Source organism: Gossypium hirsutum, chromosome D04 (genome assembly GCF_007990345.1).
Source record: "Gossypium hirsutum isolate 1008001.06 chromosome D04, Gossypium_hirsutum_v2.1, whole genome shotgun sequence".
In the NCBI taxonomy this organism is placed as follows: domain Eukaryota; kingdom Viridiplantae; phylum Streptophyta; class Magnoliopsida; order Malvales; family Malvaceae; genus Gossypium; species Gossypium hirsutum.
The window spans coordinates 35,620,992-35,693,080 of record NC_053440.1 but is presented as its reverse complement, the minus strand read 5'-3'; the positions used below and the strand labels follow the sequence as shown (position 1 = coordinate 35,693,080).

Genomic DNA, 72,089 nt, shown 5'->3' with positions numbered 1-72,089 from the left:
AATTTAAAGGGTAAAGTTGTAATTTGTTAAATAAAACTTAAGTAAAAATAAAATAAAAATGCTATCATCTTCCTAAAGGAAGAACCACCGAAAAGTAGGGTGTTAAAACACCATTTTTATCAAGCTTGAAATTCGGCTATGTTCCTTTCTTGCATGTAAGTAATTTCCAACCCGTTTCTTGTGATTTTTATGTTTTTGAGATCATTGTAACTAGGTCCAGCTAGCCGATACCTTTATTTTTAATTTGTTAAAATTTTAGAGGTTCCCATTTATGAATCTTGAATGTTTTTATGATAACTATGTGTTTGAAACTTTGATTGTGGTATTTGGTTATTTTGTGAAGTGATTTTTGTTAGATTTTGATTTAAGAACTGAATTGTTAAAATGTCAAAATTTCAAGATTTGATAGTGAATTTGATGTATAATAAGAACTATTTAAGGGCCTAGAATATTCGACTATAATTTAGTTTATAGAAAATGGTCAATTTCATGATTTTCGGGTTAGAGGACTAAATTGTGAAAGTTGTAAAAGTTTAGGTATAATGTGTAATTAATGAAAATTTAAGGGTCATATGCGTTGAATAGAATGTGAAATGTGTATGAGATTAATATATTGTATTTAATTATTATATAGATCAAAACTTGGATAAAAAAGACAATAATCGAGAAAAAGGAGAAATAGAGAATTAGTCCCTGCGTGTTGATCGGTATTAACCAGTAGGCAAGTCCATAGTATTTCAATACGTAAATAAAATTTTAATTGTAATCTTATATTATTATTCTTTAATTAATATGTTTATAGATAATTATTGTCTAAATTCACATACGTGCCCCTGTTTGTACTTTAGTACCCTTGAATGCACATACGTGCCCCTATTTATACTTTGGTAACCCTGAATCAAATAGTATGTGAACTGTGTCTAATTGTATTTAGATGAAATGTTATACTATGTCGTTACTAAGTTATGTAAGCTTACCGGTTCTTTTGGATTGTTTTGTAGATAATCGTTGTTGACATTTCTTGGAATTGTAGTGAGGGAAAGTAGTAGTTTATGCTTCTCGATAGTTAAAGCCGCATGAAAGAAGTTATCCTACTCACGATCTTGACCTGGCCACGGTTGTCTTCGCTTTGAAGATATGGAGGCATTATTTATACGGTGAGAAATATCATGTGTATACAAATCACAAAAGCTTAAAATATTTAATGACCCAGAAGGAGCTGAATTTGAGACAACGAGTTGGTTAGAGCTACTGAAATATTATGATTTGGTTATTGATTATCATCCAAGAAAGGCTAATGGGTTGCTGATGCTCTCAGCCGAAAGTCATCATTGTTTGCAGTTCGAGCGTCGAACGCTCATTTGGCTCTAAATGCTGATGGTTCTGTATTGGCGAAATCAAGAACTAAACCCTTGTTTCTACAATGAATTATGAAGTTACAAAATGACGATCCGAAGTTGATACTAAAACGAAATTTGTTTTAGGATAATTTGACTACTGAATACAGTATTGGTGATGATGGTACATTGCATTACCGTGATAGAATATGTGTTCTGAATAATTTAAATTTGAAACGTGATATTTTATCAGACGCTCACAGTAGTACATATTCCATTCATCCGGGTAGCACGAAGATGTATTGTGATTTGAAACAAATGTTCTGGTGGTCGGGTATTAAACCTGAGATTTATGAGTTCGTAGCTAAATGTTTGATTTGTCATTAGGTAAAAATAGAGCATCAGGTGCCGTCAGGATTATTACAGGCTGTTATGATTCTAGAGTGAAGTGGAAGCGAGTCACGATGGATTTTGTATCTGGTTTTCCTGTAACTCCGAAAAAGAAAGATTCGATATGGGTGATTGTTGACAGATTGAATAAATTGGTCCACTTTATTCCAGTGTGAACAAATTACTCAGTTGTGAGGCTAGCGAAATTATATGTGTTACAGATTGTGAGATTACGTGGAGTTTTGACATCTATTATTTTTTATCGTGATTCGAGATTTACATCAAGATTTTGGAGTAAACTTCATGAGACTTTGGGCATTAAACTCAATTTCAGTACAGCATTTCATCCTCAGACGGACGGGCAATTAGAACAAGTAATACAGATTCTGGAAGACATGCTACGATATTGTATACTCGAGTTTGAAGGTAGCTGAGAATAATATCTGCCATTAGCTGAGTTCGCTTGTAATAACAATTATCAATCCAGTATTAAACTGGCACCGTTTGAGACTTTGGGCATTAAACTCAATTTCAGTACAGCATTTCATCCTCAGACGGACGGGCAATCAGAACAAGTAATACAGATTCTGGAAGACATGCTACGATGTTGTATACTCGAGTTTGAAGGTAGCTGAGAATAATATCTGCCATTAGCTGAGTTCACTTGTAATAACAATTATCAATCCAGTATTAAACTGGCACCGTTTGAAGCTTATACGGAAGAAAATCTAAAACGTCATTGTATTGGTTCGAAAAACTGAAGACAAGGTTCGAATTATTCGAGATTGTTTGAAAGTTGCATTTGATCGTCAGAAATCATACACGGATTTAAAAAGAAAAGATATAGAATTTGCTGTGGGTGGTTGAGTATTTTTAAAAGTTTCTCCATGGAAGAAAGTGTTATGATTCGGAAAGAAAGGAAAGTTGAGTCCAAGATTTATCGGGTTGTACGAGATTACTGAAAGAATCGGTCTTGTAGCTTATAGATTAGCTTTACCCCCTAAACTTAAGAAATTCATAACATGTTCCATGTTTCAGTGCTGAGATGGTACAAATATGATCCTTCACACGTGATTCTTCATAGTGAAATTGAATTACAGCCAAATTTGATGTATCTTGAAGAACCTATGAAAATTTTGGCTCGGGAAGTCAAAGAACTTCGAAATAAACGAGTACCATTGGTAAAATTCTTGTGGCATCGGCATGGTACTGAGGAAGCTACCTGGGGAACTGAGGAATCAATGAAATTAAAATATCTAAAATTTATTCTCAAGTAACAATTTTGTGGACAAAATTTCCTAATGGGGGAAAGTTGTAACAACCCGTTTTTTAGTGGTGTCAAATAGTGGTTTTGGGACCACAAATTTCCATCATGTAAGCTTGTAAATACTATTTATAGAATATTTACAGAGCTATAAGTGTCGTATTAAATTTTGGTTAAGAAATTTTAACGTTTAGATAACTAGTTAAGGAAAAAGGACTAAGTTGTAAAAGGTGTAAAACTTGTTAATTATAGCATTAAGGTGATCAAATAGTTTAATTATTAAATGAAGGAGGACTCATATGGTAATTCGAAAATAGTTAAAGTAGATGAATGGCTTTGGATTTGAATTCATTAAAATGCATGATAATTTAAAGGATAAAGTTGTAATTTGTTAAATAATACTTAAGTAAAAATAAAATAAAAATGCTATCATCTTCCTAAAGGAAGAACCATAAAAAAAATTAGGGTGTTAAAACACCATTTTTATCAAGCTTGAAGTTCGACTATATTCCTTGCGTGCATGTAAGTAATTTCCAACCTATTTTTTTGTGGTTTTTATGTTTTTGAGATCATTACAACTAGGTCCAGCTAGCCCGTACTTTCGTTTTTGAATCTGTTAAAAATATTAGAAGTTTCCATTGATGAATCTTGAATGTTTGTGATGATAACTATGTGTTTGAAGCTTTGATTGTTGTATTTTGTTGTTTTGTGAAGTGATTTTTGTTAGCTTTTGATTTAAGGATTGAATTGTTAAACTGTCAAAATTTCAAGGTTTGATAGTAAATTTGATGTATAATAGGGACTATTAAAAGGCCTATAATATTTGGCTGTAATTTGGTTCCTAGAAAATGGTCAATTTGATATTTTCGGGTTAGAGGACTAAATTGCAAAAGCTGTAAAAGTTTAGGGATAATTTTTAATTAATGAAAAATTAAGGGTCATATGAATTGAATGGAATTTGAAATGTGTATGAGATTAGTCCCTGCGTGTTGGTCAATATTAAATAGTAAGTAAGTCCATAGTATTTCAATACGTAAATGAAATTCTACTTGTAATATTATATTATTGTTCTTTAATTAATATGTTTATAGATAATTATTGTCTGAATGCACATACGTGCCCCTATTTGTACTTTGGTATCCCTGAATACACATATGTGGCCTTGTATTTACTTCGGTACCCCTGAATGCACATACGTGCCCCTGTATGTACTTCGGTACCCCTGAATGTACATATGTGCCCCTGTTTGTACTTCGGTACACCTGAATGCACATACATGCCCATGTTTATACTTTGGTAACCTTGAATCAAATAGTATGTAAACTGTGTCTAATTGTATTTAGATTAAATGTTATACTATGTCCTTACTAAGTTATGTAAGCTTATCGGTTCTTGTGGATTGTTTTGTAGATAATCGTTGCTGGCATTTTTCGGAAGAATCAATCAACCGGCTCACACTATCCATCTAAGTTGGTAGTTTTTGTATCTTCTACAGTAGTGGCATGTATATATAGATAAATATGTGATTTGAAATGTTGATAGGTGTAGTTTAAGAATGGGATGTGTGTTTTGTGTAAAGTATATTTTGAATGGATAAAACAAGTATGCTTATATTTCATAGATAAACACTTTGATGGTTAGTTTGTTGAATGAAGTGGATTTAATCATCGTGCAATGCTTATTTGCTTAATGTTTTATAAAGGAGGCCTTTTAAGCATTTTTGTGATTAATTTTTTAGTATATAAATGTGATGCCTTTGAATGACATATTGGTTGGATGATATAGATTAATTGATTTGGTATATTTAGGTATGTTGTAGTAGTGCCTAGGTTTATTGAATGTGTGCATATTTGCAGTGGTGGAATAGGTGTGGTTTGGTCTTAAAAAGGGCATGATTTTGGGTCAAATTTGGTGTACATGGCTTGGGACACGGGCTGTCACACGACCGTGTGACACACATGGCTTGGCGACATGGCCATGTCTCATTTGAGAGGTTCTTAGTCTTTCAAGTCAGTGAGTTACACGGCCTAGCACAGGGCTTGACACACCGGCGTGTGTGGCAACTTAGAGAGTTACACGGCCTAGCACATAGGCATGTGGGGCAGCTCAGTGAGTTCACGAGTAGGGACATGGGCTGGGATACGGCCGTGTGTCCCTAGTTCGAATGTTACACGGCCTAGGGTGTTTTCACACTGCCGTGTGACCCATGTTTTCTAATTTTTACAACATTTTGTTAAAACTTCTATTTTTTTTCAAATTAGTCTCGATTTTCCATAAAGCTATTTTTAGGGCCTCAAAGGCTCAAATTAGGGACGAAATGATTATGATTGATATGTTTTGAATGTCATTTTTTTATTTAATGTTATATTGATAAATGTTTCTCGATTGTATGGTAACGTTTCGTAACCCTAATTCGACGATGGAGATTGGTTAGGGGTGTTATAGTCCCGACGTCAAGTGGTCCAATGTCTTGAGGTGACATACTATTTGTCGATGTCACAAAGTGGAGAGAGTCTCATCACGACGACGACCCTGTAATCTTCAAAATGTTGCAATTTGGTCATATTTCATGCTCGGGTCAATAAAAGAGCTATCATAAGCTTGATTAAGACTCAAATTTAATTGTATATTATAATATCTGAGTGTTTATGACATGATTGATTATTTCAAGGATTTATTTATGATATGCTTGATTTGAAATTTTAAAAATGTTACAAATTAGTCCCTATTCAAGTCTGGTTGATTCTAGAGCATACACAAGCTCTTATAAGGCCCGAGAAAGGTCGTATTTGGTGATTATGAATTGAATTGACTATGATTGTATGATTTATGTTTCATTTAAAAGTTAATTGTATGTATTTGCTCCAGAAATGACTATAGCATCCTGTAACTAGGACCCAACAACCGGGACGGGTGAAGAGTATTACACTATTTTTGTACACAAATACAACAAGTAAATCACACTCTATCACTCCAAAAGTATGGAGCTCTCGCCCTTGTATTTAAATCCTAGAACACTCACCTCCAAATCCTCCTCCTAAAAACCTAGACAGTAAACACACAACAATGTTTACAATAAAAGTGTGCACTCTTTCACAAAACATTTCCTCAAAGAATAGATTATAATGCACTCAATAAGTTCTCATGAAAACCTCGACAGGCTTAGAGCATATGTCAATTTTGGCTTGCTAACATAGAATCTAAGTGAATACAAAGTAACTCTTTGTAAATATTTACTGCAGTTGCAACATTCAAAGCACAATTAATCGAAGATGTACTCTCCATATTCAACAATGCAATCTCAATCAAGTCTCCACATTCCAAGTGTTAAATTGATTCACTCGTATCCAATCCAATTTCCAAAACTCAAGGATTGGTTTTCATAGATGGTACAAAGTATCTTCAAAAATACAAAACATTAACAAGTGTAAATATTTTCTTCATTAAATTGTCAAACCAAATGAGTCAAGTATTTTCACCCTCTCAATGGAAGTCTACAGTTGGCACTATCGAGTGCCACTTAGCATTAGTCAACTCATCTTGCCTAAAAAATTTTAATTAAAAACTTTGTTGTTTTAAAAACCCCCAACATCCAAGTAGAATTTCAATAGTCCTAGTGTCACGGACTTAGAGTTTTCCCACGCGATCCGTGCGGCCTTAGGCAGTTTCTCTGCTCAAAACGCCTAAGTCAGCCTAACTTGTAACAAAAAAAGATTCAGCAGCAAAAACTCCCAAGTCAACTTCACTCGCAACAATAAAGGATTCAATAGAATTCCCTTAAGATTTTCACGAAGAACAACAGAAGAACGAAGTAAGAACGAGACTTGAAAGATGAACAAAAGCAAGAACACTTGAGAGAAAAGTTTGAGTGAATACTCTCAAAATTCTTATTAATAACTCAATGAATATACAATGAGCAAAGAGGTCTCTATTTATAGTTGAGCCTCACAGTATATCAATAGCTATAATTAAAAGCTGAATACAATTATACTCTAAGCTTACATAACCAGCTATATACAAATAGAACTCTAAGATTCCATAATTATATCTTCTAGAACACTTCCCATTTCTATCAGGCTCTTGAGATGGGCTTTTAATCTCTCCAATCACCGGGCCAGTTTGGTTGGGCCAGTTTGGTTGGGCTAAATGACCTCCCTCGAACACGATGGATCGCACCAGTTTGTCATGGTTGCGAGCACCGACGCGCAACCCATGACATTCTCCCCCACTTGTTCTAGCGACGCCCTCGTCGCATCCTCCTTATGGAACTGGTCAATCTTCCCTTGGAACTGCCACAATGCCTTCGCAGGTTCCCAACTTGCTTCGCTATCAGGAAGTCCCTTCCGTCGAACTAAGTACTCATGCTGTGGTCGGTGGTACTTTCGTCTAATTACCCGATCTGCCTCAATGTTTTCTACTTCACGATCATACGAGACTTTTACCCCCATCGGTGCTCGTTCGGACTTGCCTCGATTTGGATCTTCTTGATCCTCATGAAACGGCTTAAGCATGCTTACATGGAAGACTGGGTGTACTTTAAGTTTTGGTGGCAACTCCAGCTTGTAGGCCACCTTGCCCACTCTCTTCACAACTTTAAACGGCCCTTCACACCTTCGCACAAGACCCTTGTGCAAACCAGTATATCGTAAAATCAAGTGTAGTTTAGCAAGGACTGAGTCACCCACTTGAAATTGTACATCCCTTCGGTTCTGATCGGCCCACTTCTTGCTACGCTAACTTGCCTTGTGTAAACAAGCTCTAGCCAAGTCATTCTTCTCTTGCCAATCTTTTGCGAATCTATAGGCTGCCGGATTTGGTCCTGTGTAATGGGTCACAACAGCGTTGGGTGTGAGTGGCTGTTGACCCGTCACTATTTCAAATGGACTTTGATTCGTGGTCCCACTTTGCTACAAGTTATATGAAAATTGGGCCACATCCAGCAACTTTGGCCAATCCCTTTGTGTGGCACTCACATAGTGCCGAAGATACGTCTCCAACAGTGCATTTACTCGTTCAGTTTGCCCATCGGTTTGTGGATGCATGCTCGTGGAGAAGTTCAAATCTGAGCCCATTGACTTGAACAACTCCGTCCAGAACCGACCAGTAAATCGACCATCTCGATCGCTGATAATAGATAGTGGCACTCCCCAATATTTCACCACGTGTCTAAGGAATAACCGAGCTGCTTCCTCAGCAGGGCACTCTTTGGTCGCAGGAATAAAAGTCGCATACTTTGAAAACCTGTCCACCACAACAAGAATACTAGCAAACCCGTCAGACTTAGGCAAACCAATAATAAAATCCATGGATAAACTCTCCCATGGCCTTTCTGGGACTGGCAGGGGTTGAAGCAAGCCGGCTGGAGTCTTTAACTCAACCTTGTCTTATTGGCACACTAGACAAGTTTTCACATAGGTTTCCACATCAGCACCCATGTGAGGCCAATAATAGCGATCCTCCAAAAGGGCCAAAGTGCGATGCATCCCTGGATGGCCTGCCCATTTCGAGTCATGACATTCCTTCATGACTTCCTTACGGAGTTTCCCATAATGGGGCACATAGAGGCGGTGTTCATGAGTGTATACTAGCTCCCCATCAAGCCAAAATCTTCTTGTTTTCCCTCCTTGGCAAGCTCAATCAAATTTTTGGTCGTAGGATCATGGGACAATCCCTCTCGAATGCGTTCCAACAAAGAGCCATCAGGTTGACTGATTGCTGTGAATTCCATCTTTCGACTAAGTGCATCAGCAACATTGTTGGCACTTCCTGGTTTATATTCCATTGTGAAATCAAACTCTGCTAGTAAAACCTGCCAACGAGCCTGCTTGGGAGACAACTTTTTCTGGGTTAGAAAGTAACTATTGGCAACATTGTCGGTAAGGACCACGAACCTAGAACCCAATAAATAATGTCTCCATGTGCGCAAGCAGTGTACTACCACAGTCATCTCTTTCTCTTGGACCGTATATCTACGTTCCGTCTCGTTAAGCTTTCGACTCTCGAAAGCAATTGGGTGTCCATCTTGCATCAGTACTCCCCCAATAGCATAATTTGATGCATCTGTACGTACCTCGTAAGGCTTCGTAAAATCCGGCAAGACAAGTACGGGCTCCCTCGTCATTTCTTGCTTCAATTGGTTGAAGGCCTTCTCATATTCTGGATTCCAATCCCATACCTTCCCCTTCTTCAACATGTCCGTCAAGGGAGTGGTAATTTTGGAGTAGCCTTCGACAAAGCGGCGATAGTAATTTGCCAATCCAAGGAAAGATCTCAACTCTGTTACCTTGGTTGGAGGCTCCCACTCTGAAATGGCTCGAATCTTATTTTTATCCATTCGGATCTTACCGCCTCCCACAATGTGGCCTAAGAATGACACCTCTTGTTGGGCAAATGAGCATTTCTCCTCCTTGACGAACAGCTCATTTTCCCTCAAAGTCTGGAACACCTCCCTCAAGTGTCTTACGTGCTCTTCAAGCGACTTGCTATAGACCACAATATCGTCAAGGTAAACAACCACAAAATGATCAAGAAAGGGTTGAAGTACCTTATTCATTAGGGTGCAGAATGTAGCTGGGGCATTCGTGAGTCCGAAAGGCATCACAAGGAACTCATACGAACCGTACCGTGTCACACAAGCTGTCTTTGGTTCGTCCCCCTCGACTATCCGAACTTGATGATACCCCGATCTCAAATCTAACTTGGTAAACCATCTTGCACTACCAAGCTGGTCGAACAAATCTACGATAAGAGGAATAGGATACCTATTCTTCACGGTGATCTTGTTTAGAGCTCGATAATCGATGCACATTCTTAAGGACCCATCGTGCTTCTTTTGGAACAACACTGGCGCACCATATGGGGATTTAGATGGTCTAATGAATCCCGCATCCAAAAGTTCCTTCAATTGTTTCCGCAACTCTTCTAATTCTGGCGGAGACATACGATAGGGGGCCCTTGCTGGCGGCACCACATTGGATACTAACTCGATTTTGTGGTCCACCTCCCTCTTGGGTGGCAAACTTTTTGGCAACTGAGCAGGCATTACATCTCGAAATGATTGTAGCAATTGTCCCACTTCTTTCGGGGTCTCACTAACAGACTCAGCGGTCTCTTCGATCTTCAAGGTGGCTAAATATGAGACTTCATTTCTCCGTACACCTTTATCAAACTGAATTGCTGATAGTGTTTTTCCCTCAAAGCTTCTCTTCCTTGTCACTTTCACCATGCATTGATGTTTCGCATCTGAAATCACCATGTAATTGCTCGAAGGGGCAATAAGAGCTTTAACCTGATCAAGGAAGCTTAGTCCCACCACAAAATCATAGTCATCAAGTGGTATTACCTTAATGGATACCTTCCCTGACCAATTGCCGAGCTGAAGATCCACTCCCTTTGCAACCCCCTTGATTGGAATACTTTCCGAGTTCACTGTTTTGATCTGACCCCTTCATTATCTATCTTGAGGCCTAGTTTACAAGCAGCCTCCTCAGACATGAATAAATCAGAAGCGCCTGTGTCGACGAGCGCATTCAATTTTTTGCCGGCCACAATGATGTCTACAAACATCAAACCATGGCTCATTCTATCTTCGACACCCCCTAGTATCGATCCAAGGTTGTTATCCTCCACATCGGACTCCCCCTTTGCTTCCATAGCCTTGAGAGCGGCCTTCTTTGGTCAGTCCTTGATCATATGTGGACCCTCACAGTGGAAGCACCTTATAGGCCCACTCTTTCTCTTGTCCCAAGGTTTCTTACCATCGCCGTTCCTACTGGGCCTTTCTTTATCTCCCCCACTATTACCCTTTAATCTGGGTTTAGAAGAATTGGAATTGTCTTTCCTCCCACCAAATTCAGCAAGTGATTCTGCTATTGACATAGCCTTGGTGAGCTCTTGAACTCCTCGGCGCTGCAACTCTTGCTTCGCCCACGGTTTTAATCCGTCCATAAAGGAAAAGAATGCATCTTTCTACCCCATATCTGAGATTTGGAGCATAAGCTCGCTAAACTCCTGTACATACTCCCTCACAGTGCCTTGTTGCGCAAGCCGAGCAACCTTGCCCGAGCCTCATCCTCGGCATACTCTGGGTAAAACTGTGCTTTGAACTCACATCAAAACTCCTCTCATGTTCCGATTTCAGACCCACCACGTCTCACATCAGTGGACCTACGACGCCACCACAACAAAGCAACGTCAGATAGATACATCGCAGCAGTAGTTACCTTAGTGACATCCTCCGTGATGCCTTTGGCACCGAAGTATTGCTCGATTCCCCACAAAAAGTTGTCCACATCTCTTGCGGACCTTATTCCCTTAAACTCTTTGGGCTTGGGAACATCAATATTGGGCTTGGGTGCGGCAGCCGCTAACCCACCATTGCCCAAGGCAACCTTGTAGATTATGAGTTCACCCTTGAGCTCCGCAATCTCTCCCTTCAAGGCCACCACCATAGCCTCAATGGCATCATCTCTACCAGTCAACTGTTTCATATTATCCGTCACATACTCTTTAAGCTGCTCCTGCATGGACTGCAGCCCATCATGGAGCCTGTCATCAACATCTTCAACCCTCTCCTTGATATCCCCCATTGAACTCTTGAGAGTGACGACGCGATCCTCTAAAGCTGACAATATGTCCCTTGAGCGACTGGCTTTCCTAGCCCTCCCACGGGTCTCCACTCCCTCAACTTCTTTTGACATCTTTCAACGGTGGCTTCGAACCTTAGCTCGGATACCAACTGTCACGGACTTAGAGTTTTCCCACGCGATCCGTGCGGCCTTAGGCAGTTTCTCTGCTCAAAACGCCTAAGTCAGCCTAACTTGTAACAAAAAAAGATTCAGCAGCAAAAACGCCCAAGTCAACTTCACTCGCAACAATAAAGGATTCAATAGAATTCCCTTAAGATTTTCACGAAGAACAACAGAAGAACGAAGTAAGAACGAGCCTTGAAAGATGAACAAAAGCAAGAACACTTGAGAGAAAAGTTTGAGTGAATACTCTCAAAATTCTTATTAATAACTCAATGAATATACAATGAGCAAAGAGGTCTCTATTTATAGTTGAGCCTCACAGTATATCAATAGCTATAATTAAAAGCTGAATACAATTAGAACTCTAAGCTTACATAACCAGCTATATACAAATAGAACTCTAAGATTCCATAATTATATCTTCTAGAACACTTCCCATTTCTATCAGGCTCTTGAGATGGGCTTTTAATCTCTCCAATCACCGGGCCAGTTTGGTTGGGCCAGTTTGGTTGGGCTAAATGACCTCCCTCGAACACGATGGATCGCACCAGTTTGTCATGGTTGCGAGCACCGACGCGCAACCCATGACACTAGAGACTTCTTGGCTCTCGACTTTAAAACAATAATGCAATAGGAAGAATAGTTATAACATATTATTCAATTGCAATTATGATCTATATTAATAATAAATCCTTGAAAACAGAATTAATGAATATTAAAGATAACAGAATTAATGAATATTCAAGATCCAAAATTTCAATATAAATCTCAAAATTTCAACATATATTAATTGAAATAGAAAATCATAATACTGGATCTATGAAATTTTGTATTCCCAATTATTCAACATGACAAGGCTTGGATGTCACTTGATAGAACCGTAAAGGTCCTATATAAAACTTTGAAATTTAAATTAGGATATTTCATATTAGATTATCAAGAACAAAACTAGATGTGGAAGCGTATATGAATTCAATGATATCATAAGATCTTAAAATCTTGTGATTTTAATCTTCCAAATTAACACCCAAGTATTTTAGAGAATGTGGCTCTCTCTTTTAGACGTGGAATACATCATGAATCCGGTCTAATTCTGGAGGTAACTGAAGTTGATAGGCGATCGATCCCACACGCTTCAGTATACGGTTAGGCCCAATGAACCTAGGGTTAGCTTACCCTTCTGGCCAAACCTCAGTGTCTTTTTCCAAGGGGAGACCTTAAGAAAAACATAGTCCCCCACAAAATACTCAATCTCTCGGCGTTTAAGATCCGCGTAATAATTCTGCCTATTAGGTGCTTCCTTCAATCAGTCTCGAATCAATTTTACCTTCTCCTCAGTATCAGAAACTAACTCTGGCCCCAGAACTCGCCGCTCGCCCAACTCAGTCCAACAGGTAGGAGTACAACACCTACAACCATATAATGCTTCGTACGATGCCATTTGAATACTGGAGTGGTAGCTATTATTATACGTAAACTCTGCTAGCGGCAAATAATCTTCCCAGTTGCCACGGAAATCCATTACACAACACCTTAACATATCCTCCAATATTTGAATCACCCTCTCTGACTGATCATCTGTCTAGGGATGAAACGCAGTAATAAAGTCCAGTCTAAAACCCAAAACCTCGTGTAATTTCTTCCAAAATCGAGATGTAAAGCAAGGATCCCTGTCTGATATAATAGAAACCAGTACCCCATGTAGTCTTACAATCTCACCAACATACAGTTTAGCCAACTTCTGCAAAGGGTAATCAGTACGAACTAGTATGAAAGGAGCAGATTTAGTCAAACGATCTATAATAACCCATACCGAATCCTTCTTGGTAGGCGTTAAGGGCAGCCCACTCACAAAATCCATGGTTACTCTCTCCCATTTCCAAAGTGGAACCCTAACTGGCTGTAGTAACCCTGAAGGTAACTGATGTTCAACCTTCACTTGCTGGCAAGTTAAACACTTACCCACAAAATCAGTTATTTCATGTTTCAATCCTGGCCACCAGTACAACTCACAAAGATCTCGGTCCATTTTATTCCCGCTAGGGTGCATAGCAAAAGGACTACTATGCGCCTCTCATAGAATAGACTGCCTGAAATCATTATCCCTCGGTACATAGACTCTCCTGCGGAAACACAATACTCCTTCACTATTTAACCTAAAATCCGAAGTTTCCCCATTCTCAACCTGACGGAAACAAGGAACCAGTGAATCATCCAACAACTATTTACCCTTAATCTGTTCAGTCCACGTCGGTCTAATTTGCAACTCAGCCAACAAACTACCATCATCAAACAGGCTGAGACGAGCAAACATAGTTCTCAAATCAGATATAGCCTTACGGCTCAGCGTGTCTGCTACTACGTTAGCCTTCCTAGGATGGTATTCAATTGAGCAATCATAATCCTTAAGTATCTCTATCCATCTTTGCTACCTAAGATTCAACTCCTTCTGAGTGAGGAAATACTTAAGACTCTTGTGATCTGTGTAGATAGTACACTTCTCACCGTAGAGATAATGCCTCCAAATTTTTAGTGCAAATACCACCGCAACTAACTCCAAATCATGAGTAGGGTAATTTGCCTCGTGAGGCTTAAACTGATGAGACGCATAAGCAACCAGCTTACCCTCCTGCATCAGCACACACCCCAAACCAACGTGTGATGCATCACTGTAGATAGTGAATTCCTTCCCAGACTCTGGCTATATTAAGACAGGGGCCTCAATCAGAGCTTTCTTGAATTTCTCAAAAAATTCTTCCTGCTTATCAGTCTAGTTAAACGGTACCCTTTTACGCAACAACTTAGTCAAAGGTGCAGCAATTAAGGAAAACCCCTCAACAAAACGTCTGTAATACCCTGCCAGAACCAAAAAGCTTCGAATCTCAGATACGGTCTTAGGTGGTTTCCAATCCAGTACAGCTTTAATTTTTCAAGGATCCACCCTAATCCCCTCGGCAGATACCACGTGATCTAGAAATGTCACTTCTCGCAGCCAAAACTCACACTTGCTAAACTTAGCATACAATTGTTTCTCCTTTAAAATCTGTAGAACAATTCAGAGATGTGCATCATGCTCATCCTCGGTTCTTGAATACACCAACATATAGTCTATGAATACCACCACGAACCGATCCAAGTAGGGCTGAAATACTCGGTTCATTAGGTCCATGAAGGCAGTTGGTGCATTTGTCAGTCCAAACGACATTACTAGGAACTCGTAATAACCATAACGAGTCCTAAATACAGTCTTATACACATCAGCCTCCTTAACTCTCAACTGATGGTACCCAGAACGAATATCTATTTTGGAGAAAACCGAAGCTCCTTGCAACTGATCAAATAAATCATTTATCCTCGGCAAAGGATACTTATTCTTGATAGTCTGTTTATTCAACTACCAATAGTCGATACACATGTGAATGGTCCCATCCTTTTTCTTCACGAACAACACTAGTGCTCCCCACGGAGACACACTAGGTCGAATGAATCCTCGATCCAACAGTTCTTGGATTTGAGCTTTTAATTCCACCAGCTCCTTCGATGCCATCCTATAAGGGGCGATAGACACTGAAGCTGTTCCTCACAAAAGCTCAATTCCAAATTCAACTTCGCGGCTTGGAGGCAACCCAGGGAGTTCATCAAGAAAACATCGAAAAAATCCTTAACAGTTCTGATATCTCCAACAGAAGGACCCTCAGAATTAGATACAGCAACATTGGCTGAAAACACCTTACAACCCTTGCGAACCAGTTTTTCGACCTTTAATGCAGAGATCACATTAGATAGAAAGTCCCTTCGCTCCCCAATCACACCCACCTCCTCATCCTCAATAGTCCTTAACATCATACGCTTAGCAGCACAATCCAAACTTGCACGGTGTTTAACCAACCAATCCATCCCCAAGATTAGGTTAAATTTACCAAACGGTAGCTCCATTAAATCTACTGGAAATATAACTCCTTGAACCTCTAGGGGTACATCTCTGAACAACATGTCTACCATTACTGATTGTCCCAGTGGACTTATCACAGTCATCTTATTAGCTGTACTCTCTCACATGATACCCAAGGTGCCAGACATAGTGCATGCAATTATGAATATGTAGACCCTAAATCAATTAAAGCAGTCAAAGGTACATTATGAATTAGGAACGTACCAGTTATAACATCTGGAGCGTCACCATCCTCCCAGCGACGAGCAACATAGACTAGTGTTGGCTGTCTTGCATCAGTATTACCAACACCTTTGGAAAATGTTCCATGACCTCGTCCCACACCATTACCATCTCTAACCTGCCCACAGCCTTTCGATGGCTGCTGACCACCTCTTCTGGCTGAACAAAACCCTGACCTGCAACTTGCATCTAAGTAGGCCTCTGAGAAAAATTCTTAACTTAATGCTCCTTACACCCACATCTGAAACATGCCCCAATCTTCTTCCAACACTCACCCAGATGATGTCTTACACAATTAGCATAAGGCTGAGGTCTTGCAACAGAAACCCCAGCTCAGATTGGCCGGTCAAACCTGACCTTCTTTTTAGGCCTTCTAGAAGAACTTGAGGGCTTTGAATCCCTCTTAAACCTGTCCCTACCTTTATCACGGTTCTGGCGCTCAGAGCGCTTCACCTCCTCGGTGGTTTTTGCCTTTTCAACTAGCGCAGCAAAATCTCGCTCCCTCTGTGGAGCTATCGAGACTCGTAACTCGTCCCGGAGGCCGTCCTTAAATTACACACAGCGTTCGTATTCAATCGCCACTATCCTACGAGCATAGCGACTCAGTTGCAGGAACTCTGCCTCATTTTTAGCCACAGTTTTATTCCTCTGAACCAAACCCAAAATTCTTTTCTTCGGGCGTCCGCATAACTTGGGCTCACATACTTTCCTTGAAATGCCAACTTAAAGAAATTCCAGGTTAACCGGTCGGCCTGAGTACCTTCTCTCACAGTAAGCCGCCATTAATAGGATTCATCTCGCAGTAAAGACGCTACACCTTTTAGCTTTTGCTTAGAAGTGCAGTCGAGGTTATCCATTATTCTCGTCGTGGCTTCCAACCAGTATTCAGCCACATTAGGGGCCACTCCAGAAACACTCCTAAAAATTTCTATTCCATTTGACCATAGTCGTTCTGACATTGACCCATGGTCCATAGCACCTGTACTGGTCCTTGCGACCCTTTCCAGAATATAGAGCATAACTTGAGATAGTGCATCATCCCCAGCTGCTTGATCGAATAATCCTGTCTCAGTCATCGGTGAAGCTGGTGCTTCCCTAGCCCCAACATTAGGCATGTTGCCTGATGCCAAGGACCCAACCCTAGCACCTCCTCGGCCTCTACCGCGGCCTCGTGAACCCCTTCCGCGACTACCTCTAGCGCTCATATCGTATAACGTATTATCTGTTTACGAATTTTTATGCATTAATTAGTAATTCCAGTAATTATTAATAGATGTCTTATGAGAAGCAGTAATCAGAGTTTGTTTTTGTAATTCAAGAGTCTCCCTACAGTTTCCAGTTTTCCTATAGTCTCAGTTTTCTCTAATTTAGGAGTTTCAGTATAGTCCTACTATCTATAGTAATCTCTCAATATATTTCAGTTCAAGCAGTCTACAGTATAAAGAAAACTTACAGATTCGGTGCTAGAGACTCGATATGCCACACTTGTAACCTTCAGAAATAATTCAAAATAGTTTTCTAAAAGTTCCACATATTTTGACAACCCACTCCACAGCCGAGTTTTGCAACCTGGCTCTGATACCACTAAATGTAACACCCCAAACCCGGCTTAGACGTTATGGTCGTATCTGGTGTGTCACATTGAAGTCTCTCTCAAGATTTAGACTTGTTGATAAAACTTGTTTCTTAAGTTTGGAAACCTCTTTAGTAATGTTTAACGGAACATTTAACCAAATGTTTGCCTTATTAACTGCTATTATTATATATATTTGATATAAAACGAGGAAGCATTTGAAAACTCTAACGTTTAAAACTCGTTTCTCTGAAAATGGTAATTATTTTAAAATTTGTCATCTCTTAATCTAGCAGTTTAAAATATTCAAGGAAAAACCCAATTAAAAATTTAAACCAACTTAAAGGCCTTATTACAAAAACAAAACCCAATATATAAAGTAAGTTAAAATAAAAGTAAATGTAACAGCAACAGTAGTGTGGCCACCTCCAAGTCCCTCACAGCACCGAATCGTCTATGGTTGAGGTTTACCTACACAGTTAAAAGGAGAGGGTGAGTTTACGAAAACTTAGTACGGAATCCTCTACCAAACAGTTAGCATACAATATGCAATAACAGTCTGGGCCTGAGCCCTATTCAGTAGCAGTACAGTGTAGGCCTTAGCCCATTACAGTAATAGTGTGAGGGCCTTAGCCAAATACAGTAACAGTATGAGCCTTAGCCCAATACACTAATAGTACAATGCAGTAATGTAACCCATCCTAATCTCACCAACACACCACTCCGTACCACCAACATACCATGTGGGGATAAAATCGACCCACCCAACCAACACACCAATATCGCAGCAAAGCTGCCAGTAACAGTAACGCAACAAAGCTGCCAGTAACAGTAACGCAACAAAGCTGCCAGTAACAATATATGTGGCAAAGCCACCAATACAATATACTTCCCTTATATTAGAAACTCAACCCCGTATAGTATGTCATGTCATAAATCATACGTGTATGCAATATGTCATACTCAGTAACAGTCATATATATATCATAGAGAAAATCGGTCTTACAAATATTTCAACTCTTAGGGGTATAACAGTCATTTTACCCTTCGGGGATATTTCAGTCATTTTACCCATCGAGGGTATTTCGGTTATTTTACCCTTCAGGGGTATTTCGATCATTTTATCCTTCAAAGGTATTTCAATCATTTTACCCTTCAAGGGTATTTCGTTCATTTTACCCTTCGAGGGTATTTTCGTCATTTTACCATTCGAGGTATTTCAGTCATTTTACCCTTTGTCGGTAGTCCGGTCATTTTACCCTTCGAGGGTATTTCGATCATTTTAGGCCCATTACGGCCTAAGCCCATGAAAACACTCATGGAGGCCTCTACAATCTAACAACATGTTTCGTGGGCTCGATTTACCACACGAGCATTTGCACACCTATATGGTCTCAACGCCGTGTTTTTCAGCGTTTTAGCTTTTGCCAATTTGCATTGAGAGAGGGTGTGATTACACACTTGTTTGTGAAAACGCACTTGTTTGTGATTACACACCTAGTCCTTTAATCACTATGGAAAAACACCCTCTTGTCGACACTTAAACAAAACACCATCCTTACCTGGCTTGAAAGAGGACGACTTACTCCTCCAAGTCTGCCAACCAAAAGTGGTCACTCACTTATTCAATATATGCACCATAAACAGTGATCTCAAAAACTAATTTAGGTCATATAAGTGGCCAAAAGGGTATTCGATTTTAATGAAAAAGAAAGGAAAAGAATCGGTTTTAAACAAAAAGTGAAGAGTATTCATACTTTACCGATAACCAGAAATACTTACAACACTAAGACAGTAAAAATAGAAGGAGAAGATCGGCACAGAGAAATAGAACAGAAGGGTGATAATCGGCTGAACCACACTCAAAATAAATAGAGAGATCGCTCTCAGTCATAAAGAAAATAATGGGAGATAGAAATCCCAAGCCGTAAGAGAAAAATATTTGATCAATGAAGAAGAGGAGAAGAGAGAGGAGGTTCGACTAGCAAAGAAGAGAAGAGGAGAAAGGAAAGGGAAATTCGACCACAATAGGAGAGGGAAGAAAAGAGTGTGTTCGACAAGGGGAAACCGCAACTATTCAGCCAACACACAGTAGGAAAGGAGATGAGCAGAAAAAATACTCAACACACTCAAGAGGTACACCAAGCCTTAGCAAAAATCGGCACAAAAAAATCAAAAGAGAAGAAAGAAAAACTGACCAAACTGAAGCAGACAGAGTTAAAAGAAAACCCCAAACTGATTACCTACTGTCTAAAGAACAAATTTGGCAGAGCACAACCCCTTCTCAAATTCTTTGATTTTCTCCTAAAAACTCTCCCCTTATCCTTTCCTTCCTTGATTTTCTCCACCCAATCACAATCCCACTAATCCCTTCATGATTCACTCCTCCGTTCAAATTCTACAGCATTTCAGTCAAACTCTACCACCTCACTACACAGGTGATAAAAATAAACACTCCACAGTGCAACTCAAGACTTGAACCTCAGACCTTAAGAGTATTGCACATGCCACTTACCACTGGACCATTAGGCTTTTTTTGTCATAAAATAATCACAAATATTAATAAGGCCTATATAACAGCGTCTAGGTTCATTGAAGGGAAAAACTAAAAATTTTGCCAAGGCCAAGACTTGAGCCCAGGCTCCTCAAACATTCCCAAACACACCCAAATTACTTAACTACTGAAGCAAACAAACAATTTGTGACAAAACATACAAAAATTAAAGACTTGAATTTTAGGGCATTATATTGATTATTGTATGGTATGTTGTTAGATCTGATTGAATTCTAAAAAGATTAAATAAATTGGATTATTATTGGTTGATACAAGCGAGTATTTGAAAGAATATTCGCAACACTCTAAATGTAGAAGTTGAAAACTGTACAGTGAAAAGAAGAACAATTTGGATATCATTCTTGAGTTCTATAGACATACAAAAACTCAGAATGATAACTTAAAGTCTGGCTCTCAAAAGAAGCAAACTGTAGTAGTGAATCCCTGAGCAGTAGAATAGTCAAGACTTTTCCATGACATTATTAGGATATAGAAATAAAACCTGAGTAATTACAACCTTTATCATTCAACAGTACAAATCCTCCCTACTTATTCTTTCAGAATTGCCATAGCATTTCAATTGCGCTAGTATTTTTTTCATTCATAATTGATTTTACTAATCCATTCATTAATTCTCTTCATCAATTTGTCATATGTTTCTTTTGCACAGTTTAATTAGTCAATTTCATAGTAATAGCATAATAATTTTTAATCAATTCTAATCCCTATGGAGATGATACTCACTCATCACTTTATTACTTGATTCAACTTGTATACTTGCACATTCGCATTATGCATTCACACGCAACAAAGGGGTAACAAAATAAAACTTTAGATACCTACTTTGACCAGAAAAAAACTTTAAGTACCTAAATAGGAAATATTGTATAGCTTAGATACCGTTATTTGATGATCTATTATTGAATAATATGTTATTATATAAATATTTGATATGAAATATGATAAGTAAGTGTGATAGCATTAAATGAGCATGATCTAAATTTCTATTACTTTATATGCATATCTGATATCTGTTAAATCTACATCTGCATTGGAGTAGGATTGTGAAAAGGTGGAAGTGTGGGCAGTTTAATAATCTGTTTAATTTGGTGGCCAAACCACAACCATATATCTGACCCTGGCGATTTATCGCATTTTGATCTTGCAACTAGGCTGCAATTATTTTGAAACGTGACACGCAGTCACTATACGGTGTGTAGGGATGGATGAGTAGTTGATACCCTATATGGTATGTAGGGATGGACGGAGATGGTATGTAGTGGTTGGGGGGTAGGAATCTACATATGAATCTAAAATGTTCTGCAACTGCATTTGATATACTCTATTTTTGTTTTTGCATTTGATTCCAAGAATTGACTAATTAATGAAAAACCGAAACCACATCTATTATATTATTGAATAATTGGAAATGTGAGTTGAACACTGAGTTGTAAACTCACTTAGTTTGCTTGTTGGTTTACACGTAACCTACAGACTTAGGCGGGTCGGCATGGCAGGAGTTCGGTCATCTCTCTTCTAGTTATCTGCTATTTTATCTAAACTTATACTATTAGAGGTGGCTCGGCCTGATGGCCTGCCCAAAAAATAGAAGGGTTCAGGTAAAAATATAGGCCCAAAATATGGGTTTAGACAAAAAAATGAGGCCCGTTTAAAAAACGGGCTGGGCCTCGGGCAAAAAATTTGGCCCAGACCCAGCCCGGCCCGGCTCGAATATATATTAAATATATATTTTTTAGTTTTTAAAATATACTACTTTTAAGTTAAAATTTGCAACTTCTGTTTCACTTCCACCAGTCTTCCAAAATCCCTAAGCCTTATCATGCCCTTCTTCCTGTTTTTCTCAATTCCAAACTCAAGCTTCACCTCCACCTATCCACCTTCGGTCCTCCACCTAATTCTAGAATCAAGCACCAAAGAATAGTGTTAAAATCAGAGGTTAGAGTGGTTGTATTTAAGGTAAATGGAGCTCTATTTTGAGAATAATTTTCTCAAAATAAACCATTCACAATTGTTGTATTTTGCTTAATTTTTGTGTCTGAATCTTTTAAGAAATCATTAACAATGGATCCCTTGATTCCTTTCCATTTTCTTTTAAGAAATCTGTCAGAAAGCTCTAGAGAGCTACCGAAAGATGTTTCATATGATTTCGGTGACGAGCAGGTTGGACAGCATTAGAAAATGGCTTTCTCATTAAGTTGGTTCTTTGTCCCCCCTTCCCCTCCCCTTTTGGTTTTATGCAACTGTTAAGTGTTAATATAATTTTTCTGTCAAATGCTAATCTTTTGGTTTTGTTTCAACATCTGTAGGAGGATGGTGATTTTACCCTTACTGGAGAAGAGACGGTACATCATATGGTATAGTACTTGTTTTCTTTTTCCTGGTTATGGATTTTTTTCATGTTCTGATATGAAGCAGTTTTTGAATGCCTACATGAGAATGCATATGAGAATAGATTATCAATAGCCTCTTTCATGCTAACCTTGTACTTAAATGGTTCATTTGGTTTAAAAAGAAACTACGATCTTGCTAGAGTGACCCTGAAAAGAAAGAGATTTTCACTTTCAAGTATGCATTCTAATTGTAGTTTCCTTCCTTCATGTTTTATGAAGCTTTCTTTTGCTTTTGCAATGATATGTTATTGTCTTTATTCCATTGGTTGAACATATACTGCTTTTAGAAATGAATAACTTTCATTCAAGATATCCTTAGGCAGGTTTGGTCGGAAGCAGAGAAAAAGATACATTTATTTTTAACAAATGAGTGCTTTAACTATTTTAATGGTACCCATGGGTCTCTTTTATTTGTTTTAAGATTGCTATGCATTTATTCTAGGTAAGTCTGTTAAATATTGGCAATATCCCACATTAGGAAAAGATAGAAAGGGAGGGGGTTTTGGTTTGTTATATATAGAACCGTTCCCCCTTAGGTTTTATCATCCCAAAAATCCAAGTAGCTAATTGTAACTTGGTGTTGATCTTCTCTATTGTAATATTTCTAGAGGAAATATTAATTTGGTAGTGTCCGAGGACGTAAGCTAAATTGGCCGAACCTCGTTAAATTTTGGTGTTTTATTTCTTATTTGTTTGCTTATATTTAATAGCTTTATGTTGGTTATATTTATTTAGTTATTATTGCTATAAATATCTAAGTGAGTTCTGTCTAGTTGTTGGGTTTTAAGCGGGACCATTTGTGACCCCTCCAATTTAACTGGGAATTTTCTTAGTATAATTGTTGGCATAATAATTATCTAAATATTTCTGATAATATTGTTATTAATATTATCGTCGCTTCCGCAACAATTGGTATCCGAGCCAAGGTTTTGTAGTATGCTCTGTGTTTGCAGCTTAGTCTGATCTTACACATCAGAAACAATTCCGAAAGCTTGTGGGTATTCCGCATTTGGTGGCTATTAAATAGAAGCTATGGCAAAAATGACAGAAGAAAAACCATCCATATCAACAACTTCCACTTCGTACATTTTGTCGAGGGTTGGAACTGCAAATACGAGATTTGCAGTGGAAATTTTTGATGGAACAGGTCATTTCGGCATGTGGCAAAGTGAGCTTCTAGATGCCCTCTTTCAACAAGGTCTAGATATTGCCATTGAGGAAGAAAAACCAGAAGGGGTTGATGATAAAGAATGGAAGACCATCAACCAATTGGCATGTGGTACAATTCGATCATGTCTTTCCAGAGAGCAGAAGTATATATTCAGTAAAGAGACTTCTGCAAGTAAATTGTGGAAAGCATTGGAGGAGAAATTCCTGAAGAAGAACAGTCAAAATAAGTTGCATATGAAGAAAAGACTGTTTCGTTTCAGTTATGTTCCTGGTACCACGATGAACGAGCACATTACCAATTTTAATCAGCTGGTGGCTGATTTGTTGAATTTGGATGTGACTTTTGAAGACGAAGACTTGGCGTTAATGTTGTTGGGATCGCTTCCAGAGGAGTTTGAGTACCTTGAAACTACTTTACTTCATGGAAAGTCGAAAGTAACTTTCAATGAAGTAACTGCTGCATTGTATAGCTATGAACTACGCCGAAAGGATAGGTTGAAAGGTTCAAGTGAAGCAGCAGTGGAAGCATTGGTAACAAGAGATCGTCAGGAAAGTCAGTCTAAGGGGAAGAGAAGAAAGTCCAAAGGTCGAGTTGTTGCCAAAGATGAATGTTCATTTTGTAAAGAAAAAGGACATTGGAAGAAAGATTGTCCAAAATTGAAGAAAAAAGGGAAGACTCCGCAAGATGCAAATGTTGCAGAATGCAATAGTGAAGCAGAGTCAGACTTTTCTCTTAGTATGACATCTTCAACATCACATGTAGATGAGTGGATCATGGATTCTGGTTGTTCCTATCATATGTGTCCCATTTGGGAATGGTTCTTTGAATTTCAAAAACTAGATGGAGGGGTTGTTTACATGGGTAATGATAACACATGTAAAATAGCCAGGATAGGTTCAATTAAACTGAGGAGTCATGATGGACCTACTAGAATTTTGCGGGATGTACGATATGTCCCAAAGTTGAAGAAGAGTCTCATCTCTTTGGGGTCGTTAGAATCTAAAGGCCTAGTTGTGACAATACGAGATGGAGTTCTTAAAGCAACTTCAGGAGCATTGGTGATGTTGAAAGGCATAAGAAAGAACAATCTGTATTACTACCAAGGTAGTATAGTGGTGGGGATAACAGCAGCAGCAATTTCGAGTACCAAGAAGGACGCTGAGGCAACACAGCTGTGGCATATGCGTTTGGGCCATGCTGGTGAAAAATCCTTGCAAACTCTAGCCAAACAAGGATTATTGAAAGGTACAAAGACTTGCAAACTTGAATTTTGCGAGCATTGTGTTCTGGGAAAACAACGAAGGGTGAAATTTGGCACTATGATTCACAATACTAAAGGTATTCTGGATTATGTGCATTCTGATGTATGGGGACCGTCCAAGACTCCATCACTTGGAGGAAGATGTTATTTTGTCACCTTTATTGATGATTTTTCCAGAAGAGTTTGGGTGTTTCCTATGAAGAACAAAGATGAGGTGCTTGAAGTTTTCCTTAAGTGGAAAACTAAAGTTGAAAATCAGACAGGAAGGAAGATTAAGGTTCTCCGATCAGACAACGGTGGAGAATATAAAAATGATCCATTCCTGAAGATATGCCAAGATTGTGGCATAGTAAGGCACTTCACCGTAGGTGGAACACCGCAACAGAATGGGGTGGCAGAGCGTATGAATCGAACGCTTGTGGAGAAAGTTCGATGTATGTTATCTAATGCTGGATTAGACAGAAAGTTTTGGGCTGAGGCTGTGACATACGCTCAACATCTCATCAATCATTTGCCATCATCTGCTATAAATGGCAAGACTCCTTTGGAGAAATGGTATGGAAAACCTGCTACTAATTGTAACACCTTGCGTATTTTTGGTTCTATTGCATATTATCATGTGAAAGAATCAAAGTTAGATCCAAGAGCAAAGAAGGCTCTATTCATGGGCTTCAATGCTGGTGTTAAGGGATATCGTTTGTGGTGTCTAGAGGCAAAGAAGACGATAATCAGTAGGGATGTTACCTTTGATGAATCTGCTATGTTGAATAAGGTAAATCCAGAAGGAGTGAGTAGTACTTCGCAGCAGGTGAAGTGTACTCCGTAGCAGGTGGAGTTTGAGTAGAGAGTGGTAATTCCAGCAGAAGGTACCACTAGTGATTCTTCATTGGCAGATGCAGAGTCAGATGAGGAAGAGGTTTCTACCCAAGAACCTCAACAGCAATCAGAGCCAATTGCAGTCAGAAGGCAGAGACGAGAAATTCAGAAACCTTCTCGTTTCACTGACATGGTAGCTTATGCACTTCCAGTTGTTGATAATATTCCATCCACTTACACCGAAGCCATTCAAAGTTTAGAGAATAATAGATGGTTAGGTGCAATGGAAGAGGAAATGCAATCTCTAGAGAAAAACAAGACGTGGAAGCTAGCACAACTACCAAAAGGGAAGAAGGCGATTGGTTGCAAATTTGAAGACACTATTGAAGTTTGTGTTATGAGAAGATGTTCGAAGATGTGGAATATCGCCAAGGTGGAGATTTGTTAAATATTGGCAATATCCCACATTAGGAAAAGATAGAAAGGGAGGGGGTTTTGGTTTGTTATATATAGAACCGTTCCCCCTTAGGTTTTATCATCCCAAAAATCCAAGTAGCTAATTGTAACTTGGTGTTGATCTTCTCTATTGTAATATTTCTAGAGGAAATATTAATTTGGCAGTGTTCGAGGACGTAAGCTAAATTGGCCGAACCTCGTTAAATTCTGGTGTTTTATTTCTTATTTGTTTGCTTATATTTAATAGCTTTATGTTGGTTATATTTATTTAGTTATTATTGCTATAAATATCTAAGTGAGTTCTGTCTAGTTGTTGGGTTTTAAGCGGGACCATTTGTAACCCCTCCAATTTAACTGGGAATTTTCTTAGTATAATTGTTGGCATAATAATTATCTAAATATTTCTGATAATATTGTTATTAATATTATCGTCGCTTCTGCAACAAAGTCGCCATATTGTACAATAGCAGCAAGGCGCAACAAGTCTTTAGTACTGTTCATCCTTCTTTCATATAATTTATTGTTGACCTTTCAAACCTTTTATTTCTGAAGAAATCCAAAATTAGAGGCTGTTCTGTAAGATAGCAAAGCATATCGGTGTATTTTCCCCATATTTAGTGTTATGAAGCTTTCTTCTATGTTGAAATTTATATTACTACTCTCTTTCCCCACACTTACGTACGGGTTACTCACATTTTATATTGTGAGGGGTTACATTTCTAAAATTATGGTATCTACTCTGATTTCATTAGTTAAAGTCGGAATGGATAGAATAAGTTCGGGCAACTTTTTTGGGTCCGGAAAATTATTAGTGTATGTCATTGTCCCTTTGGCCAGAATCGGTTAAAATAAAAATTTGACCATTTATTATTGTTTGATGAGACTTTGATTCACATGCCTTCTTTCCTTTTTATTTTTTAATTTCCAATGGCTAGGATGATGAGACAACACTGTTGGAGGAGGAGGAACTAGCAAAAGCAGATTCTAGCAATCCCATAGATGAGGTAATGGGATACTCAATTTGGCATATATATATGTATCAATTTCCTGAGTTTATGGTTAAAATTTTTTCAGTTGTTTGCATCAACACTTTGGATGTAGAAGTTTCTTGTCCTATTTCTATGCTGTTAAACATTGCAGCTCTTATGCAAATTGCCTTACTGCAAAAGAAGAGTGAAATTCCTGTGGAAGAATTGCTTCGAAGGTATAAAAAGGTAGGTTAAAGAATTGTTTCTTTGTTTCACTAGAGCATTTCATTTCCTATATCTACTTTTTTTTTATTCTCCGTTCTTATTAAATAGGACTTCAGTGCTGATGGTGCATCTGGAGATGAATCAGACTATGCCTCAGCTTTTTCAGAGGACATCTTGGATTCTTCAACAATGCATCAAAATGTTGAAGCAAAGGAGGAGGGTGTTTCTAAGGATGAAAATCCTGAATCCAGTGCTCCCCAGGGAGTTGAACATCCTCCCGCAGAAAAGCAGACAGCAAGCCCTGATAGAAAGTCAGAAGATGGAATCAAAAGTGAGAATAGAATTACTGATACTGCTGTTGCTGCGAGATCAGCACAACCAACTGGCAATACATTCTTAACTACTACTGTTCGTACAAATTTCCCTTTTCTTTTCAAACACCCCCTTCGCGAATATCAGCATATTGGATTGGACAGACTTCTTACTATGTATGAGAAAAGGTTAAATGGACTATTAGCTGATGAAATGGGGCTTGGAAAGACAATCATGACAATTGCTCTTCTTGCATATCTAGCTTGTGAAAAAGGAATATGGGGTCCTCCTCTCATTGTGGTTCTTACAAGTGCCATGCTCAATTGGGAAACTGAGTTTCTTCGATGGTGTCCTGCCTTCAAAATTCGAACATTCTTTGGAAGTGCCAAAGAGCGCAAATTGAAGAGGCAAGCCTGGTTGAAACCAAAACCTCATTCCACGTATGCATAACTACTTACAGACTGGTTAAAAAAATAGGTCGGGCTGGGCCAGGTTCGAGCTTAGGATTTTTTCCCGGGCTTGACTTGGACAAATTTTTAGGCCTAGAAAATAGGCCTAAAATTTTTTCTGGGCCTGGCCCGAACCCGGCCCATTATCACCTCTATATACTATCGTGTGTTTTATTCTGAATTACTGATTATATTTGGATTTTCATGGTTGTTTTAATTATTTAAATGATTTTTTACTGTTAAACTTTCTCTCTTCTAGTTATTTGCTATTTTATCTAAACTTATACTATCGTGTGTTTTTTTTCCGAATTACTGGTTATATTTGGATTTTCATGGTTGGTTTAATTATTTAAATGATTTTTTACTGTTAAATTTTGAATTGTTAATGATTGGACTTTTCTGAAATGATTTGATGTAGCTCTCCAAACTTGGTCTTATCATCTAAGATGGATATGGGGTGTTACATCAAGGATTGGATCTGTCTAGGAAAGCTTGGTATTTAAGCAGTCAAACTTGACTCACCTACTTTTCTTAGGATCCTACCTGATGTATAGTATCTATTCACTTCTATATTTTCATTCTCTCTATTGCTCTTAGCAATGGAGACATTGTTCATCTTAAGTAGGGGGGCAAAAAATTGAAATTGTTTTTTTTTCAGAATATATTTTTCTTATGATTAGATTAAGTTATATTATTCTCAAAAACGTGATTTTTTGTTAATTATGCTAAGCTTTAGTATAAATAAAGTTCTATAATCTTAATAATTGCTATGTTAGCTGAATTATTATATAAATGTTACTCTTAATAAAGTATGTAAATCGAACCATAAAATTTTTACTTCCTTAGGAAAGCTAAGCGTGCATGAAAGTTTAAGTTTCTAGAATTGACTTAATAATTTCTTGAGGGGAAATCCTAAGAGGTATCGAATTTTGAAAATGATTTAGGCAAACTTTTATTTGGACCATTTGAGCCTTTCAAGCCAACTTTAATGAATATTTATCCCTTGAAACCCATCTTAGAAACTATATGGCCTGATTTTATTTGTACCTTGAAATAATAAGCCATACCTTTTCTCATAATTGTCTCTAAAATGTCACAAACACTAGACTCAGTCTATTAAGAATATTCACTGAAAATAAGTCTGGGAGAGTTGAGAAAAAGTGTCAAATGCTAAAAAAAATTGTAGTACATGCACTAATATGCTCGAGTGTGTTAAAAAAAAAATAGAGCATATGTACTAAAAAATATATGTTGTAACACCCCTAACCCCTATCCGTCGCCCAAATAGGGTTATGGAGCATTACCGAAAAATTTTAACTAAAAATATTCAATTATAACCATTTCTATAGAACACGTCATAGCTCAATCAAATACAAGCATATTGTACCTTTTATGAGCCCTTGAGGCCTTAGAAACGACTCGGGACTAAATCGAAAACACTTTGACCTTTATGGAAAAAGATAGAAAATATTACACTGCAAGGTTCACATGGTCGTGTGGCTCACACGGTTTTCATGAATCCCAAATACACATATATCTAACTTATATATATTTGACCATATTTTATCCATATAAATTTAGCTTAATTCCATACCAAGTTATACCATAATTGACCACATGCCAAAATCACATTCAAACATACCAAATGGGTCATAATTCAATCAAATATACTTAACTAAATTTCATATCAAATCATGCCCTAAATGATCATTTTGCAAACATGCCAACACTTGCCACTTTGGCCATAAAACCATGTATCAATTTGAGCATATAAACACCAACTGCTAAGCATCAAAGTATCAAAAGTGCACCAACCATCAAGGCATCAAAATGACATAAGTTTCACAATTTCAAAGTACCATTACATGCCAATCTCATTAACTAAATATTAGACATAGTCCACCTATACATGTCACTATAAACACGACCAAAGCATCAAAATCTACCGATAAATTCGATGGATATTGTGATGGATCTTCGACTAGCTTCCAACCAGATCAAGCTTCCGATAATCTGTAAAGTAAAAGAAAAATAACTACATAAGCAATGAATGCTTAGTAAGCTCGTATAAAATTTTAACATAGCATTCCATTTCAATAATGAACATTATAGGTTAAATATAAACCTATACCAATGCCTCAAGATTTATCAACCATACTCATCAACTCACAAATGAGTAAGTTCATTAATGTCGCATATATATTGACCATTCATAACATAATGAGATTTCATGAGACTTAATATATAATCATCAACCTTTTTATAAGATTATATACCTTTCTATTTACTTACTTTCTATTCCATTTCATTGCTTATCATAAGCCCGAACGACATTATCAATTGCCAACTTAGTGCTTTATCCATGACATAGGTAGATTCATCCATAGCATAAGCAATTTGCTCACATATAAATACATCATTTATCATATTAATCATTTTTATAACATCATAATATATCTCAATTACGTACTTACCATTTCATTCCCGTTTCTTACTGGTTTCATATGCATAATACAAGCATAATCATAAACATCAATCATATCACAACACATGTTAGTTCATTTAAACATGATTAATATAAATTTGACATGGATAACCATTATACTTGAGCATGATCCAATTGGATTTATCATCCATCTCAACATAACATTTTTTCCTTGTAGCTCACCAATTCAAAGTCTTTCATACATACATGTCGTAGTTCATATAGAATACTTGCCATATCCTTGTAAACTCATGCCCGTTGAACCGATTAGAATACCGTTGGATACGCGGGATAGCTCACACGAGGTGTGCTAAACATATAGTCGTAGCTAACACGAGCTGTAAAATGGGCCTGCTCATATAAGCTGTCGGTCGGAACGTAGTTACACGGTGCTGCTCCACAAGCTATTGAGTATCCACAACAAATGCTGGAACTCAGCCACGGATAGGACGTTCAAGGCTAGCACCCAAAACATGGTAACTTGGGTCTGCTCACACAAGTTGTGGGTCGAAATTAACTACACAATGTTGCTCCATATGCAATCGAGTATTCACAACAAATGCCAGAACTCAGCCACTGGTAGGACATTTAAGACCAGCACCCAAAACATGTAAACCCTAATGACATTTCAATTGTATCCTACGAATTCGTAAGGTTTAAACGGTGCTTGATAGTCGTCGTACGTCATTGAATTTCCATCGTTTCATGACAAGATATATTGCAAAATGACATATATATTGATTCAATCCCAATAAAATCACACTAACATTCAATTTAATCAACATTATAAAGAATTAAGTTTATACAAACTTACTTGGCTAAATTGTAGAAATGTCAAAGTATAGGGGCATTTTGGTAATTTTCCATTCTCCTTGATTTTCCACTCAAGCTTGATCTAAATTAATAATTCATTCAATTTATTAATTTAAATAGTAAAAAAATTATTTTATGAAATTTACTCATTTTTATATTTTTTCAAAATTGCCTCTAACATTTTACTTTTATTCAATTTAGTCCCTGAGCCTAAAACATTCAAATTTGAAATTTCTAATGCAAACCAATGCCAAAAAAATACCCATGGCATCCAATGCAATCCATTATTGCGATAATTTCACATCAAATCCTTATATTTTTACTATTTCAACATTTAGTCCCTAATAGGTAAATTCATCAAAATTACTTAACAAAATACTTTTAAATATCAATCAAAATTCCAAAATAATCATTTAACATCTAAAATCACAAAGATTTATCAATGGAAACATCCAATATCTTTAACAATTTCAAAATTGAAGGTACGAGCTAGCTGCACCTAGTTGCAACGATCTCAAAAACATCAAAATTACTAAAAGTAGCCAAGAATTACTTACCATGCATGAGAAAATCACCATGGCTAAACCTAGCTTAAGGTTTTCCATGGACATTCAGTTGTTGAAGAAGAAACCAAAAAGATGATACTAAATTAGCCTTTTCTTTTCCTTTAATTTAATTTAATTTTAAAATAACCATTTTGTCTATTTAAAAATCATCCAAATTTCATGCTTTTAGTTCCCCAAAACCGTCCACTAAATAATTCAATGGTCTAATTACCATTTAAGTCCCTTTTCTTTTATTCAATAAACCATTTAATCACTCAAATCAAATAGTGATCAAATTTTACATCTTTTATGATTTAGTCCTTTTTAATTAATTCACTATCGAAACGTTAAATTTCTTAACGAAACTTTAACACCACCTTAATGGAACTCCGTAAATATGTATAAAAGTATTTACGGCTCAATTTATAGAAACGAGGTCCCAATACCTCATTTTCTAAAACCACTTGACCTTAGGGTCTTACCACTTGAACTTAATTAATAGTTCAAATAGCATAAATAATCATGTCAAAAACCTTTTTAAAACCATATTTGACTCGTAAATATTATTATTTTACTCATCGAATTTGTGGTCTCAAAACCACTATTTTCGACACCACTACAAAATAGGTTGTTACAACTCTCTCCCCTTACGAAAATTTCGTCCTCGAAATTTCTCACTTGTTATAGCTATCAAGTTGAGTATTTCTTCCGCCTTTAAAATGGTTATGCATAGATAAATCAATCATAACTCATCTCGATTTAGAACTCGTATCAGAATTCATATCAGAACTTGATACTATATCTGAACTTAACTAATAGCTATGATGTTCTCCTGTCATAACTTTATCATTAGTAGTGTAACTACCGAGAAATTCCTTGTGATCGTCTGTTGAAACATAACTGAGAAACCTGAATTGTCAAACTCTAACTGATGCTTCTAACATGTTTCCATCTGTAACTTTCAACTGATATTTGTTCCCTTTTTTCATGGAAAGCGGCAAGCAATATCATTTAACACAAGCGCGACAACTTCAACTATCAAGACGACTTTAACCCATAATTAAATTTCTCGATTATAATTGATCTGATAGATATATTTCTCTATCATGTCTTCTAGAATATGAATTCTTCATTTAGACTGTCCATTTATTTACCTGTGAATCCGTAAAATTTATTCCTGAATCAAGAAATAAGCTCAAATATAAACAACTTACCTAAATTTTCAAATGAATAACCTGTTTCTGAATAGCACTATTGAGTCGATCTATCAATCGAATAATAACATTTCAAATAATTCTTTATTCTTATTGTCAAGATAATCCAGATATATTGTCTATCATAATTGCCTCAGAATACCAATCAAAGATTTCTACAACTGCATTAACTCAAACGAAACATAACATCCAATTTAACTCGTTGACATAAATTGAGATTACTTGAGGAATGAGAACCAATATACAAAAGTTTAAGCTCAATCTTCCACTGTCTACACTTTTGCCAATGCCTACCCCTTCAAGAAAGCTAGAAAGGGGATATATAATAAATCTATTTCAATTATTAACATCGAAGCTTTAAAGCACACTAGAGCCACAACCATTAGATGAATTAAAACCATAGTGCTCTAATAAGACCAACGTTTCAACCATATAAATAAAACAATACCTCAACATCAATAGTGCATTCCAAAGATGTGGAGCTCTACTAAATTTTCGAGAATATAACCCATATTGAATGATAAAAAGATTGATGATATTCCAAAGAAAATCTAGAAAAAGAATATTACTCATACGCACTGGAGTTAGTTGTGACAGAGACAACATAAATTGCATAATATAATTGAGAGCATCAACCAATAGAAGAAATAAAATAACATCATATGAATCTTATCGTTGAACCTTCTACCAAACATAATAGAATAGAATGCAGAATAAAGATAGAGCAATGCCAATCATAAATCAACTAGACTAACAATACTTCCGTCTAACATTTTGGTTAGCTAGCATTCTCTTATGATAAGAATCACATCTAAAGATGAACAATTGCATATACCTCTGAGGATAAAAGAACATATAAAATACCCAGAAGAGATCATCGTAAGATACTCGACTATAACACATGCATTCAAACATTATTCCACTGACTACTACAGTCATCAATAATCTACATTATCTCGTTCACTAAAGAAATCAATTTAGAAGAAATTTTGTTTAATCCGTTCTTTAGATACCATACCTGAATAAGTCGATTACCCATGATTAGCTTCTTCTTTAACAACGATGTTGTGTATCCCGAATGATCTTCAAAAAAATATAATATCTCTTCTAGAACTCGCTTTACTTGCTAACCCATTCTCGGCTCTGACCGCATTATTATTCATTCAGCCACTGAACTCTTCAATTTCATACGTGTGGGCTTAATCAAAATAAATCTTGTGAATTTCGTTGTATAAGATTTTAAGGGTAAAGGGGTGGAGATCGTAAAGCCTCTAAATTTGGCTCTCATATATACACATAACATAACCTTCATCATTAACATAACATTATAATCATTTATTCATACCTTCATGAGTTTCTACTCATCCTGAGCAACTTTTAATCAGACATTTGAATATCGCTTTCAGCATTATCAGAATTAGCTCAGTTGGAAAACATCTCTGTCTAAAAATGAAACAAATCATATCAAAGTTAGGAGATATCACACTATCACAGGTTAAATAATGGCATGTATTTCTGGACTTCATACATCCTACGTTCAATCTGAGAATCAACTAAACCGTAGCTTTGATACCACTAAATGTAATACCCCTAACCCGTATGTTTCACCGAAATAGGGTTATAAAACATTACCAAAAAATTTTAACTTTAAACATTCAATTATAAACATTTCTATAAACACATCATAGCTCAACCAAACACAAGCATATTGTCCCTTTTACGAGCCCTCAAGGCCTTAGAAATGCTTTAAAAACGACTTGAGACTAAATTAGAAACATTATGAGCTTTATGGAAAAAGATAGAAAATTTCACACTACAGGGGTCACATGACCATGTGACTAGGCCATGTGAATCACACGGCTGAGACACACGCTCGTGTATTAGGCCGTGTGGACATTCGAAGTAAGGATACACGGCTGTGTCCCAGCTCGTGTCCGTGCCCATGTAACTCTCTGACTTGGCTCGCACGGCTAAGCCACACGCCCGTGTGCCAGGCCGTGTAACACTCAAAATGAAACCTTTAAAAACCTACAGGGGACACACGACCATGTCGCATGGCCGTGTGTCAAACATGGCTGAGACACACGCCCGTGTCTTAGGTCATGTGGACAAGAAATATGCCAAATTCAAGCCATTCTCTCACTAAATTCTAGCACACCCTTACAAGCCATTTATACATATGACCAAGGTATTAAAATATGTTCAAACATGCATAAAAATAGTCAATTAAAATAACCATTTTCATTCAACCAATATGCCATATAAGGCACCTCAAAAGCAAGCACTCAACTTAACTACACATAAGCATAATTGGTCACCTTGCTACCATTTTAAAACATACCATACTTAACTTATACCATGTCATTAGGACTTATCATTTGAACCATTTTTTCCATGCATCCCAAATACACATACATCTAACTTATATATATTTGATCATATTTCATCCATATATATTTAGCTTAATTCCATACCAAGTTATACCATAATTGAACACATGCCAAAATCACATTCAAACATATCAAATGGGTCATAATTCAGCCAAATATACTTGACTAAATTCCATATCAAATCATGCCCTAAATGATCATTTTCCAAACATGCCAACACTTACCACTTTGTTCATAAAACCAAGTATCAATTTGAGCATATAAACACCAACCATTAAGCATCAAAGTGCCAAAAGCACACCAACCATCAAGGCATCAAAATGGCATAAGTTTCACAATTTCAAAGCAACCTTACATGCCAATATCATTAACTAAATATTAGACATAGTCCACCTATACATGCCATTACAACCACGGCCAAAGCATCACAATCTATCGATAAATTCAATGGATAGTGTGATGGATCTCTGACTAGCTTCCAACCTGATCAAGCTTCCGATAATTTGTAAAGTAACAAAAAAATAACTACATAAGCAATGAATTCTTAGTAAGCTAATATAAACATTTAACACAGCACTCCATTTTAATAATGAATATTATAGGTTAAATATAAACCTATACCAATGCCTCAAGATTTATCAACCATAATCATCAACTCACAAATGAGTAAGTTCATTAATCTCACATATATAATGACCATTCATAACATGATAAGATTTCATGAGAGTTAATATATAATTATCAACCTTTTTATAAGATTATATACATTTCTATTTACTTACTTTCCATTCCGTTCCCAAGGCTTATCATAAGCCTAAACGACATTATCAATTGCCTACTTAGTGTATTTATCCATGACATAGGTAGATTCATCCATAGCATAAGCAATTTGCTCACATATAAATGCCTCATTTATCACATTAAAGCTTTTATAACATCATAATACATCCCAATTACGTACTTTCTATTTCATTCCCTTTTCTTACCTGTTTCATATATATAGTACAAGCATAATCATAAACATCAATCATATCCACAAACTTAGCATAAGCCTAAGCACATCAACATCACATGTTAGTTTATTTAAACATGATTCCTCTGAATTTGATAGGGATAACCATTATACTTGAGCATGATTCAATTGGATTTATCATCCATCTCAACATAACATTTTTCCCATGTAGCTCACCATTTCAAAGTCTCTCATACATGCATGTCTTGGTTCTTATAGAATACTTATCATATCTTTGTAAATTCAGTCCCCTTGAACCAATTAGAATACCATTGGATATGTGGGATAGCTCATACGAAATGTGCTAAACATATAGTCGTAGCTCACACGAGCTATAAAATGGGCCTACACAGACAAGCTGTTGGTCGGAACGTAGTTACACAGTGCTACTCCACAAGTTGTCTAGTATCCACAACAAATGCTAAAACTCAGCCATCGGTAGGACATTCAAGACCAGCACCCGAAATATTGTAACTTGGGTCTGTTCACACAAGCTATGGGTCAGAACGTAGCTACACAGTGCTACTCCACAAGCTGTCTAGTATCCGCAACAAATGCCAAAACTCAACCACTGGTAGGACATTCAAGACCAGCACCAGAAATATGGTAACCTGGGTCTACTCACACAAGTCGTAGGTCGGAATGTAGCTACACGGTGCTGCTCCACAAGCTATCAAGTATCCGCAATAAATGCCAGAACTCAGCCACTGCTAGGACATTCAAGAGCAACACCCGAATCCTATAAACCCTAATGACATGTCAATTTTATCCTACGAATTCCTATGGCTCAAACGAGGCTTGATAGTCATCGTACGTCATTGAATTTCCATCGTTTCATGACAAGATAAATTGCATAATAATATATATTGATTCAATCACGATAAAAATACACACTAACATTTAATTTAATCAACATTATACAGAATTCAATTCATACGAACTTACCTGGCTAAATTGTAGAAATATCAGTATAGGGGCATTTTAATAAAACCTCAAAAATCACTCTTTTAATAAAATCACAGTTTTAAACCTCAAAAATTAGTGGATAAGGTGTGTTTTCAGAAATCTCTTTACTCATCATCTTTTTTGAAAACATTTTGTTTAACTTCTTTGCAATGGAACATAAACCATTACTAACCCAATGGTTACTTAGCCAAATATCATCCATAGTCAAATTTCAATGTATATAAATATGTATATACATCCTAAGAATGAAAATCATGCATACATGAAAATCCCCAACACGAAAATAGTCCCAAACCACAGTTTTAATAATTTCACAATCCAAAAACCAAATAATAGAAAGATAAAATTAAAATAAAAATAATATAATATAATAAAGATATGACGATATTGATTTCAAAGTTCACCGTACATCCGCATGCCAATTTCGATCCTAAGTTCGTTCATTACCTGAGAAGTTAAGGTAATAGGGTAAGTTGGACGAGCTCAGTGTGAGTCTAAACAAATGAGCACAATGCATTTTGTACAAGCAATTTCACCTAACACATTTACATACTGGAAAATCAGTAGCCAATATTGATTAAAATAATTCATTTATTCAATTTATAACCTTTACCCAATAACTATGTGGAAACAACAAACTAGTTTGCATTTAATCGCACTTACGCTTCCTAATTTGAGAGATCCGAATGGCCAATTGATCAAGATCATTTTTCCCTAATTGTTATGTAATTAAAGGTTGATTAGGAGGGTTCAAGGACTCAAATTAATGCTGGAAATAGATGGGAAATGATTTAGAAACAAAACAACCCCATTTCTTGCACCTATGTGCATGTACCACCACCCATGGTGGCCAAAATTGGGGTTGAATCAAGAATGATTTTGGGATCCTTTTAAAAGCTGGAAAGATACCTTTAAAATCATTAAAATTCCCTAAAATTCCAGATCTAGAAAATTAGATTTTTAATTGACAAGATTAATTAAGAAATTGAAGGGAAAAAAAATCTTTACACAAGCTAATGGAGGGGGGACGGCAATGGCACTTTCTTAGCAATGTTGGAGTTGATCTTGGAGATCCAAGATTTCATATTTGGGGCTGATTTAGTTGAGGATAAATGACCAATTCCCTATTTTTTTTATCTAATTCTACATATCCATTATGCTAAATTTTAAGATGTTACATTTCGTCTCCTCGAACCCTTGTAGGGAAATTCAAACATGATTAGTGGCTCCCAAATCAATTACCCAGTGGTCTATCAAATCTTCCATTATACAAGCTTCTATCATAAAGAGTTTCATACATTTACCTTTGGTAGCTAGGTATTCTTTCTGCTATTTGCAGTTCACCTTGAATTGTCTTTTCTTACTGCATAAAAAGCATTTAGACTTACGTAAGTTCACCTTAGCCTCGCCTTTCTTAATGCGCTTTCCCTTCCCTTTTGAGGAAGAAGCAACAAATATATTTGTTTCTACTCTTCGGATCAACTAATCGTCACTTAACATCAACTCATAGGATTGTAGTTCCTTCATGAGTTGTGTAAGCATCAAATTCTTGTTCCCAAGGTTAAAAGCGGCTTGAAAACCAGCAAAAACCTTAAATAGGCTTTTGAACACCATTCTATTTGGGTGTTCTAGTCCAAATTGGCCTCATTGTCCATGACCTCAACAAAGTAGCCCATAAGAGTGATCATATGGCCTTTGACCGGAGTACCGAGCTTTTGTTGGGTATTCATCAAGCCAAGGCAGCTTAGCCTACAAACATGTCTTATAGCTTATCAAGAATTGCTTTTGTCTTACAGGTCTCTAGTTGTTTATACAGCGTGTTGGTCATGCTTTCAAGCATATAGCAATAAGTTATCTCATCAGACTCTTCTCAGTGTTTTCTAGCCTCAGCTTGAGTGGTTGGAGGGCATTTAGTATCAAGAACTATTTTAAGCTTCTCACAACTCAAGACAATTATTAGGTTCCTTTTTCATTCCTTATAGTTATTTTTGTTCAGCTTGTTTTTAGTGAATATGTTCAATAAGGGAGTACGTGTCATTATCGAACTGAAAAATAAAATATTCATCTATTAATATCTTTGTATAAGCAAATGTTTGAAAACTTTTGCAACATTACAGTATGCATTAAGATGATGCTTGTGCCTTACATTAAACCTTGAAAAACATTTGTAAGTCATTGCAATGATAATTCACACACCCAATTAATCAAATCATCATAGGGTGATCATGACCAGCTAGTAAGCACATGGATCTCCAACCAATTAGTACATGAACATAATTCCTTACGCATTCACATGTACTAATAATCGTGTAATGTTTGACCATCATTCTAACTTAAGTAGAGCTCCGTAGGGAGTTACTTAACTGGAAGATCTTGAGTGTATAACCATCAACTCAACACATATCGCATCATGCACCACAAATGAGTCATTATGGGACAATCTCATCGGGTAGCATACTTTGACTAGTTGTGTAACACCCCTAACCCATATCTGTCGCTGGAATAGGGTTACGGAGCGTTATTGTAAAAACATAACTCAAATCATTCATTCTCAACATTTCATAATCGTTGAAAAATCCAATAAAACACATGCATAACGTCCCTTTTTCGATCCCTCAAGGCCTTAAAAACACTTTAGAAATGATTCAGGACTAAATCGAAAATGTTTAAAACTTCATGGAAAAAGATGGAAAAATTCACACTGCAAGGGTCACACGATTGTGTGGTCAGGCCGTGTGACTTAAACAGCTGAGACACATGCATGTGTCTCAATCTGTGTGGACATTCAATGTAGGGACACATAACCATGTCCCAGCCCGTGCGGTACTCGTGTAACTCTTTGACTTGGTTCACACGACCAAGCCACACGCTCGTGTGCCAGATCATGCAACTCTCAAAATGCAACCTCTAAAAACCTACAGAAGACACACACGGTTGAGACACATGCCCGTGTCTTAGGCCGTGTGGAGAAGAAATTGGTCATTTTCAAGCCAATTCTCTCACCCAAAACAAACTTACGCATACAAGCCATTGCACCTATATTCAAGCATTCAATATGTACTTAAAACATGTATAATAAAACTATATCATTATGGTATTTTTTTCATACAATCAAGCTTTCAAACATACCAAATCATACATATTAAGACCAATTCAATGGGTCATTTATCCATACAACCAATATGCCAAAAGGGCACCCCAAACATAAATCATCAAATCAACTTAAACATGTGCATATTTACCATTTATCAACTAATTTGTTTCCATACCGAAACATATCACAATTGACACATACCAACCTTACCATATTAGATTCATGTCATAGAAAAATAACTTTACAATTTGAACCACTTATCTCATGTATCAAAACCATATAAATGATACAAAACTAGCCATTACCAAGTGGTTCCAACATCCAAAATATATACATACCAAATTGATGTCCAAATGGTCATAATTCAACTAAACATACATGATTTAAATTCTATATCAATACATGCAATAAATGATCATTTGCAACCATGCCAACAATTATCACTTTGGCCACAAACCATACTTCAATTTGATCTTATAAACACCAACCATCAAGACATCAAAACAAGATAAGTTTCACAATTTCAAAGCAACATTTCATGCCAACATCACACAAACATACCAATTTGGCTATTCAAAATGTATCGTCACTAAACCATTTCAACATCTGCCATCAAGCCCAAAAATGCCAAAATGTCATCAATCATAAAACCTTATTTACAAGCCAAAAATAGTGGCCAAATCATCAAGAACAAAACACCTATAAATGTCATTATAATCGCGACCAAAGCGTAAAAATCCACCAATAAAATCAATGGATAGTGTGATGGATCTCTGACTAGCTTCCAACCCGATCGAGCTTCCAATAATCTGTAAGGTAAAGGAAAAATATGTAAGCAATGTATGCTTAGTAAGCTCGTATAAACTTTAAGCATAAAATTCCATTTCAATAATAAACTGTATAGAATAAACATAAACCTATGTTAATGCCATGAGATTCATAACATGATAGGATTTTATAGGACGTAATATATAATTATCAACCTTTCTATAAGATTATACACCTTTCAATTTACTTACTTTCCATTTTGTCCTCAATGCTTATCATAAGCCTAAACAACATTATTAGTTCCCAACTAAGTGTATTTATCCACGATTTAGGTAGATTCATCTATAGCATAAGCAGTTTGCTCACATATAAATACATCATTTATCACATTAAACCTTTTATAACATCATAATACATACTTACCATTTCACTCACTTTTCTTACCCGTTTCATATGCTTAGTACAAGCGTAATCATAAACATCAATCATATCCACAAGCTTGGCATAAGCCTAAGTACATCAACAACACATGCTAGTTCATTTAAACATAATTCATGTGAACTTAACATAAATAACCATTATACTTAAGCATGATCCAATTGGATTTACCATATTTCATAACATATCATGTTTTCTATGTATCACCATTTCAATAAATTTCATGTATACATATATTTAGTTCATATCGAACACTTACCATTTGACTTGCATTACACATAAGACATAAACATAACATTAACCATAGCCACAAGCTATTAATTAAACACATAACTTAGCAATATCATAATATAGTAAGATATGGTAGATAAACATAGCATCACTTAAATCATACTTTTCATAATCATGAATGTTCATACTTTGATCATCGATACATCATACCTTTCTATATTTGTCGTAGTGAAGTTAATCGAAACCCTTACCGGAGCTCACACAAAGTGTGCTAAACGATGGTCAAAACCATCCCTTCCATATTTGATGGTCAAAGCCATCCCTTTTCATATTTAATGGTCGTAACTATCCCTTTTCATATTCGATGAGCTTCGATACGTCGTTGGGTCTTCTGTCGAGGCATGATATGATAATATAACATGATAGCATTTAAAACAAAAATTTAAAACGTTATTTAATCATAGGAACTTACCTGGCTAAATTGTAAAAATGACAAGGTACAAGGGCATTTTGGTAATTTTCCATTCTCCTCAATTTTCCACTCGATCTTGATCTAAATTAAAAATTTTATTCAATCTATTAATTTAGACAGTAAAACAATATATTTTACGCAATTTAGTCAACTTTTTTCTTTTTTACAAAATTGCCCCTAAAATTTTACTTTTATTCAATTTAGTCGATAAGCCTAAAAGATGCAAATTAACCATTTTTATTGAAATTTTACACTAGCCAAATATTTTTAGCCTCCATTTCAGCCCATTTTTGCAACAATTTCACATTAAATCCTTGTACTTTTATTATTTTAGCAATTTAGTCCCTAATCGATAAATTCATCAAAAATCACTTAACAAAATACTTTTAAATAACAATTAATATTTCAAATTCATCATTTAACATAAAAAAATCTCTAGATTCATCAATGGCAACATTCAAAATCTTTAACAATTTCAAAATCGAAGGTACGGGGAAGTTGGACCTAGTTGTAATGATCTCAAAAACATAAAAATTATTAAAAATGGGATGAAAACAAACTTACATGCATCAAATGAAACATGGCCAAAGCTTGAAGCTTCCATGGAGTTTTTCTTCTTTCCCATTTCAGTGAAGAAGACATGAAAATGATGATATTAACTTTTATTTTATTTTATTTTATTATAAAATTATTATTTTGTCCATTTAATAATCATCCAATTTTCATGCTTTTAGTTGCCCAAAATCGTCGACTAAATTCTTAAATGGTCTAATTATCGTTTAAGTCCATTTTCCTTTATTCAATAAAGCATTTAATCACTCAAATCAAATAGTGATCAAATTTTACATCTTTTACGACTTAGTCCTTTTTAATTAATTAACTATCAAAACGTTAAAATTTTTCAACAAAACTTTAATACCACCTTAATGATACTCTGTAAATATTTATAAAATATTTACGGCTCGATTTATAGAAACGAGGTCCAAATACCTCATTTTCTAAAACCACTTGACCTTAGGGTCCCACCACTTGAACTTAATAAATCACTTAAATAACATAAATTATCAAATCAAACACCCTTTTTAAATCACATTTGACTCGTAAATATTAAATAATAATATTCACGAACTTACTCACCGGATTTGGTGGCCCCAAAACCACTGTTTTCGACACCACTGAAAAATGAGCTGTTACAAATTGTCCTCTTTTGAAGATAGAATTTCTTGACCTATCGCATGATAATGCCTACCACAAAGGCCAGTCTAATTATCATTTTATCACAAGAGAATTATTCTTTCTTTTAGGAAATCTCTTTAGTGAAATCCACATAGCAATCTTACCATGGGCTAGTGCACTTGTCATGCCATCATAAGAGACCATTGATAGAGGCCGTAGCTATTGTTTAGGGACCTTCTCCCACTTAATATTTTTAAAAATATGCAAGGTTTTTAATTTTTGGTTTCAATTATGAATGATTAATATATGTGTCACAAGTACATGTGGCATTCTTTACTAAACTATATGGCATGGTTATATCATATATGCAAGACATGTTGTGGTAATTTTATAATATTCACATTCATTTATTCATAAAATCATCAATTTTGGTTCTCCACAGTTTTTTTTAAGGGAAAAAATCGAAGAAGTGAATGTGAACCGTGCACCAAGTAGGGTCCTAGGAAAGGGAGGTGAGTCATATTTGACCACTTAAAAACCAAGTTTTTCCTTAGCATAGCCAATCCTAAACATGCACTTCTCATTACCACACTTCTCATGGAAATCGAATAACATAAAGAAGTGAATGGAATAATTGTGTATTTTCTCACTACCACACTTCTTATCTTTAATCGATCAACTGTGGATCATCTCATACATATATATATCAAAATTATATCTTTAACAATTACTAAAAAGATATATTCGAAGATTTGTAATTAAAATAAAATTGTTTGCCAAGGTTTTCATGATTCTATTTCTAGAAAGTAAATGAGAACAAAAATTACATAATTTTTCACCATAAGGCATTTCTTGTGTCTTCAACCACCATCGCTCCATCTTTTCCTCGTCATGGAATCATTTTGGGTAAAAAACTACATTTAAGGCCTATGTTCGTTTTCGGGTCACAAGAATTTGATATAAAAAAATAATCCTACATAGAGATGATAGTCCATGGTCTATTTTCTAAGAATCACAACCTTGGTAATAACAATTATATAATAAATATATAATATCACATTCATTCACATGTATTCCCCTAAACATACGAATAATTAAAAGAATGTCACGTCTTATCAAATATCAATCAAACAAGATGAAGAGAGATTCAATCTCAATTTACACTATAAACATAGCACAACCTGGCTTCTTATACCAATTGTTGGAAAAAAATTCGATTTGAAAATGATTTGCTTGCACAGCAAAAAATTAGAATTTTGAAAATTGGCTTGATTTGTGAAAGTTATAACAATAAACTCTAACTGATTCGATTTTTTTGTTATTTTTATACCACAAACTGCTTCAAGTGTGGGCTCGAACCAATTGAATCGAAACACAGAACTAGAAAAAGTTTTCTCTGTTTTTTAATAGAAACCGGTAGAATTGTTATTCTGGAAGAATATGTTTAATAGTTGAGGATAAATTCTCTTTATTTTTCACCAGAGTAACAATTTCTCAAAGTTGTTTTTTATGCCCTACTAGTGCCTACTATTTATAAGAAGAAAAGGTAGAACCCTTGTTAAGTTGTAGTGGTTTATTTCAAATAGAAAAATAACTTTTTAGTTATAGTAGGAATAGGGTGGATGGCACACCCTAGTATTCCTACTAGGGTTGTTGCCCACCTCATGTTATATGAGGGGTTTTGGGCTTCTCTCACATCAGATCCAATTACAAGTACTTCTTGGGCCTTTTGACCCAGTACTCTGTAATATGGTCCAACCCGATTCAGTTTTTATATTTCTCAAAATAAACTTTAATATTCGATATTAAATAATTTTCTCATCCCTATTTTACCCCTAGTAAAATTTTGATGATTTTACCCCTGGTTAAATTTCAAGAAAATATGTTTAATATTTCACAACTCAACATGATCATTGTGACCAAATGATTTAATTTCATTTTTGGGCTTCAAGATAACACAAACATAAATTCATTCTTCCAATCATTTTTAAGTAATCCATATAGAATTACAAATGAATCATTTCCATTTCCATTTTGGAAACCTACATTCATTTCCAAATGATTCCATTTTTCCATTTTGGAAAAAACCATAATCATTCATGAATGTTTCTCATTTCTCTTTTCCTATTCATTTCATTCATTTCTATTCAAACATGCAATTCATTTATGGTTTCAACGAGCTAGTGGGGGGACCGATTGAACATATGTAATTATGGCTCAAATAATTTATAATTAAGTTTTGGTTTTCCGCTTATTAATTATAAACTCATTTAGCCATGAATTGATTCTACTATAGTATTGTGATTCAGCTCTCCCTAACGATATACCATTACGAAAGCAACTACTCAGTGCTCGTCCGATGAAATCGTCATAAATGTGTTACCCTCATAGGATATCCTTGATCAATTTGGGATAATATATGTTTTCCCAATATGATCCTATTTTATCTCATAATAACCATTACATCTTCCTTCAAGAAAAGTTAATTACTATTGAATAGTAATTAAGTCATTCATCATAAAGATGAAAAATCCATGACCATGTTTTCTTTTCATCAACCATGTAATACCAATGAGAGGATATCATGTACCCATGTCTCAAGTCATGAATTCCACTATTGTGAATGACGCTACGTACTGCAAAAGTCATACACCCATAACACTAGCTTTTGGTTCCTTATCTATTCGAACTCAGGGTTTTACTTACATCAAAGTGTACTAGTCATGCATACATAGCTCGTCATCCACTCAAGATTTTGGTATGCCATACTATGAATGTCACAAGTGAATAAATCCATAAATAGATTCAGGATCTATTCTACTTGGGTCATGTCCAATGTACTGTTAGTCTAGCTAGTCACATCTATATCTCTATCTTTTGGAAGTTAGCCGCTCTGATGCCTAAGACTAAACATCTCCCTAATTGGACTTGATAGACAACATATTAGTCTTTCAATTGGTTTCCTCATTTCCAATTAGACTAAGGACATATTTAGGTTCGTTTACTAATAAAAGTTGCCTTTCTTTATTATGATCCAACCATGTAATACCGCTTAGTATTAGTTAAACACTAGACAACTAGTGAGCAACATTTTCTTCTATTTTGTTTTACGTGCAAAAACCATATGAGGACATTATATTAAGTACTAATGTAATTTATGAATAAATTTATTAATCAATCTGTTCGAAAAAATTATAAGAGTACATTGATGAAAATACTACACTTAAGGCACTAGATTCAACATTTATCATAAGTGTGTTACCCTCATAGGATATCCTTAATTTTTTTGGGATAAATTTATTCTCCCAATTTGATCATATTTTATCTTCCTTCATGAAAAGTCAATTTCTACCAAATAATAATTAATTCGTTTATCACAAAGACAAATGAGTCATTTTCATGTTTAATTTTCATCTATCATGTAATACCGATGAGAGAATATCAAATACCCTTTAGTTGAGCTATGGATTCAACTATTATTGAATGATGCTACATAATGTAGAATTTGTATACCCAATGTATCAACTTTCAGTTCCTTATCTATTTGTACTCAGGCTTTCACTTACATAAAAGCATGCATGAATTTGAATATGTTTATGCAAATGTTGATGTTATGCTAATATTTGATGTGTTATGAATAAAAAAATGGTATCTTAACTATTGAATAGCATGAATTGTGTGTTTTGATACTTATGTGATGGATTAAAGTATAAAATGAATATAAGTAAGTTATGTGTTAACTATAGCTTTAACATGAATAGGTGTATGAATTGCTGTGTAAGATTGCTTACATGCATGACTATATGAAAATGAAAGAACTTGACATGAATGACATGGGATGAGGTTTTGAATGGAATATATGCATATTTATAAGCTTATATTATTTGGCTTGAATCATGGAAATACCACTGAGCGTATTTGTTTAGTTTATGATTTGATTTTTCCATGCCCAGGTATAGTAGATTCCTGACAGCTAAAGTAGTTGATCCAAAATCCAGCAAGCGAATCCTTGACTCAGCAAAGTTTGAATATTCCCATTTGTTGAAGTGTGGCATGAATCTAGGTTGAGTTGGTTTTGATATAAGACTACATTTTTATGAACATTTGAATTGGAAGTTTGGTATATGGAATTGGTAATATGTATGCAAAATGTGCATGAGTTTATCATATGGTTTAAAAATGTATAAAAAGATGTAATTGCCTATGGTGTTTGTGGATAAGTATGTGTGTTTAAGATCTTGAATGAATTAGACTAGTTAGTGAACTTATAAGTACTTTGGCATTGGTGTATAGTTGATTAAGGTATTATGATTCATGTGAATTGCATATTATTGTTGAAATTGTGTTGTGAATGGGCAATTGGTGATTTGCTAATAGTAGGTTAATGTAAATTATGGTACATTGTAACAATAATATGTCACGTCGCGACGTCGAGCATATATCGTTGCGATGATATCAGGTCACCATGCCCTAACGTGATGTCAAGCATGGGTTGTTGCGACAAGACCTATTCAATACATTGCATCACAATGAGGAAAATCTTGACATCGTGACGTCAACCTGAAATTTTGTAAACATTACAATTTAGTCCTAATTCGACCTCGGGTTACCATTAGAGCTTTCATAAGCTCATATAAGACCCGAGAATGCATATAAATCATTTTATATACTTGTTTTACTCATATTATAAACGTTTAATGTTGTAAATCGTATTGTATTTTGATCGTAGTTGCTCCAGAAACGAATGTGACACCTTGTAGCTCGGACTTGGTGATTGGATGGGTATAAGGTGTTACAATTACCCTAAACAGTTGTGACGAAACAAACAATCTAAGTGAAAGAGTGACAAAGGAGTGGGAACTACTTCACTACTAAGTGAAAACAATAAATAAACATAACAAAAAGGAGTTGTTTATGTAATTTGGTTTTCCTATGTCCGCGAACCCTAGCTAAGTGAGAAGTATCTACTGTTTTCAAACTCTTACAAAGTGATCCTAAATTTATCACACACCCATGACAATTTCCTCAATTATATCTTTAAAGACTAGAACCCTCACCACTATATTCTCCCCTATGAATTCAACAAGTAAAAATGCAACACAAAGGTTTTACTATCAATATACACTCACAAAATATTGTTCCTCACTTGAACAGATTTAGTGCTTTCAATTCTAGGTATATAAACCTATACAAGTCTCTCAATTATATAAATTTATTTGAGACTTGCTAACATAGAGAAGATCTATCACAATCGTTATTAAACAACATATTAACTAGCTAAATACAATATAGTAATAAGAAACAAGGTAAACATGAATTCTTAACAGGACAGGTAAGACTTCAATGATTCAATTCAATCCAACTTCCTTAATTAAAGGATTTGATAAATGTGATTCGACCCGATTCAATCCTCAAATATGTTTCTTCATATGATATGATCTTCATTGATGAGTTGCATATCATTCTCATAACCAACACAACCCATTAATACGATTCAATAAATTACCAACATCTCAAATATAAAAAATAATGATAATACTCAATTATTAATTCCATATTTTTCAACATATAGATAAACATCTCATACCAAATCCCATTTAACTTTTCCATAAATGGTTTTAAACATTCATTATGTACGTTAGCAATAGTATTATGCAAGTCTTCATTTTCATTAGTTTCTCTTTGTAAATTCATTTTTTCTGCTACTAGATGCCATCGTTCTATAATATATTTATTTTTTGTATCACATGCCAAACTTGAACGTAATCTTATAGTTACTGATAAATATTCCCTGTTTACTATATATATCGCTACAGTTGCCAAGTTGCCTAATTAATCCATGAGGCAAAAGTAAGTCTCAAATTTGACAGATGTTTTTTTCGGGGCTATTTTCTATATAACAGCATGGTGCTTGTCTTTTATAATGTCTGTTCCAAGTGAAGACTATTTCAACCCTTTCAGTTTGGGAAAAGGCATGAGGCCAGATTTATATTATTCTTTATATGGTTCAATGGGTGCACAAAAACCCAGATATTGCAGAGAAAACTAGTCTTCACAATCACATGTATCAGCTTAGGCGAAGTTGTATAAAGAAAACATTAGAGGTATTCTTGGGTTGCGGCTTTCAGTTTCATACCTCAATCCGGCCAATAATGGTCTGTTTCGTTATTTTAAAAAGAGAATAGTATTTAATAGCCATGCATTCTTAAGATATTTCGAAGTTTGGATAGATATATGACTCAATCCTTCACCTAAATTGTGCATCGGTGGGTTCCATCCACTTCGGTAAATATGATTAATATACCAAGGGAAGGTGGTATTTGCATTGGGTGATCAGATCAGAAGAAACTAGAAGGTGAGTGAGTGAGTAATGGAATATCACTTTAAATTTAGCCCATAACTTTATCACACTTTCTCTTTCTCATTTCTATGCCTTTGTTTTTGCTTCGTCGTTTTCCTTGTTCCTGTTTTCATGCCCTTACGTGGTGGTCGGTTTGGAAGTGCTCTTTTACCTTTAGGATACCACCACCTTTCCAATATCATTACATTTTACTTACACTTCCATTTTTTAGATTTCGATTTTTTTTTAAAATATTTATGTTTGATGTTGATATTTAATGCATATCTCTACATAAATATGGAAGTACAACATTTAATTTTAAGAATGTTATAAACATATGAAAATTTATTAAAAATTAAAACATATGTTTTAATGAACTTATAGAAAACGGTGAAAATTAATCAGTCGACTTATTTTAGTGAATATTTTGAAAAAAAAATAGAACATATTCATAAATTATAAAATAAACTTTTTAGTTTTTAGAATAATAAATTAAAAATATTAATAAATAAATGAAGTAATGGGAGATGAAGCAATGAGTGGAGTGAAAAAAAAATGGAGCAAAACGCTTTACAAAATACAAAAAGTTCAAATCTTATTTGTACCACGAGACTAATAAGATTGAGACTGGATGAGATGTCAATATTCCTGCTTCCTGCACTAACTCAACAGTGGGAATATTCTGTTTTGCATAGTACTTTTTTTCTTCCAAAATAAATGGTTAGGAATGGATCAGTATTTCAATGCCGAATATATGTGGCTCAATCTAGCCTCCCACCTCTTCTTTTACAAACAGGTCACTATCATCAACAGAGAAATGGGCATTATATGGAGTTCGTCCCCACAATAATAATCACCTCTAATAGCATTCCTACGGTCAACTTTTAACATTTTATACTCACTCTTTATAATAATTTTTCATAAATCATAGTATTAGTCATAAATTATAAAGTATATTATTTATTAAATTAATTTTCTATAGTAACAAATTTTACTAAAATTAATTTTATTCCTAAATAATAATTTAGTTAAATACTATTTCAATAAAATATTTAAATTTTACATAAACATTTATTAATCATATTTTATTAAATTAAAATAATATTTAATAAATAAAATAAAATATACAAATTTTATTAAAGATACTATCAAAATCTTACTTAGTAATATTATTTATATACTATAATCTTTAATTAAAAAAAGTTAATATTATCTAAATTTCAAAAGCTATTATAAATATATAATAATCACCCCTTTCAAAATTTTAATAAACAGATAGGTTGTATACTTAAAGAGAAAACTTGATAATATTATTAAAAAAGAATAACATAATGATTAATTTTCATGCCTATATTTAAAAAAACTTGTCCCGCAGCCTCAGTCCCGTGAATATATTCCATGGGTTGATGAACCCTATAATTATATCTGCTATAATTAAAGGATTCCACCTATGATAAAAATAATAAGATAATTGAAAAAGCATTTCAGTCCCTATAATAATTATCCGCCTTATTGATCTAGAACCCAATTTTGATAGATTTAGATTTGCAACCCCTACATCAAGGAATAATATTTAAAACTTAATCATTCAATAATTTTTAAAGTGAATTCTTATATATATATATACATATCTCACATTTAATATTTAGATAATGTGAGATCTAAGATTTTTTTTTCCTCGATAAATATTCACAAGTAGCTTACTTTAAATATTAAATTATTATTCATCACTCAACCATTTTTAACATATGATATACCGTTATAAAAGTCTCATAGAGTAAAACATAAAATCATAATTTTATGATTCAATCCTCCACCTTTATTAATCGAGAATATGTCTGAAAGTTTTCAAAAATTACATTTTTTCCGTCAAATTGTAGCTTTGGTTCATTAGATAATAAATATCAGCATATTACCACTCACTATATATATAGAAAATGGCATATGATTGTGTAAGGTGCTCAAGAAACTCCCAACAGACCCTCTTACTATATTTAGCAGTGGAAAACTGTCAAAACACTAGTAGCCATGAGCAACTGAAAATATGATAATTATATAAGCTTTTCTTCAATTGTTCTTCTGTTTGGCAAGGTGAATTATTGTGGGTAGTCCAAGATTTGGGTCGTGTTATTAATGGCTCTTCAACTTTTCATCATCTTCGCGCTTAGTTTGCTTCTTGGCATTGCTTCTGCCATTGATGGTACGATCATGTTCTTGCAGCTTTTTCTTTTGGAAAATCATCGTATATATGTTCTGAATTCCAGACTCACTTCTTTATATATATATATTCTTTTTGTTGGGTTAGTTTTTAGAGGAATGGAGTTCGGCTATTCAGGCCACAATGGTCCAGGCAAGTGGGGAAAATTGAATCCAACATTCTCACCATGTTCCACAGGCAAAAGACAGTCTCCCATAAACATTCAGAGGAATCTGACGGTCCACAACAAACTACTGAAACCTTTAACCAGGAACTACGAATCTGCAAATGCTACGCTCGTTAACAGAGGCTACAGCGTTGGGGTTAGTTTCAAAGCAATTCCTCCTACCTGCCCATCATTCATCATATTTAGGATGGTATGTAGAAATTTGATGAATATTGGGAATGCAGGTGCGTTTTGAGGAATCTCCTGGAGATTTATTGATTAATGGCAAAAACTATACCCTCCAGCAATTCCACTGGCATTTACCTGCTGAGCATCACATTGAAGGACAAAGGTAAGTTTAATTTCTCTCTCTAAACACTATTATGTGATTGGATTGGTTGGTCCAAGTTTATCCTATGTTACATTAAAGAGACCAATTCGCTTTTATGGGCTCTTTTGCCTCTTCCCACCTCGTTTTGACCCTTTTAAATATACAGATTTGCAGCTGAGCTTCATATGGTCCATCGGGCAGCAGATAACAGTGCTGTAGTTGTATCTATGCTCTACCATGAAAGCAAAGCCGATCCACTTTTCTCTATGGTAAACCTTCTTAAAATTCCCCTACTTGATATCGCATTTTAAAATATATGGGTACCAAAGTTTCACCTTCAAAATAAAACTATCTATTCTTATTCAAACTCGATTAATCTAAATCAAACTTGATTTCACCATAAGATAACAACTAAAATTAATAACGATCCTAAATCAAAACATGAAATCGTTTGAACTTGAGATGACAGATCTACTTCTATTTCTATATTAATTCTCATATCCAAATAACATAGCCCATGTTATGTTGTTCAAAGAAAAAGGAGGGGCAGGATGATGAAACATTGTAATTTTATGATTTCAGATTATGGAAGGATTGAAACATTTGGGAAAGGAAAATACAGAAGTTCCTCTTGGTACCTTGAATATAAATGAATTGAACCGAAGACCCCGCAAGTATTACACATATGTTGGTTCTCTCACCACTCCTCCATGCACCGAGAATGTCATATGGATCATTCTTGGAAAGGTTTTTTTTTTTTTTTTTTGCAATGTAGGAAAATGAAAGTATATTTATTATATGTTACACTCAAAATGGCTAAAAGTACACAAATTTGCAGGTGATGTCGATTTCGAAAGAGCAAATAACTACTCTTGACAGTCCGTTGAATTCACATTGCAAGAAAAACGCAAGGCCTTGTCAACCATTGAATGGTCGAGAGGTTGATATGTATGATGAGCTTAAGTAATAAAGCTTAATTAATAATCTTCTTCACTCAAATTGGGTGCAATACAAGGTGGGGGAAAACTATTGTCACTACGCCAAAACAGGTCTTTAGCGGCGTATTTTGTGGCGTTTGGAAAACAAACGCCGCTAAAAATTGAACATTAGCGGCGCATTAACGAAAACGCCACTAATAATAAGCAATAGCGGCGATTCACAAAAAGCGCCGCAAAAAAATAAGGCCAACGACGCTGTTTACTAAGTTTTTGGGCCATTAACGGCGTTTTTATAAAAACGCTGCTAATGCTCGGGGGACTTTGCGGCGATTTCTAAAAAGCGCCGCAAAAAACCTAATGCAAACGACGTCATTTCCGAGTTTTTGTCCCTTTTGCGGCGCTTTTTTAAAAGCGCCGGTAATGCTCATATCTTTAGCGGCGTTTTCTGAGAAGCGCCGCAAAAAACCTAAGGGCAACGACGCCGTTTTCTTTGTTTTTGGGCCTTTAGCGGCGTTTTCTTAAAAGCGCCGCTAATGATTTGTTCTTTAGCGGCGTTTTTTTGGAAGCGCCGCTAATAGTAAAAAAAACCATTCCAATTATCTCATGATTTGATATATTTTTTATTATAAGATGAATATTTCATTGTATTTATTATATATTGGTCAAATTTACATTTAAATGATAACAAATAATATTAATGTTTAATACAAAATGTTTTTATTAATTAAAGAGAAGTCCTAATTAAGTCCTAACTATTTATTATTATTTTGCAATCACAGTTTATTTAAACTACTTTAGTAGAAAAATATATATATAAAATTATGAGTAAAATAAAATATAATAAAACTTAAATTGTTGTGTTGTAAAGAATAAAAAGTAGAAAAAATTTTGATATATAGTTCGACTAAATTAATATATAAATCAAACAAAGTAATATAAAACACCAAATTAATATCGTGATTAATAATATTATATATTATTTAATTAGTCGGGTTAGTATGGATAATGATGAATAATTATGATAATATGCATGGGACATGGCATATAGCTTCCTAAAACGATGTGGAGTGGGCACCAAACTCTAATAATATTTTTGTAGTCCATGCCCCAGTAGAATGGGTTGAAACATCGATCTTTTTCTCTGGATAATGATATGCAAACTCTAATAATATTTTTGTAGTCCATGCCCCAGTAGACGTTAGGCTTTAAGACTTAGGGTTTAGAGGTTTAGGGTTATAGGGATCGGGTTAGGGTTTAGGGTCTAGATTAATTTTTTAAATTTATATTTTAAATATATGTTCTTTATGTACGTAATTGTAAAAGAGATAATAATAAATTTAATAAACTAAAATTATGAGTATATATATAGTTGAAATTATGGCTTAAGAGATATATAATATATGTTATATTTAATTACTGAGATTCATACCATTTGATATTATAAGAATCTAAAATATTTGTTTTGTACTACAATAATATTATGATTGGGATTCTTGGTTTTTGAGTTTGGGGTTTAGTTTTCGGGGGTAAGGGTTTGGGGTTTGGGATTTGGGTTTTTGAGTTTAGATCTAGTTTAATGTTTGGGGTTAGGGGTTTGGAAATTTAAGGGTCAGTTTTGGGTTTAGGGTTTAAAGATAAGTTATGATATAATATTTGATTTTGGGGTTTGTTTATGGTTGTTTCTAGTTTTTGGATTCAGGTACGGTGTTCCGGCTAACGGGTCACGGGTCATGAGTGTAAGGGTTTAAATTGAATGTGGATATTTTACAATATAATTCGAATTAAATTGAGTTTAAATTATCAATTTAATAAATATATATATATGAAAAAGGATTAAATCCCAGAAGCTTACAAAAATTAGATGGTTTTAGGGTTTAAATTGTATTCATTGAAAACGACGCCGTTTCTAGTGGATTTGCATTAGAATTAGCGGCGCTAAACATGAAACGCCGCAATAGATGAAATAATACCGGCGTTTACTATAAAAGCGCCGTAAAATACTGTAAGTTGTGAAGAAAACGGCGCCATTTTCTTATTACATTTAGTGGCGTTTTAGATAAAACGCCGCAAGTATGTTTTCTTTGTTAGGGAAACGGCGTCGTTTTCCATTGTTATTAGTGGCGTTACACCCAAAACGCCGCAAATATGTTTTAAAGATTACACGAGTTTGCATTAAACGACTGCGTTTGACATTATATTTAGTGTCACTTATATATAAACGCCGCAAAATCGAAATGGTGTTACGAAAAACGGCGCCGTTTTTTTATTACATTTAGTGGCGTTTTAGAGAAAACGCCGCAAGTATGTTTTCTTTGTTACGTAAACGGCGTCGTTTTCCTTTGTTATTAGTGGCGTTATACTCGAAATGCCGCAAATAAATTTTAAAGATTACAGGAGTTTGCGTTAAACGACTGCGTTTGACCTTATATTTAGTGGCGCTTATATATAAACGCCGCAAACTCGAAAATGGTGTTACAAAAAATGGCACCGTTTTCTTATTACATTTAGTGGCGTTTTAGATAAAACGCCGCAAGTATATTTTCTTTGTTACAGAAACGGCGTCGTTTTCAAGGATATTTGTGGCGTTACACCCAAAACGCCGCAAATATATTTTAAAGATTACAGGAGTTTGCTTTAAACGACTGCGTTTGACCTTATATTTGGTGGCGCTTATATATAAACGCCGCAAAATCGAAATGGTGTTACGAAAAACGGCGCCATTTCCTTAGTTGGTTTTAGTGGCGCTTTTATTAAACGCCGCAAATTTGCATTATAACTTAAGGAAACTGAGTCGTTTTCCATTGTTAGTAGTGGCACTTTGCTTAAAACGCCACAATGTTGTTTTAATTTTAATACAAACGATGACGTTTTCTATATATTATTCGTGGCGTTTTTTCTAAAACGCCAAGAGGTTTAGTTACTTGATGGGGAAACGACTGCGTTTGGCGATATAGTTAGTTGCGTTTGTTTATAAACGCCGCAAAGGGATTAAATATGTTGACGTAAACGACGTCGTTTGTTTTCCACCATTTTGACCGAAACAAAACCAAATTAATTCCCCGATTCTCCACCCCCCAAAACAGACATCTCCCCCAAATCCCTAAAATTTCCCCTAATTCCTAACAGTTCCCCAACGTAGTCCAGAACGACGCCGATTTCTTTGCTGCATCACAGCCTCCGTGCGTATCCGGTACCGCAACCATCGGTAAGTTCGTCAACTTCCTTTTTCTTCTTCATGCGCCATCTGTAATTATACAAGCTATCTCCAATATTCTATCAGTCTCAATATTCAAACCTGCATAGACGAGATGAATGCGATTCTTACATCACATAATCCACCATCGCCGTAAACTAAAATTAGTCATAAGTAGCATTTTCTAGGGCTTACCAGTCATTTCCAAGTCAATCCAAACAAGGGGTAACTTGTAGTTTTCCGAAAGCAATGCCGGTTTCAGTTCAGTTGAGCCCTTCCCATTGATTTTTCTCTTACCTGTCAATCATAAAAAAAATTTATCAATCAAGCACACCCCCAAAGTTCAAATGATTCTAACCCTAAACCCAAAGGCAATGATTGAAAGACGAAAGTAGATAAGTGGACCTGAAGGTTTGGAAGCAGATGATGAAGCCGGTGGGGGATGATGATCTTCCACATCAATATCCAGCAACGAAAACGCATTCGATAGCCTATCCATTCTTCTTCTAAAAAGCTTTTAGGTCAATTTGAAATCCCAGAACGATTTTCCGGCGCTACTCCGGACTTTCAGTTCAGCCCGGGTTGAGCCTAAGTTTCTTCTTTTTCCCTTTTCTTTACCTTCAAGTATAAATAAATTCTTCAATATCTTTGCCAAAAGATTTTATCATTATTATCTCTAATTACTTTTTTTAAGCTATTTGTAAAAAAATATTAATATATGGCAGAATTAAAATGCATTGTCACTTTTCATGTGGTTACTTAATCAATTAATAGAATGTAGTACTAAATTAGGTCAAGCAGAAATTTAGGAGTAAAGTGAGAAAAATGATATTTTTAAGATCATTTAAGTATTATAATTTTATAAGATTTTAAAAATTAAATAATTAAATAATTAAAATTTCAAATTTGTTTTTGGTTATTTTTTTAATTTCAAGTTTAAATATATATGTATTAATTATTATTTATATTAGGACTAGAACTTAAGTTAAAAATACATTGAGACTAGTTAAATTATATTTTATTTTTTTACTCAAAAAATAAATAAATTAGTCTTTATAAAAAAAATTTAAATAAATAAATAAATTAGTCTTTATAAATAAATAGATAAAATTTTTAATATAAAAAATGTTTTACTTAATTTTCTAACAAAATCACTTTTTTTCTTATTTTAAGAAAATTCAAAATAAAAAATCACCATAGAAACCGGCTTTACTCTCGCGCCATCTTTCCCCTCCTTTAGGTAAATATTTCTTACGTCTATTATTATTTGATTATCTTGTTTTCCTTTCAATTATATGTTCGTGTTTAATTTTGTTTTGATTGCAATATCTTTTTGATATTCATTGGATGCTTATTTTTGGGAATATATCTCGGTCTGTTTCCTCTGAATTAAGTTTCACTAAGTATTTTTAAAAAAAAATTTTCCGTCTGTGAATTAATTGGGTACATTCCTTGATCTTGAATATTGATCTCAATGTTGAGTGTTTTTCATTTCCTAAATTAGAATTTATATTCATGCATGACTGATTTGAAATAAATTTGAATTGTTTTTGTAATATCAGGGAACACTTTGCTTAATTTTTAATTTAATTTTAAGTTTAATTTTAGATAACTTACAAAAATTTAGTTAAAACTAACATAACATACATAATTTAATTCAAAGTTATTTTTTATTTGTTTTAAAGTTAAAATTCACATAACATACATAAATTAAAGTTACAATTTCGAATTACATAACTTATACAATAATAAGGTAAAATTTCTAATTACATAACTTATACAATATTAAGATAAAATTCCGAATTACATAACTTATATAATATTAAGATTACTTTTATAATATTAAGATCAAATTTCGAATTACATAACTTACATAATACATAACCTTCCTAGCTTACATTATTTAGATAATACATAGCCTACATAACTTACATAAATTAAATAACTTACATAACTCACATAATACACAACTTACATAACTTACATAATACATAACCTTCCTATCATATCATAACTTACAGAACTCATATATAGTAATATCTGGCGTTTTAACTTACCCGTGCAAATTATTGTCAACGTCAGACTTCAATAATTAAGAAATGGACCGGTCTTGGATGAATTTGTCAAGGGTAAGCAACGGCTATCGAAATGGAGTACAGACGTTTTTAAATTTTGCATTTCAATATGCAAGCCAAGAGAACATGATTCTTTGCCCCTGTAAGAAATGTGTCAACATAAACTGGCATTATCGTGAGGTTGTATATGAGCATCTAATTGTTGATGGGTTTGTTCGGGGTTATAAACAATGGTTCTTTCATAGAGAATGCCCGCCTAGTACTTCCTCTTCAAGGATGGATGTAACTTATCCTGATACTGCTTACCATCAGTCTAATAGAGGGGATGACATGGAAAGTATGTTGCGGGATGCATTTAATATGCACAATCATGGTGTCCAGTCGAGACATACGATGTTTGTGGCCCCTGATGATTGTAATATTGGTGGAAATGCTTTTACCGAACCGAGAAGTACTGTACGTCATGAAGAGCCGAATGGAGAAGCCGCGAAGTTCTATGCGCTACTTAATGACATGAACGAAGAACTATATGAGGGATCAAAATTTTCAAAAATGTCCTTCTGTGTTCGTCTTTTTCAATTAAAGTGTTTGGGAGGGTGGACCGGAAACTCATTGACAATGCTGTTAGAGTTTTTGACAGAAATGTTTCCGTTTGCAAAAATCCCTCGGTCATGCAAAGATATGAAGAAAATGATAAAAGATTTAGGCCTTGGGTATAACAAAATCCATAGTTGCCCAAATGATTGCATGTTGTATTGGGGCGATCGGAGAAACCAACAGTGCTGTCATGTATGTGGCCACTCACGTTGGATAAGTAGAAACACAGAAGATGGGAACGACGATGAAAATGATGCACAGTCACGGAAGAAGCTAGTCAAGATTTTATGGTATTTTTCGTTGATACCAAGGCTTCAAAGGCTTTTCATGTCGTCGAAGACAGCGGAGTCAATGACGTGGCACCATGATGGACGAACCGATGATGGGTTATTAAGGCATCCAGCAGATTCTTTAGCTTGGAAATCATTTGACAATAAATTTCCAAGCTTCGCAAGCGATCCTAGGAGTGTGAGGCTTGGGCTAGCATCTGATGGATTTAATCCTTTCAAGATCATGAGCACTGTCTACAGTACTTGGCCAGTAGTGCTTGTTCCTTACAATCTGCCTCCGTGGATTTGCATGAAGCAATCTTCCCTTATCTTATCTATGATTATCCCTGGAGAGAAAGGGCCCGAGAATGATATCGACATTTATTTACAGCCACTTATTGAAGAGTTAAAACAATTGTGGGCTGGTGTCGAGACATACGATGTGCTGAGAAAGGAGAACTTTAATTTACGTGCAGCTTTGATGTGGACTATTAATGACTTTCCCGTTTATGCCAATTTATCCGGTTGGAGTACCAAGGGTCGTTATGCGTGTCCTTGTTGTGCTGCACAAACATGTTCGCAATGGTTGTACAATGGGAAGAAGTTCTCTTACATGGGGCATCGTCGGTGGTTACTGGAAAATCATAGATTTAGATTTCAGAGTTCTGTATTTGACGGTACTGAAGAGTTCAGAGAAGCTCCTTCGCAGACCAGTGGCTCTGAAATCTTGTTCATGTTGGAAGATATGAATTTCATTTATGGGAAAATGAACCAACCGCCAAACACGCAAAGAAATAGAAGATCCAATGATGAAGCTAATGATGACTCTGATGAAGAGGACGATCCTAATGAGGCAGAGTTGTGGAAAAAAAGAAGTATTTTTTTTGAGTTACCTTATTGAGAGCATCACCTTCTACGACACAATCTTGATGTTATGCACATTGAGAAAAATGTCTGCGAGAACATTGTGGGTACAGTTTTGAGTGTCGACGGAAAATTAAAAGACAATCTTCAGAGTCGACTTGATTTAGTCCAAATGGGAATCCGACCTGATCTTCATCCCAATCCACTTCCGAATAGGAAATATCGGTTGCCGCCTTCTATTTTTTCAATGTCGAAGATGGAAAAAGAATTGTTCTGCACAGTGTTGAAGGATATAAAGGTTCCAGATGCGTATGCATCAAATATATCTCGATGTGTTAGTGTTAAAGACCGAATATTATATTCGCTAAAATCACATGACTATCACATCTTGATGCAAGATTTACTGCCAGTGGCTCTACGATGTTGTATGTCCAAGAAGGTGACGTCTTGTATAATTAAACTATCCAACATAATGAAAGCCATTTGTGGCAAAGTTTTGGACGTTCAAGAACTTCAGAAGGTACAGGATCGAGCCGCTTTGACTTTATGCAACATGGAGAAAATCTTCCCACCTTCCTTCTTCACCATTATGGTTCACTTGATAATCCATCTCCCACACGAAGCAATTCTTGGCGGACCCGTTTTCTATCGATGGATGTATCCCATAGAAAGGTGTTAATTAAAAATTTTTAAAGTTTTCCTTCATTCACCTCTATGCCTTTAGTTTCAATAATTAAGAAATGTTGTATATTGTGTTTAGGTTTCTATCCAAATTAAAGTCTTACTGCCGCAACAAGCGATATCCAGAAGGATCGATTGCTGAAGGCTACTTGGCAGAAGAATGTATGACCTTCTGCTCAAGATATTTGGAAGATGTTGAAACAAGGTTAAACAGACCAAATAGGAATCCTAGACTCACGGACCATAACTTAGCCGATACTTATTTGTTCCAAAGTTTTGGAGAACCAATCGAAAAAGTTGAAATTGCAGAATTAGATCATTTATCGTGGGTACAAGCACATCGATATGTTCTGTTTCACCACGAATTATTGGAACCTTTACGGAAGTAAGTTCTACAAATTTGATAAATATTTATCAAACTAATAACTGTTTATCTTCTAACAAAGATCACATTTTTTTAACACAGTGAGTACAAACAAATTTTGAGATCTCGTTTGCGCTCCCGAAGAACACAACATCGAGATATCAATAAGTTGTTTTCAGAATCTTTTTATGAATGGTTAAGCCAAACGGTATGCAGTTCGAGCTTCCGCTTACAAATAATAATGTTTTCTTATAACAAATGAATTACTCAGTTTACTTTCCATTCAATAGGTTTGGAGTGGGAAGAACGTAAACGACGATGTTAAATGGCTCTCCCAAGGTCCAAATCGAATGGTTAAAAGATATAGTGCGTTCCTCATCAACGGATTCAGATTTCATACAAAATATCGCGAGAGGTTGAGGAGAATGCAAAATTGTGGAATAGTTGTCAATTCTGCAATTACAAGTTATGCTAGTGCTAGGGACAATAATCCTGTCGAGGGAAATGTGGAATATTTCGGACAACTTACTAACATAATTGAGTTGGATTACTACGACAAATGGAAAGTTGTCTTATTTCGTGGTGATTGGGCCGATGTTAATACAGCTCGTGGAATTAAGCAAGATCAATTTGGTTTTACAATGGTGAACTTTGACCGATTGATTCACACAGGACAACAACTGATAGATGAGCCATATGTATTCTCATCTCAAGTCAAACAAGTTTTTTACTCAAAAGATCCAACTGATGAGGGTTGGTACGTTGTACTCCGTAACATCCCTAGAGACTTATTTGACATGGGCAGTGGAAGTAGAGATAACATCGACGATAGATCAGTAACTTTGCCCTTTCCAGAACAAAACTTAAACGATAATACCCCTAGTACTAGTGCACAATTTGGATGGGTTCGTCAGGATACCGATGAAGATATTTACGAATAATGATGTAGTAAGATTTTACGATTGTTTAATTATATGTAATATCATAATTTAAATCTTCGTCTTATTATATATTTCAACTGTTTTATATGTGTTGTTATTGTTGTAATTAGTTATTAAGTTATTAACTATTTTATGTGTATTGTAGATAAAATGCCTAGAAGAAAAATTCTAAGGGGAAGCATTGTTCAAAATAATCCAAACTAGACAGAAACAAATAGTACTGAACAACGGACAGCAGTTGGATCTTCAAATGTTCCGATTACAGCTGAGGATCCTACAGAAGTTCAAAGTAATTTTACATTTAATTTACATGCGTGTTTCTGTTATAGTTGATTTATTTTTCAAATTCTTATATTATAATATACCATTTGTAGCTGAAAATGGTGGGACGCGCAGAGGTCGAGGACGTACGCTACTTAGAGAGTTGTACGAGTTAGATCCAGTCGAGCGTGTCAAAGTTGGACGAAACAGTTTTGGTCAGCCTGTTGGATCAGAAGCTCGACTTTTAGCTAGATACATGGACATTTTAGCACGAAATCCGAATATGTTGCCTATAAACTACGAGTCATGGCATCAAATGCTCGATAGCAACAAAAACCAAGCCCTCGATAATATTAAGGTAACAAAATGTTAATGTCATCTATAATGCTTGGGAAATAGTTTCATTTATATTTACTTTATTAACTTGTGTTTTTTGTGTTTTGTAGGTGAGGTTTGCTTTAGAGGTCTCGGATGCTTATGTAAAGAAGGCATTGGGAAAAAGATGGAGAGACAACAAAAGTACTTTGAAGAAAAATTATTATAAGACAAAAACAACCATCGATGAGAAATTGCAAAATGTCCCGCCGGGTATGTTGAGGTACCAATGGGAAGATGCGGTTAGATTTTGGCATTCGAATAAAGGCGAGGTCTGACGTACTTCTAAACTATTGTAATTATTTTGGTTTATAGTATTTTCTATTTACGTACTAAAAAATTTCATAACGTAGGATCGTGAACAAGTTGGAATAAGCAGCAGGCAGAAACAAAAATTCACCCATACAGCCGGGTCGAGAAGTTTCGCGTGTGTAGCTGAGGCGGAGGTATTTTTAAATTTTTTAATATTGTCGAATATGTATAACTTTCTATTAAATAATATTTATACTACTATATTGTAGGAACGGTCGTCCGGTCAAAAAGTTGGACGCCTTCAACTTTTTGAAATTACACATAGGAAGAAAGATGGATCTCCCATGACTCCTGAAGCTGCTGAAATAATGGTACGTTCACTTAATATGATTTGACTTATTTTAGTTATTTATAGTGTTTATTTTCTAATGGTTTAATTCATTGCTTGTAATGCGACTATTGTTATGTTGCATATGTTTTTCAATATATAATATTGCGTTCCTAACTATATGATATATTTATTAGGAAAAACTAAAGGATAAAAAGGCGGAGTACGAAGCAATTGCTTCTAGTGATAGTTCGGTTCATCTTGAAGATATTGATAATCGGATTATTACTGAAGTTTTGGGTCCTGAAAGGTATGGTCAGGTTCGATTTCAAGGATCTTTTGTTAGCCCAACCCAATATTTTGGATCCAGCTCCCACCAATACATGGCTTCAGGGAGTCAGGCTCAAGCTGAAGTTCAGAGGTTAAAAGACCAGATGGCTCAACTGCAAGCGACTACAATTGAGGTTCAAAGGAAATATGAAGAACTCCAGCTACAACTTAAAGCAGAGGCGGAAGCGAGGGAAGCAGCGACTGCAACGAGGGAAGCGGAGGCTGCAGCGAGAGAAGCAGAGCAGAGCAAAAAGTACGACGAACTTCAGCAGCAGCTTCAGATTATGATGAAGATGTTTAAGTCGCAACTTCCGCCTTCATAGTGTATGACATAAATATTTTTTATAATTTTAACATTTAACATTTAACATTTTTTGCAAAAACAATATGAATTCACTTTTATTTATTGATATTAATATTATTTTATTCCCTTATGTTGAAATATTATATAAATTTATTGCTATTGGTTGCTTTTGAATTGTTGCTTTTGAATTTTTGCTACAAGAGGGCCGAAAAAATGAAACATTTAATATAAAAAAAATCCCCAAAATAGTGGCGTTTTTGTATAAAAGCGCCACTAAAGAACATGTTCTTTAGCGGCGTTTGTAAAAAAAATGCCACTAAAGAACATGTTCTTTAGCGGCGCTTGTAAAAAAACGCCGCTAAAGAACACATTCTTTAGAGGCGCTTAGGGAAAAACGCCGCTAAAGAACACGTTCTTTAGAGGCGATTAGGAAAAAACGCCGCTAAAGAACATGATCTTTAGCGGCGTTTTTCCTTAAGCGCCGCTAAAGAACCTGTTCTTTAGCGGCGTTTTTTTTCTAAGCGCCGCTAAAGAACATGGTCTTTAGCGGCGTTTTTTTCTAGGCGCCGCTAAAGAACATGGTCTTTAGCGGCGTTTTTGTTTGTAAACGCTGCAAACGTTTGCGACGTTTTCGTTAGCAGCCTTTTTTGTGGCGTTTGAAGAAGCGCCGCAAAGATCTTTAGTGGCGTTAAAAAGCGCCGCTAAAGGCCTAAAAAAACGCCGCTAAAAACTTGTTTTGGTGTAGTGTGTTGTACTTCATTAGAACCGTAAATGAACCGAATTTGCATGTTTACTTTCTTCGTGTTAAATTCATGTTCGTAATTAAATTTTTATGTTTATATTTATGTTTGTTCATTTATAATTATCTGACTTTATATACATTCATTTAAATTAAATGAATATATTCATGAATATATAATTAAATGCATGTTTACGAGGAATATTTATGTTCAATTTATTTAATAAATAAAACTCAAAATTTTAATTAAATACATGTTAACAAGGAATATTTATATTCAATTTATTTAATAAATGAAACTCAAAATTTTACTTCATGTTCATTTATCTACCTTCATAAATATATAAATAAAATCAAATTTTATAGAAACTGTTGATTGAATTTCCTTTTAATCTATCTCGCAAAAATGATTAACTGATTTTTTTTCCTAAAATAATAATCTTTACCAAAATTTAGACTCTTCATAAGATTGAGATCATTTTCATTTTCTTATAAAATAAACGCCGCCATTTAAATATATTTTTTAAAAATAAAAATTTAAAATTTAAAATTAATAAAAAATAGTTTTATTGTTTTTATTTAAAATGCTTTCTAAAACTAAAAAGGAAAGAAGAAAATAACGGTTTTTAAATTTAAATCAATTAACGCTAGTTCAAATCTATTTAAACTCAAAAGTATTATTTTTTAAACAAATTTTAAATACCAAATTTCTTTCACTCATGTTTCTATTAATAACTAATAGATATCAAACATGTTTTTATATTTTCATTATTACAAACAATTTCTTTCTTTTTATTTATACTTTTTTTATAAACAAAATCATATAATATATACAATATAGACTACCCTATTAGTCACTCTAAATTGGGGTTTTTCTTATTTTGTTCACTCTAATTGTTTTTATTAATTTGGTCACCCTAAAAAAGAAGTTGATCAAATTGGCCACCCCACTATTAAATGATAATTAAATGCTGATTAAATATTTCCATGTTAGTCATTGTAAATAGAGTTATTTCTATTTTGGTAACCCAAAACAATATGTGTGTAACATCCCTTCCTGACCCGATCGATGGGTCAAGCAATAGAGTGTCACATTCGTTGCAAGAGCAACTACAAACAAATTCACAGTAAAATCATCATTTCACTTCATCAATCATGCAATTTTATCAATAATACAACATTAAATAACATGAACATTCTTTCTCAGGTCTTATACGAGCATACAAATGCTTTAGAATCAGCCAGAGATCAAATAGGGACATTTTTGTAACATTTTTAAAAAAATTATGATAAAGTATCCCATAAAGAAATCATTCAAATATTCAATCATATCATAAATACCTAGATATTAAGATACACAATTAATCCAAGTCCTAATTGGGCTTACTAAAAGCTCTTTTGTAAACTTGAGCATGAATAAGGACTAAATTGTAACATTTTCAAAAGTTAAAGATAATAATGTAAAATAGGGGTCACATGTAACACCTCTAATCCGTCTCTGTAACACCCTTAACCCGTATCCTTTTCCAGAATAGGGTTATAAAGCATTATCGAAGTTTACAAATTAATTTTCAGACATTTCATTTCATCAAGCATTCATATTTATAACTAATCAAAATCAAAACATTTATGAGCTAACATTAACCAATTTAACTTATACAAGTCATTATAACCAGAATCAAATCATCCAAAATTACCAATAGAACCAGTGGATAATGTGATATATCTCCAACAAGCTTCCAACCCAATCGAGCTTCCGATAATCATTTCAAAACATCTAATAATTATACCTATTACCAATAATAATTCAATTCCAATAATAAAACACACATATATATAATATTCATTACCAAATAGCATTCACTTCTATTAAAATTATACAAAATATAGTTCATACGAACTTACCAGGTTAAATTGCAGAAATAGCAAAATTCAGGGACATTTTAGAAAATTTCTATTTTTCTCGAATTTCCACCCAATCTTCATCGAAATTAATATTTCATTCAATTTACTAATTTAAATAATAAAAAAATTCATTTCATGCAATTTGGTCACTTTTTGACATTTTTACAAATTTACCCTTAAATTTTCACATTTGTTCAATTTAGTCCCTGAACCTAAAACATGTAAAATGATCATTTTTAATGAAAACTCATGCTAGTTGAATAATATATATTTTCCTCCTCCTCCTCCTCCTCCTCTCCATTCCACATCCTTAATGTATATAACATGCTTATATGTAACATTATCTATAATTTCACCATTTATTTATATATTCATTCAAAGCTGTCCACTTGAGTCATAGTCACTAAATTATTTATATCTTGCGCTACAAAACTCAAAATTAATATCCATTAATTTTCTCTGAAACTAGACTCATATATCTTCTTACTATAAAATTTTCAGAATTTTTTATTTAGCCAATAAGTACAATTTATTCTTTAAAGTCACATCTATTCTGTTGTCTGACAATTCCAACCCTTCTTCACTAAAACTTAATTATCTCCTTGTACAAAATTTTTATGATATCTCTGTTTATTTATATTGAAAATAGTCTCTTTAAGGATTTTAAACATATAAATTATAATCCATAATTATTTTTTTTACAATTTTTTATGATTTTCCAAAGTCAGAATAGGGGAACCCGAAATCATTCTAACCTTGTTTGACAAAATCTATTATATCTCATGATTTACAATTCCATTACTTACACCGTTTCTTCTATGAGAAACTAGACTCAATAATCTTTAATTCCATATTTTTTTCATCCTCTAATTTCATTTCCACAATTTATGGCGATTTTTCAAATTTAACCTACTACTGCTGTCCAAAACTGTTTTAGTGCAAAATTTTAATTACTAAGTTTATAACTTCCTTATTCCCTTTCTCTATAATATTTCCCATTACTTTCACTTCTTTCTCTTCATTAATATATCAATAACATTAGACTTTATATAAAAAAGCTCTACTATAACATCTTGTCCATGCTAGTTCAATAATATCAAACTTAAAAATATATTGAAATCTCAATGTTCTTACCTTGTCCTATTGATTTCAATCTTTAACTTGATTTTCGCTCTCTTCCAGCTTCAATTTCTGGAATCCAACTTGATATTCTAGCTCCCCATAGTCTCCTTGTTATCTTTTTCTCTTAATGGATATGGAAATTCTTTTGATTTCTAGGTGAAAATGGTAAGTTTTTGGAGGAAGGACCAAATTGTAAAGAAAGCAAACTTTCTTCTTTCTCTTCTCCTCACGTTGGATGCATGGAAGATGATGGTTGGTTGCTTTTCATCTTTCTTTCCACATATATATACTAAATAAATTAATAATAAATAATAAATATCATTTAAAATTAAATTAAATATTAATAAACTAATATTTATTTAATTAATTAATCTAAAATATCACCAACATCATCATTGCCTTCTAGATTTCTCTCTCTTCTAATTGATCATTTTGCCCTTTATGTTCTTTTAAAATTCCATCCTTGAGTCATCACTTAATTTGGTAAAATTACGATTTAGTCCCTCAAAATTCTTCACATTCTCAATTTGGTCCTAATTCATCCATTTTCCTTGGTTTCTAGATTATTCTACCCTTAAAATATTTGCACTATTGATCCTTCAACTTTTTCATATTTACACTATAACCCCTTAAATTTTGAGTATTTACTCTTGGGCCACAACTTTTTTTCACTTTTGAGATTTAATCCTTTCTTGAATTAATATGTCATAATATACTTCTCAATGTTGACATAACTCACAAGTACCCTTTTTATCGCTTTATTTCTTTATTTTACTATATCAGGAATATTATCTTACTTTCTTACTGTAGTAATTTTTTTTAGGTATTACAGTCTCCATCGTCGGATTGAGGTTATAAAGCATTATTGTACAAAACAAAACCTTTAGCTTCAAAATAGATCAATAATACCATTTAATATTAATTTAACAATAACTCATTACAATCATAGCAAACATACACATTTGGGCCTTAAATCGAGCCTTCGAGGCCTTAAAAATAATCTTAAAACAATCAGGGACCAATTTGAAACAAATCAAAAAAATTTGGAAAAATATGAAAAATTGGGAAACAGGGGTCACACGGTCATTTGACATAGCCCAGACCGTGTGGACATTCGAAGTAGGGACACACGGTCATGTCCTAGCCTGTGTGTGTATTCAGAATAGGGCCACACGGTCATCTGCCAAACCGTATGTACATTCAATGTTGAGTCACACGGCCGTGTTGCAAGACGTGTGACAAACTGTTTTGAGACATTGCACCTAAAGTATAAATGATACACGACCGTGTGAGGTGATCGTGTGCTCCAAATTTAGTCCCTAAAACAAGCCATTTCAATACCTATCATTGCCCAACAAGATACACCAATTACACATACATTCAATTGACCAAAACACTCTCTAAACACAATCAAAACATACCAAATCATTCAACCTATAAGTTCTAACCAATATGTCATTCAAAGGGACCTCAATTCATACCAAAGCAAAATCACATTAAAACCTAAACATACATTACCACAACCACAAACCATTCAACCATTTGAATCACATATAGACATACCTCAAGTCATATATTTACATGTCACTCAAAAGTGACCAAAGACATATTCGTACTAAGCATTACAAGTCCAACAAACATATACTCAAAATACATAACCAAACCAAGTAGACCAAATAACATAATCACAACACATATTACATTAAGCCTTATACATGTCATTTATAACCATAGGCAAATAACAAAAAACTACCAAAGTGATTGTTGGATAGTGTGATAGGACTTCGACAAGGTTCTAGCCGATTGAGCTTCCGATGATCTATAAAACAGAGGAAAACAACTACGTAAGCAACTAGTGCTTAGTAAGCTCGTATAAGATAAACTCAAACTTACCAAACCCCGAACCTTAAATCATTTAACCATGCTCAATAATTCATATAAGTATCTTACTTTCCTATTCATAACAATCCACATATTTAGTAGATAACTTATAAATATAAAATCTATGAAACATGGTGTATAGCATGAAATAAATTACTTTCATTCACCTTTTTTCTCATGTTGATTAGTGCCTTTTTCCATTCATTTGCACATATCAACTTTCCATTTCATATGGTCATTAATATCAATAATTTCATACACAAGAATTTTCATTTTACTTTACTTACCAGTTAAACCATACAAAATAATATCAGATACTCGGGAATGCTCACACAAAGTGTGCATTTTCATGTAATCGTAACCTTTCCAATTATCCTCATACCAGCTGTAATGTCCCTAAACTGGGTCTAATAGTTTCGAGTATATTTTTCAGGTTTCGAGCGTAAATTTAGGAATTTATCAGGTTAATGGTATTTTTAATTTAATTTAGGAGGCCAATTTCATCTAAAATAGATTAAACAATAATCTGAAAAAATAAAAATATTTTTAGAAAATTAATTTTAATGTAATTAAATATTTATTAGTGAAAATAATTAATTTGGGTATAAAAAAATTTAAAATAATTTTTATTGGGGGTTAATTTGAGTTAAATTTAAATATTAATTAAATTGGATTTAATTGTAAATTAAGAGAAATTTTGAAGTATTTATGTAACACCCCTAACTCGTATCCATTGTCAAAATAGGGTTATAGAGCATTAACGGAGTTTACATTTCAAAACTATCCAAAATTTTAAAACATTTAATTCATATCATCAATCACAACAAAACCAATCAATAGCATACCTATTGTCCCTTATACGAGCCCTCAAAGCCCTAAAAGCACATTAGAAACAAATCGGGACTAAATCAGAAACATATAGAAATTTTAGGGAAAAGATGAAAATTTACAAACTGCAGGGGTCACACGGCCGTTTAGTCAGGCCATGCACGTCTGTATCTTAGGTCGTGTGGGTATTCGAAATAGTGACACATGGCCGTGTCCATGTAACTCACTAACTTGGGTCACACGGCCAAGCCACACACCCGTGTGCCAGGCCATGTACCCTTGGAAATAACCTCACACACCCGTGTGCTAGGCCATGTAAAACCTAACTTGCAACCATTTGAAAACTATAGGGGGCACACGACTGTGCTGCCTGGCCGTGTGTCACATACGACTGAGACACACGCCCGTGTCTCTGCCCGTGTAGACGAAAATAGGCCATTTTACAAGCCATATTTCTCACCCAATTTTGGCATCAACCTATACCTAAAATGCACACATATACAAGCTATAATAAGGCACGAAAACCATTTTCAACCTTTATTCAAATGGTACAATCACATACAACTAATATGCCCTTAGGCACCTCAAATGAAAAATATAAAAACCTATAACCATATGCTCAATATAACCAAATGATTAACTAACTTATATGTATAATTGCATCAATACACAACATGTAAATCACTTACCAAAACATAGAATTTGGTACCAATTGTACCACATAATCATTAGCATCAAAATACATATATGCTTACTATGGCAAAACACCAATTCACAACAAGTTATATGTCATATCTAATATGCACATTCAACTACTTTTCTATCTACCATCATTCAACCATAACAAGTCATATATCTACCATTACAAGGCTACTTATATACACCTCATAATTTATATCATTTTACCAACACAAGGCCAAAATGCAAACAAACCAAATGGTCATTTCCACAACCAAAACACATAGGATAACATTAGCGAAAGTAACCTATACATGCCGCTATAACCTTAACCAAGACATCAAAATCTATCGATATAATCTTGGGATAGTGTGATAGGTCTCCGACGAGCTTCCAACCCGATCAAGTTTCCAAT

The 72,089-nt window shown here is 34.8% G+C and overlaps 2 protein-coding genes and 1 long non-coding RNA gene across 4 annotated transcripts; 2 read left to right on the top strand and 1 right to left on the bottom strand.

The window, feature by feature from the left end:
- The first annotated feature begins 22,207 nt into the window (after positions 1-22,207).
- Positions 22,208-27,161, top strand: LOC107898393 (uncharacterized). Its single transcript, XR_001684384.2, has 3 exons — positions 22,208-22,223; positions 22,370-22,417; positions 27,093-27,161. It is a non-coding gene; the product is annotated as an uncharacterized lncRNA (long non-coding RNA).
- Positions 27,162-51,985: 24,824 nt separating this feature from the next.
- On the top strand, positions 51,986-53,748 carry LOC107899241 (alpha carbonic anhydrase 1, chloroplastic). Of its 2 annotated transcripts, none has more exons than XM_016824895.2 (6): positions 51,986-52,255; positions 52,361-52,575; positions 52,664-52,770; positions 52,916-53,018; positions 53,332-53,496; positions 53,588-53,748. In XM_016824895.2, the coding sequence occupies exons 1-6, from the start codon at positions 52,189-52,191 to the stop codon at positions 53,714-53,716; spliced, it is 786 nt and encodes a 261-aa protein (XP_016680384.1). In that variant the 5' UTR covers positions 51,986-52,188; the 3' UTR covers positions 53,717-53,748. The 2 variants fall into 2 exon arrangements, with proteins under 2 accessions (XP_016680384.1, XP_016680385.1); XM_016824896.2 differs by having other exon boundaries at positions 52,004-52,255; positions 53,332-53,436.
- Positions 53,749-56,651: 2,903 nt separating this feature from the next.
- Positions 56,652-57,517, bottom strand: LOC107898394 (oligoribonuclease). Its single transcript, XM_016823887.2, has 3 exons — positions 57,286-57,517; positions 57,076-57,177; positions 56,652-56,982 (listed from the first exon to the last, which is right to left on the bottom strand). The coding sequence occupies exons 1-3, from the start codon at positions 57,377-57,379 to the stop codon at positions 56,921-56,923; spliced, it is 258 nt and encodes an 85-aa protein (XP_016679376.1). The 5' UTR covers positions 57,380-57,517; the 3' UTR covers positions 56,652-56,920.
- Positions 57,518-72,089: the final 14,572 nt, after the last annotated feature.

Excerpts from the sequence above, each read along its gene's own strand:
- LOC107899241 (XM_016824895.2), top strand. The coding sequence starts at position 52,189 with ATGGCTCTTCAACTTTTCATCATCTTCGCGCTTAGTTTGCTTCTTGGC. Across the intron at positions 53,019-53,331 it reads CCGATCCACTTTTCTCTATG|ATTATGGAAGGATTGAAACA; the intron begins GTAAACCTTCTT and ends TTATGATTTCAG. Across the intron at positions 53,497-53,587 it reads TATGGATCATTCTTGGAAAG|GTGATGTCGATTTCGAAAGA; the intron begins GTTTTTTTTTTT and ends ACAAATTTGCAG.
- LOC107898394 (XM_016823887.2), bottom strand. The coding sequence starts at position 57,379 with ATGGATAGGCTATCGAATGCGTTTTCGTTGCTGGATATTGATGTGGAA. Across the intron at positions 57,178-57,285 it reads ATCTGCTTCCAAACCTTCAG|GTAAGAGAAAAATCAATGGG; the intron begins GTCCACTTATCT and ends TATGATTGACAG. Across the intron at positions 56,983-57,075 it reads GATTGACTTGGAAATGACTG|GTTTGAATATTGAGACTGAT; the intron begins GTAAGCCCTAGA and ends TCGTCTATGCAG.